Raw genomic sequence first — 72,089 nt, forward strand, 5'->3', positions numbered from 1 at the left:
CCCCAATTCAATTTCAACATTACACAGAAGAGAAGCACATGGGCCTGGTGTGAGGGGATGGGTATTCTTGTTTTCATAGTACATATTGGCTAAAACAGCTGGTAACCAAAAATATCATAAAACCAACTGATCCCAATGAGTCAAAAGACAGAAAGACTCTGATAAGCTGGGAAGATGAAGAGAAAGATGAACACTGAAACTGGGGAAACAAGTCATCTTTCACAGGAAAATAATTACATGAGCAGGCAGAAAGGGTCCAGTGATCAAAACTATGAATCATGATCCTGGGTATGTGCCACAGTTAGAATTAGGATTGGTGTTCGGGATTCCGTTATAGTTTGAGTGTTTCTCCCCTCAACCCCAATTGCAAAGGTTGAAATTTGGCCACGGATGGTAGTAGGAGCCGGGGTGTATGGGAGGTGAACAGATCATGAGAACAAAGGCTTCATTCATGGCATTAGTATATTATTATACTAATGAAAATGACCCTGAGCTGGGTGTTGGGCGGTTCATGCCTATAATACCAGTACTTGGGAGGCTGAGACGGGAGAATCACAGGTTTGAGGCCAGCCTTAGCAATTTATCTAGATCCTGTTTCAAAATAAAAAATAGATAATAAAAAGGGCTGGACGTGTAGCTCAGGGGTGGGGGTATGCTCCTGAGTTCAATCCTGACTACCAAAAATAAAACAAAACAAAAGCCCTGAAGAGCTACTTCTCCCCTTTTACCCTGTAAAGACAGAAGGACCCAGAATACTGGTCCTTACCAGAAGCCAAGCAGGCTGGCTCTCTGACTTTGAGCCTTCTGAATAGCGACAAGCCCATGCCCATTGTTTTCAAGCCACTCAGTCAATGGAATTCTATCACAGCAGTGCGCAAAGACTAAGGAATACACTTTAGCACCATACAAACACCTGGGACCTTACGAATGGTCAGTGCAGTCAGATTCTCTAGAGATCCAGCCTGCGCAGAAAAAAAAAATTTTTTTTTGGTGGTGCTGAGGGTGGAACCCAGGGGCCTTCTACCTCTGGGCTACACTCCCAGACCTATTTTCTATTTTATTTGGAAACAGGGTCTCACTGAGTTGCTGAGGGCCTCACTAAGTAGCTGAGGATGTCTGTGAACTGCGATCCTCTGGTCTCAGCCTCCCAAATGCTGGGATTACAAGTGTGTGCCACCACGCCTGGCTCTGGAGGGCATCTTAAAAGGTAATTCCAGCTGGACATGGTGATGCATGCCTATAATCTTAGTACTTGGGAGGCTGAGACAGGAGGATCACAGGCTCGAGGCCAGCCTCAGCAACTTAGCCAGATCCCGTTTCAAAATAAAAAAAAAAATAGGTTGGGGGTGTGGCTGAGAAGTAGAATGTCCCTGTGTTCAATCCCTGGTAACACACACACACACACACACACACACGACAGTAAATGTACAGAAACTGAATATGCATCCAGACTAGAGCTAGTTTGAAAACACTTCCATGATTTTGAAAGGACTATGGATAGTGGGTTTTTTGTGTTTTTGGTTCTGGGGACTGAACCCAGAATTACTCTATTTCCAAGCTATGCCCCTAGCCTTTTTGTTTTTTATTTTGAAGCAGGTTCTCAGTAAGCTGCTGAGGCTGTCTTTGAACCTGCAATCCTCCTGTCAGAGCCTCCCAAGTACTGGGATCACAGGCGTGCACAGCCACACCCAGCTGGATAGTGTTAATAAAAAATTTTTTTTATTGGCACATTGTATTCATACATCTTAATAGGAAACAAGATGGTGGAGACGTACATGCACACCTCAACCAATCAGCCTTTATCAAATTCCCGCCCCATCCCCTGTCCCTCCTTCCTTCTCATGCCTGGCTTAGTGATTGGCTTTGATATGCCTGTTAAAATACATCATGTGCTGTAAGGTTTTTCATTTCTGAATTTTTAAAAAATTATTTTTAAGTTGAGACACTCACTTCTGTCTCTGTCTAGACATTACCCTTATTCTTAGGGCTAGCCTAAATTGACTTTTAAGTCTCCAGACTCACTGGCCTATCTTCAAGCTTTGTATAACTACAGCCATGCAGCAGAGCCCTGACTGCGTCCATCCCCTTGCACACTCCAAGGCTGTGCTGATGAGATTGAAGACGGATGAGTTTAAATACCTCGGCACGTGCTCACCTGGCATTTGGCAATCTCTCTCTAATGCATCTGGTTCAAGTCTTGCCCTCATTTCCAGCCGCGTTGCCTGACATTATGACTTATTTGTATGCATTTTTTACTTTTATCGATACCGGGTAATTTCTCATCATAATGCAGCCCATCGTGATAGTGACCTTCGCCACGGAGCTCTTAGTGAACTTCACCCTGACCTCCTCCCCTCTCCCTTCCCTGCTCCATACATGATATTAAGATTGGCACTGGAAGGCCGGGCGCGGTGGCGCACGCTTGTCATCCCCACATCTGGGAGGCGGAGACAGGAGGATCGCGCTAGTTTGGAGCAAGCCACACTGGCTTAAGAGACCCTGTTTCCAAATAAAAAAATATAAAATAGGTCTGGGAGTGTAGCCCGGAGGGAGAAGGGCTTCCAGGAACCCAAGTACCACCAAAAAGAAAAGAAAAGAAAAAAAAAGATTGGCACTGGTAATTTTACATGCGAACATCGTGTTGACGGAACGGCTCCCTTCATTAATTCTCCCTTCTCCCGCCATAACTCTCCCCTGGACCAATTCCCTCCCTCCACTGGGGCTTCTCTATCATCTCAAGTCCCTCTTGTATCCTGATTCCTCCCTAGCTTCTGCAGATGAGTCAAAACCTCTCACTATCTGTCACTGGCTGATCTCACTTAACGTGACGTTCTCCAAGTCCATCCATTTTCCTGCAAATGACATCATTTTGTTCTTAATGGCGGAGCATAATTCCATTCTGTGCCTCTCCCACGACTTTGTACTCCATTCGCCTGCTCATGGACACCTAGGTTGGTTCCATAATTTGGCTGCTGAAAATTATATGCTGCTATAAACCGGGATATGCATGGATGATCATAATATTCCAATTCTGTTCCCTTTGGAAAGATATCCAGAAGTGATAATAGCTCCGTCTTATGGTGGGTCCATTCCTGGTTTTCTGAGGAACCTCTTTAGCAGCTGCGATAATTTGCAATCCCAGTGTAGAAGAGTTCCTATTTCCCCACATCCTCACCTTTTTTTTTGTGCTACTGGGGGTGGAACCCAGAGGCTTTCTACCTCCGGGCTTTACTCCCAGCCCTATTTTATACTTTATTTGGAAACAGGGTCTCACTAAGTTGCTGAGAGCCTCACTAAGTAGCCGAGGCTGGCTTTGAACCCGCGCGATCCTCCTGTCTCAGCCTCGCAAGTGCGGGGATTACAAGCGTGCGCCACCACGCCCGGCCCTCACCTTTATTACTGTTCTTTCTGGATCTGAACTCGCTGCCGGTTGGTCTATCCATCTACCTACTTGTTTATGTATCGCTATCTCCTTCACTGAGACTTGACCTTCTCACTCTGCGGTTTTGTGGTTTCTTGCCATGGATCGTCCATACCTAGGCGCATGCCTACCAACCCCAAAGTCGTCCCTTTTCTATAATGCAGGCGATCGCATGCAAACCAACTGAATAAATGAAACAATAATGTGACTTTTGACCATGTAACTGCCCTCGAGTTCACTGACCACGAGCACATTGTTCTTTATTGATTTCTGTGCACAGACCCCTGGCCCTTCGTTCTGCATAGAGTACCTGCCCATGACCACCTCTCAACAATGGCCGACTGTCAGTCAACCTTCTGAACGTCCTGTCAGATACAAAGAGATGTCTTTCTACTTGTTATGTCGTCACACCTGTCTCAAGGAGTTCACACCGGGGGACTAAGGGAGAAAGGAAGAGAAAAAGGAGGATGCTCAGATACAGTGACTTCAAAAGATAACTGCGGACTCACAGAGAGGGGGCAGAGCTTCATTCGGCTGCAAATGAGGCTTTGGATGAAGTCTTTGGAGGAGGTTGGTTAAGTCTTCTCTGAGGAGAGGTTCTTTTACCCAGAAGACCATTTGCATAACTCCAGAGTGGTCCCCCAAGTTACCATAGAAACCTCATCCCTCCGTTGTACTGGGGGTGAGAGTTTGTACCCCATTTAGTGAAACCTCCCTGCGCACAAGATATGTAAACCTTCACATACTGATGGGACATTTAATGAATGTATCGGAGCTGGAGAAAACGGTGGGGAAACTGTGAAGCAGATGGGAGAAAGGAGCGGAAGATGACCGTCAAAGCCAAGAAAACAGATCTTTAGGTTTTCCTAAATGGAAATTCCACCTGCCCAGGAAGCTAGAGATCCAGTCGATGATGGCTAAGATGTACAACTTCAATTGTCTAGGATTAGGTAAACCCAGAGAGAAGAAAAGTTAGAAAGAGACTACATTATAATTAGCTTCTTATGCATCGTATAAACTTAAGGAAATATCACACCGCACCATGTTATAATGCATACTTATATATCAATTTTTAAAATACCCAGTAAAATGGCTCCAACCCGGAGACGAGGTGACATACTCATGACCTCGCTGGACCTGACGGTCTGAGGCTGACCTACCTGCGGTTTAGTGATGGAGCGCAAAGGTGATTCGCGGAGCTGACCCTCCCTTTTGGCCTAATTCAATTTCCTATGACATCATCTTTATAATTTTTTTCTGGGTTCTATTAGCTAAAACCTTAGACCTAAAGTATATGTTGGTGGCCCTTTTAGCACTGCAAAATTAATACTTCTTGCTCACATAATTAAGTAAGGCTGGTGTCAACAACAGTATGCATGATGTAAAGTGTGTCTTGACCTACTCTGGGAGCTCCCTTTGATGGCTTTTTTTTTGCCACAGATGCAATGTCAGGTGAGATTCCATTTTATTACTTCTCTGAGGCTCAGGAAACCGAAGATCGATCAGCTTCAGCTGACCCGACCGGCCAATGCTTAGAGGTGAAGCTGATCGAAATTCCAAGGAGGGAAGGGCAGAACATTATCATATTTCAATTAGACAGTCCATCACTAAATATTTAACAGGGCTCAAGCGAATGAATTTATAACCTTGTGGAAAAAAATTAGATGATGTCATCACTAAATGAAACCATGGAACTAGTTATTTTCGGTGCCTAGATTCAGTGTCTGGGATCAACTGGCCCTTGACTTGTGACCACGTCACAACATTTTATTTATTTATTTATTTATTTATTTATTTATTTATTTATTTATTTATTTATTTATTGTGTGTGTGTGTGGTACTGGAGATTGAACCCAAAACATTCTAACTTTGAGCTACAAGACCCAGCCCTTTTTATTTGTTTTGTTTTGTTTGGAAACGGGGTCTCTCTAGGTTGCTGAGAATCTTGGTGCTTGTTGAGGTTGGCCTTAAACCTGGGATCCTCCTGTCTCAGTCTCCCAGGCAATGAGATTACAGGCATGAACCACCATGCCCCATGTGACCATGTCAAGTCCTAAGGAACAACTTTCTGATATAGCAAACAGGTTTTTTTTTTTTTTAAAGAAAAATACCATCATAAAATGCCACTCATTCTAGTAAAAAAATAAATCCATATAGTTTTTCGTCTAGTGTAAAATAATGTCTCAGCAAAAGATATGTGAGATATCAATTTTCAAGAAAGAGAAAACATTGCATAATAAATAAAATCCTCTGGAGTCACCACAATTACTTAATATCTTTTACGCCTGCTAATATCAAGGTTTATATACTCCTTTCACAATAAAATCTCTTTGCATGCACTAAATTGGGTAAACCAATGTTGCTTCTGTCTTGAAAACATTGCCTGCAATTGGAGACATATCCCGAATTTTGCATTCATGAACCAAAATATGGCTTGTGGCAACTCTGTAGCATTGCTGATTAGAAATGCTTGCTGCCTTTGTGGTTATTGTATAAGGAAATTGGGTTTCTAGCTAGCATTTCTCTCTAATAGACGCCTACAGTAAAGTTTCAATTGTCAACGCTTCCCTCGACAATTTCTCATGTATAATTTCACAGTAAATTTTATTTGTGGGTAATGGAATTATTCCTCTCAGAGAAAATGTGCTTTTTATACACATTTCTTTCCACCTCCTCTCTCTATGCAAAAAGGGGTGGTAGAGATATAAATGGATCTCCTTAAGTGTGATACGCGCCATATTTGTATATATTTTTTAAAATTATGTTTGTATTACTTCAGTCATGTTTTATATAGGGCATATCAAAGGAGCCAGAGTTTTACTCTCATGCGGAAAAATTACTTGACGAGCAGTGCTACCTAATTCAATTCCACAAATATGGCAGTGATCTGCTGAATACAAAATAAAAAGTAAAGCAAACCCAGTTGAGACCAATCCGAATCAGAGCTTTGATTTGCTGCAGAATGGTATATCAGAACTTAAAAACCATTACTCTTTCTCTCTTTCCTTTCTTTCCTTTCTTCTTTCTTTCTTTCTTTCCCTTCTTCTCTTTCTTCCTTTCTTTCTTTCTTTCCTTCCCTCCCTTCCTTCCCTCCCTTCCTTCCTTCCTTCCTTCCTTCCTTCCTTCCTTCCTTCCTTCCTTCGCTGGAGATTGAACCCAGGAGCATTCTACCTCTGAGCTATACACCTAGTCATTTATTACTTTTTTTTTTTTCCAATTTGGGAACAAGGTCTCGCTAAGTTGCTAAGGCTGGTTTTGAACCTGTGGTCCTCCTGTCTCAGCCTCCCAAGTACTGAAATTACAGGTGTACACCACCACGTACAAGCCATTCCTTTTAAGATTATGGTTTTCTCATATTATAGTAATCCACATGGCAAGTATTTAACAAATATCTACTGACAAGCAGGTGGCTGTGTTCAATTGAGTAAGTTAAAAATGAGATGGGTTGAATTTCTTGTTGTTGGTGATGCTGGGGAGGGTACCCAGAACCTTTTACATGCTAGGCAAGTGCTCTACCTCTGAGCTGCAGCCCCAGACCTGGGATGAATTATTAATAGCTAAAATGTGAGCCAGGCACGGGGGTGGGTGCCTGTTAATCCCACTTCTTGGGAGGCTGAAACTGGAGGATCGCAGGTTCAAAGCAAACCTTGGCAACTTACTGAGACTCTTGGCAATCTAGGGAGACCTCATATCATAAGCTGGGGGTAGAGCTCAGAGGTAAAATGCCTCTGGGTTCAATGCCTGGCACCAACACACACACACACACACACACACACACACACACACACACACACAGAGAGAGCTAAATTGTGGGAAAAACTCTCATACCCACTGATAAGTGGCAGTGTATGAGTAGATGACTAAGTGTATCTAGAAACAACAGACCGAAACTCGGTCTTTCATAGAAGGAAAATTGTACTCACAGAGCGGCACAGAAGAAACTTGAGAACACTAGGTTAAGGAAATAAGCCAGTGGCAAAAAGACACATACCACACGGCACCCGCTTCCTAGCAAGTACTTAGACCAGTCAAGACCACAGAGCTGGAAAGGATAGAGCGGAAATGGATGCAGGGGAGACAGGGTCTTGTGCGTAATGGGGGCAGAGTTTCAGTTTTGCAAGATGAAAAGAATTCTGGAGGCCGAGGGTCGTAATGGTTGCAGAATGTTACGAATGTAATTAACGTCACCAAACTGAACGTTTAAAGGCAAATAAGACAGCCAGGTGTGGTGGCATGTGCTTGTAATCCCAGTACTTGGAAGGCTGAGACAGGAGGATCATAGGTTTGAGGTCAGCCTCAGCAATGTAGCAAGACTCTTATCTACTTAACAAGATGCTTTTTCAAAATTTAAAAATTAAAGAAAAAACAAGACTGGTGGTAGGGCTTGGGGGTAGAACGCCCCTGGGTTCAATTTCTAGGACCAAATAAAAGAAAAAAGAATGATAAAGAATGACTAAGACAATAAATTTATATATATATTAGTTTATAAAGATATATTTTATTATATATATATATATATATATATATATATATATATATATATATATATATATATACATACATACTTTTTTGGTGCTGGGGCTTGAATTCAGGAGAATTCAACCTCTGAGCTATACCTCCTGCCCTATATTTTACTCTTTATTTTGAAACAGGGTCTCACTAAGTTACGGAGGGCCTCACTAAGTAGCTGAGGCTGGCTGCAAACAGCGATCCTCCAGTCTCAGCCTCCCGAGTGCTGGGATTACGAGCGTGTGCCAAACACACCCGGCCATCTTTATATATATTTTACAATGATAAAAATGGAAAACAAGCCGGGCGTGGTGGCGCACGCTTGTCATCCCCGTGCTTGGGAGGCGGAGACAGGAGGATTGCGCTGGTTCGGAGCCAGCCTCGCTGGCTTAAGAGACCCTGTTTCCAAATTTAAAAAAAAATATAAAATAGGTCTGGGAGTATAGCCCGGAGGTAGAAGGGCTTCCAGGAACCCCAGTACCATAAAAAAAAAAAAAAAGCAAAACAAGCCAGGTGTGATGGAGCATTTTTGTAATCCCTGTGCTTGGGAAGCTGAGACAGGAAGATCACAGGTTCGAGGATGACCCCAGCAACTTACTGAAACCCTGTTTCAAAAAAATAAATAAATAAAATGTGGTTTGGGGTTAAGCTCAGAGGTAGAATGGCCCTTGGGCATAATCTCCACTAAAACACACACACACACACACACACACACACACACACACACACACACACCAAATACTCATGCCTATAACATGAAGTGATAACATTATTGCCAAGAATGTTCTTAGCAATACCTGAAGGAAAAAAAAAGGTTAGGTTAAGAAAGCAAATTTTATGCTGTGTTGCATTTTTATTTTATTTCATTTATTTATTTTTTGGTGGTACTGGGGTTCCTGGAAACCCTTCTATCTCCGGGCTACACTCCCAGACCTATTTTTTATATTATTTTTATTTGGAAACAGGGTCTCTTAAGCCAGCGAGGCTGGCTTCGAACCTGTGCGATCCTCCTGTCTCCGCCTCCCAAGCGCGGGGATGACAAACGTGTGCCACCATGCCCGGCTGTGTTGCATTTTAAAACACTGAAAAATAATATGAAAGGGGCCCAGCATCTTGATTTCTCAAATTTCCCAGCCAAGCACAGAATCATTTTTCTTGCTATGGTCGTCGATAACCCTCCATCCCAAGACCTCAAATACTATTTGCGGGCTGAAAACTGGCAAATTTCATCCTTAGGTCCTACGTCTGCTATGAGCTCCTGGACCAACGTGCTCCATTAGCTTCGGGGATCTGTCCAGAGGGCTATCTCACCCACAGCTCAAAGGTAGTCTAATCCAAATAATACCTCTCCGCTCCTCTTCCTCTGCTTATCCCTTCCCCAGTTATCCCTGTTTCAGTGTGAGACGCTATGACTAGCTCAGCTACTCAAGGCCCTCTGCAACTCAGTGAGATGCTGTTTCAAAATAAAGAATAAAAAATAGGGCTAGGGGTCTAGCTCGGAGGTAGAATGCCCCTGGGTTCCATTCCCAGTACCACACACACAAAATAAGTGTTTCTGCTTGCACCTAAACTCTTTTCTATGACCTTGGAGACTCTGACCTGGCTCGTGCCATGGTCCCCATCACCTCATCTCCTGTCCCGCTGCCCCTTGTAGGTCCTGTTCCAGCTCCAGAGCTGTCAATCAGCAACTTGAATACGGTTCTTTGCTTCCTCCTTAAGACCTTCATTCCCTGCCGGGCGTGGTGGCGCACGCTTGTCATCCCCGCGCTTGGGAGGCAGAGACAGGAGGATCGCGCAGGTTCGAAGCCAGCCGTGCGCACTGGCTTAGGAGACCCTGTTTCCAAATAAAAAAAATGTAAAAATAGGTCTGGGAGTGTAGCCCGGAGGTAGAAGGGCTTCCAGGAACCCCAGTACCACCAAAAAAAAAAAAAAAAAAGACCTTCATTCCCAGCAGTCATCGAGAATACAAACAACAATAAATGCTGGCGAGGATGTGGAGAAATCAGAACTCTTACACACCTTCGGCAGGACTGAACATTCGTATAAGCACTACAGAGATAAATCAGTATGAAGGTCCCTCAAAAGACTAGAAATGGGACCACTAGCCGGACATGGTGGCACATGCTTGTAAATCCCAGCAATCGAGAGGCTGAGACAGGAGGCTACTTAATGAGGCCCTCTGCAACTCAGAGAGACCCTGATTCAAAAATAAAGAATAAAAAATAGGCAAGAATAAAAAATAGGTTCGCAGACAGCCTCAGCTACTTAGTGAGGCCCTTTGCAACTCAGTGAGACCCTGTTTCAAAATAAAGAATAAAAAATAGGGCTGGGGTATAGCTTGGAGGTAGAATGCCCCTGGCTTCCATTCCCAGTACTTAAAAAAAATGGGACCCCTATCAGACTCTATCAGACTCAGACACACTACTATCCCTTGCTATCTTTCCAAAAGGATTAAAGTCAGAATATTGTAGCGATCCATGCATATCCACGTTTATAGCAACACAATTAGCTACAAAACAATGGAGCCAATCTTGGTGTCTGTTGTAGTCAGATATGAAATGTTCCCTAAGGATCTAATTTCATCATGTCTTGAGTTGACATCATTGAATCTCGAGGGTTCTCATCCCAGCAGTGGATCAATCCATTTCAATGGGTTTATCTGGGTGGCAACCCAGGCTGGTAAACGATAGGTCGGGCACCCCCTTCTTCCCCCTACGTGTCCCCGCAGAGAGGACGGAGGCGGAACCCTGGAAGCCAGAAGCAGAGATACGGGGAGAATCCGGCTGCAGCGAGATTCCAGGCATCACGATGCAGATCCCAGGCATCGTGAGGCTCCAGATGTCGCCAGAGAATCAGCGTTCTCACACTTAGCCTCACCCCCCAAAACACCCCTACCCCTGCTTAAAAACATGGGCACTTCCACCCCGCCATGTGTGTGACTCGGCCAGCCAATCAGGACCACGTGTGACTCTCCAGACGTGCGTGGTCCTTTCCCCCATGGCCTGCTGGCTTTGTCCCCGAAGGTGCCAAGTTCTGATGAAAGCAGATTATCTGATACCTCGGCTGGTGCTTGCCCCCTTTGCAATTTCCCCAAATCCTATTTTCAACGTTACAGTAAAATGTAGTTAGAGTTGGGTCCTTGGCGCGTGCAACCTTGGGGATGCTACACAGTCCTTCCTCGTCTGCATTATCTTGCTTCCAGTCTCAACCTATTGTTTTCCCACAATGCTAATTTACAGATATAAAATTTCCATATATAGCTGGGCGTGGTGGCGCACGCTTGTAATCCCCGCGCTTGGGAGGCAGAGACAGGAGGATCGCGCAGGTTCGAAGCCAGGCGCGTGTGCTGGCTTAAGAGACCCTGTTTCCAAATAAAAATACAAAATAGGTGTCTGGGAGTGTAGCCCGGAGGTAGAAGGGCTTCCAGGAACCCCAGTACCACACACAAAAAAATTTCCATATATATATATTGGATGTGGGCAGCCCATGTGCTCTCCTGCATCCAAGCCCTGAGGTCAACGTCCCTGGGCTCACGGGGACTGAACCCAATACCATAAGAAAATAAATCTTTCCTGTAAGGTCAGTCTTTTAGATTATAGCTGTAAGCATGCTGACAGAAACAGTGTCCATCAACAGGTGAATGGATAAGGAAAACTTGATATAAACACACAGTGGAATTATACTCAGCCATAAAGAAGAACAGAATGGTGTCGTTTGCAAGGAAACAGATGGACCTGGGCACTATCCTGCTTAGCGAGATCAGCCAGTAACATCAAGGGTCAAAGGTTTTCTCCTCTATGTAGAGCTAGAAAAAAAAATGAAACCAAAGGGACTTCAGATAATTAATGAGAAAGACCACAGGAGGGAAAAAGAATAACTGCTGCAAAATAAGGGTTCAAACTGTGATGTGCCCTTAGTTGAAAATATCTCTGCCAATCTCCCTGTTAAGTGTGGGGAGGGTGGGGCAGGGGGATAGGACCTGCAGGGAAACACACCAAGACTGCATGTTTGTAGGACTTTGAGCCACAGTATGATGTATAATTATAATGCAATTATAAGTATATAACAAAACCCGTTCAATCCCGCCACTCCTCCTGCCTGGAGTTTTTTCCCCCTGTGCTAAGGAAGGCAGAATCCTTTCCACGAGCAAGGTCTTAGCTTATGTCTTGGCTCCTCAGAACTTCCCTGGTGGTACTATCCAAGTTATTTCAACCTATTGTTTGTTTTCCCACCATGCTAATTTTACAGATATAAAATTTCCATATACATATTGTATACCTTATGTTTTTTTTTTGTTTTTTTTTTTTGGCGGATCTGGGGATGGAACCCAGGGGCATTCGACCTCCGAGCTACAGCCCCTGCCCTAGTTTTTATTCTTTATTCTGAAACCGGGTCTCACTGAGTTGCCGAGGGCCTCACTAAGTAGCCGAGGCTGTCCGCGAACCGCGATCCTCCTGTCTCAGCCTCCCGAATGCTGGGATGACAAGCGTGCGCCACCACGCCCGGCTTACCTTATGTTTTATATACACCATATTTCACGTTTGGCCTATTAGATCACATACTTTATAGACACAGGACCATGTTTACTGTTTCCTGAGCTCTTAGAACCACTGGATAGCACACACCAGGAAGAAACCAGTAAGCCATTTGTGAAATAAAATGAGTGATTAGGTTGCATCGACTATACGTTATTCGAGAAAAAAATAATTCCTGGTTCTTTTCATCAAGACAGGACATGATGGAGCGTGCCTGTAATCCTAGTGCTTGGGAGGCTGAGACAGGAGGTTATCGAGTTTGAGGCCATGTTTGAGGCCAGACATGGTAACTTAGAGAACCTCAGAAACCCAGTGAGACCCTGTTTCCAAATTAAAAAAAAATTAAAAAGGGGGATGGCTGGTGGTACGATTCGGGGTGGAATGTCCGTCCCTGGGTTCAGTCCCCAGCACAAACAAACAATAAAAGTAGACTGCATTTGGAAAATGACACAAAAGGCCTTTGTATGGCATTTTGCAAATGTTAAGCGTGATGACTCTCATTTCCTACTGAATAACACTGATGATACAGAATCATAACATTATGTAATGTAACTGAAAGAATTGTTTAATCTTTTTCTTTGTTCAGTACTGGGGATGGAATCCAGGGCATTCTACCTCCAAATGACATCACTAGCCCTATTTTTTATTCTTTATTTGGAAACAGGCCCTCACTAAGTTGCAGAGGGCCTCGCTGAGGTGCTGAGGCTGGCCTCAAACCTACGATCCTCCAGTCGCAGCCTCCCAAATGCTGGGATTACAAGCGTGCGCTACCACGCTTGTTTAATCTTGTTTGACTTCATGTTAGACATGAAGAAACTGCCCCACTCATTAAATCTGATATCACCCACATCATCTCTCTCTCACCTCTCAATCTATCATTTTTAGTTCTAGGTATTAACATACTCTAAAATTATATATATAAAATTATATAAAATTATATATATATTTATGTATAAAATTATATATATATAATCATGTGTGTGTGTGTGTGTGTGTGTGTGTGTGCGTGCATGCACGCACATGCATATGTGGTTGGTGCTGGGGATGGAACCAGAACCCAGGGGCGTAAAAATGAAATCTCTAAGCTACATTCCAGCCCTTTTTAAATTTATTTTAAAAGGGAGTCCTGCTAGGTTTTTGAGAGTTACTAAACCACTGAGGCTGGTCTTGAACCTGTATGGCAGGTAGGCGCTATCATGCCTAGCTTTTTTTTTTTTAAATTCATTTTAATTTTTTTCTTTTTGTACTAGGGATTGAACCCAGGGGCATTCTATCTCTGAGCTACATTCTCAGCTCTTTTCATTTTTTATTCTGAGACAAATTCTTGCTAAGTTGCTAAGGGCCTTGTTAAGTTGCTGAGGCCGGCCTCTAACCTACAATACTCCTATCTCAGCCTCCCACGTGCTGGCATTATAGGCATGTCCAACCTCACCCAGGTAACATTCATTTGCAAAAGCATTCAGCTGAGAGTCAAATGTAAAGGTGCCCGACTCTTTCATCTCAGGAGTAGAGACTAGAAACGGATTATCAAAGGACCACCTCCCTCTCTCCCCTTTTCCTCAAGAACTGGGCAGCCATGAGCTTTAAAGCCTCCAAAACCCCGTCTTCTTTCTCCAGGTCTTAGTAGTACTTTGGATCGTTAGTCTAAATGGCAAGAATAGGAAGACAAAGGAACATTTTCATCTCCCTTTCTTTGATCCCAGCTCTACTGATCTGCTCTTCAGGAATATAATTATGTTTTCAACCAGGTGGAAAAAATGACAGTGTCATAGCAGTTATATGCCAGGCTTCTTCAAACATCAAAACAAACAGGTTGTAATTATTGGGCTCCTGTGAGGTGTTTCCATTGGTGCTTCGATTTTTTTTTTCCTTTTTGCCAAGGTAAACACGAAGATAGGCGGCCTACTCTCATGTCGGCGATGCACCTGTAATCATAAACGTGCATACCGCCTAAGTACTTTACTAAGAGTACTGACATCTACTTCCATTTGCTGGATTTTCATTTTAAAGGCTTAAAACAACAGAACAACTAAAACCTTAGGCGGTGTCTCTTTGAAGTAGCTTTGTTTAATTCTGCCATGTTCCAGATTGCCAGTGTCATACATGTCACCAGGTAGAAGCTTCAAGGTGAAACACCACAGGTCCACTGTCCTGAAAGGAGACCATGGTATTTTGGTAGAGACAGCTAAGCGAATCAGAGACCAACCCGGAAATGAAGCACCACAATTGGACCCAAGGGTTTAAGAAGGCTCCCGGAAAACTTCTCAATTATGGAGAATGAGAAAGGCATTTCAAGCAAAGTCAAGACCCTGCAAATGCACAGAGGTAAGAGAAGTAACGAAAAGAGAGAAGGAAAAGTAACCACTCATGACAGTTAAAAACACACGCACGCACACACAAAAATACCTCTGAGGCAGAGCAGAGGACCTGGGTACAGGAAGGGTTAGAAGAGGCCATTTATATCAATAACACACACAGGGAAGAGTAATTAGATAGAAGGGTAACAGTGACCTGGCAAGGAATATGAAAATCAAAACATACTATAGAAATGATCCCTGAAAGTATAGCAGCCGGGCGTGGTGGCGCACGCTTGTCATCCCCGCGCTTGGGAGGCTGAGACAGGAGGATCGCGCAGGTTCGAAGCCAGCCTCAGCTACTTAGGCTCTCAGAAACTTAGTGAGACGCTGTTTCCAAATAAAATATAAAAATGGTCTGGGAGTGTAGCCTGGAGGTAGAAAGCCTCTGGGTTCCACCCCCAGTAACCACACACACAAAAGAAAATCAAAACAAAACGTGTGCCTCCCAAGAGTGTGTCTGTGTATGTCAATATCAACAGGATTTACATTATAATGTGAGACTATAATGCACCAATGAAAGCACACAACAAAAAAAGAATAAAAATATTAACATAAAAAATGCCTGCCCCTTCTGTGGCTGCAAATTGAGATCAACTGTATAAACATGGAAGAAGGGAGAAGGGAACAGGCAAGTGGCCCCTGGAGACTGGAACCCACCAGCCTGCGAGATAATGTTTCAAGTGAAGAGTCAAAAGCAGGCAAAAGACATTGGTTCCCCAGGTCCCAATTCTGACCAATCATAAAGGAGCAGATGGGGAACCACAGGAAAGTATAAAAACTCATCTCTTAAGAACTTCAGTGGTTATTCTCTTTGGGGGACCCCTGCCTCTGGGTGGCAGGGAGCTATTTTTGTTTTCTATTTTTCCTTGGCTTACAAATAAAATTTCACATTTCTATACTTTTCACTAGTCCTTGTATTCATTTTCTGAAAGTCCCTGGACAGGAACCCAATAAGAGGAGATACTGGTATCATTTTGGCGACCCAGATGGGACCACGAGGAAAGGGACCCGGTGACAAAAGAATCTGATTACCAAACTTTCCGCCTTGATCGTCTACACTAACCAATCTGGCTATGTGGAAGCATTTTGGCGACCCAGATGGGACCATGAGGAAAGGGACACGGTGACAAAAGAATCTGATTACCAAACTTTCCGCCTTGATTGTCTACACTAACCAATCTGGCTACGTGGAAGCATTTTGGCGACCCAGATGGGACCATGAGGAAAGGGACCCGGTGACAAAAGAATCTGATTACCAAACTTTCTGCCTTGATCGTCTACACTAACCAATCTGGCTTTGTGGAAGCATTTTAAGTTTTTTTCTCTTAATATTGGTCATAAGAAGTGGTCACCTTAGGCTGCACTACTTGGTCTAGGAGAGCCTAGAAGTAGTATTGGCGAGTGAGGCAGAAACCGACCGCCACAAAACCCCAGTGTTCCCCGAGGACGCAGTGCAAATTTGCTCAGATTTTCTGCCTTTTCCCGACATTTTCCATTCCCTGGATCTTTTACAACCCCGAAAGAAAAGTCCTGTGTACTCTTTCATCTTGAGCAGTTTTTTAAATGGCTCAAACAGATTCCAGAGGGAGCAGCTGGGGAATCCGACCTTTTTTTTATTAGTCATTATTCTTAATGTTTGCAGCTCTATACCCCGCTAAGGAGGGCAATGGCTTCCATGAACCAGACAGGGTCTTGGTAACAAATCTTGGAATCCTCCTGTTTTCATCTACCTCATGGGTTTAAAATGATTGTCGGCAACATTTGACAGATATGAATTATACTGTGCCCTGGTCCGCAAGCATAAATAAAATGCTGGTAGATGGAGGAATAATTGTGAGCCTCATATGTGCATTTATCTTTGTATGAAGCCCAGTGGCTCTGTACTATGTCAAAGAGATAATAAAAAAAGCAGATAGCTTGAATTATGAGCATCCAAGTTTGTCTATTTGAAAATAACTCAGTTATTGAAAATAACACAGCTTGTGCTATTCACAGGGCATGCTGGCTCTGTGGAACAAACTGCAGGATTCACAATGGAAAGTAGAATGCGCATTAGTGGGTTGATATTCTCTGACATTCAACCTCTCCAAGTGTTTATCTGCTCAGTTGGCTAAAATTCGGAGATATGAAGTTGGGTTCGTGCACCTCATTCGCCCCCCTCCCCCCGTCAAAAGAGACATAACATTTCACTCTGGCCTTCAAAATCAAATTTGTCAAAGGCCCTTAATGTCTTGCCCCAAACATGCACCCTTTTTATGTATGGGTGCCTAATTTTTGCAGATCTATATGACAACGGCCATTAGACGTGCTCTGATTTAAAGCAGGATTAACTGAGTCACCCTCCAACTTTTTACCCACAAATAAACACTTGAGTCCTATAGGGAAATATTCTAAACTGTGACAAAAGAGGAGAGGAGGGGCACTGACCTTCCTAAAGTGTCTGTATTTTTATGTTAGAAACTGAAACTTTATCTGTCATTGGCCATCAAGACAAGGTGACCTAGTTTTGCCCTCCTGTTGACCCTTCTATTAGTAATAAATTCTCATAGAAAACATCTGAAATTTTAAAGATTAATGAGAATTTATGTGTGTATGGGGGTGCTGGGATGGAAACTAGAGGCATTCTATCTCTGACCTATGCCCCGCCCTATTTTAATTTTTTATTAAAAAATTTTTTTTGCAGTACTGGGGATGGAACCCAGAGGCATTCTACCTCCAAGCTACACCCCCACGCCTATATTCTTTATTTTGAAACAGGGTCTCACTGAGTTGCAAAGGACCTTACTAAGTAGCTGAGGTTGGTTATGAACCTGAGATCCTCCTGTCTCAGCCTCCCAAATGCTGGGATTACAAAAGTGCACCGCCATGCCTGGCTTAATTAAGTTGCATGGGTCCTTACTTCCTAAAGCTAGTATTATTGTAGGCCTTGATAAGTGATGCCCTAGAATATTTCTTACCATTCTCCTAAGGTCACCATTGACAACAACTAGATCTCATGAACACTGAAATACCAGTCAACACCATCTTTCAAGTAAAAACTAATTATGTACTTCCGAGTAGCTTTTAAACAATGTGAATTTAAAAAATTAAAATCTAATGTGGTAAGCAGAATAATGCACTCCCCAAAATATCTATATCCTAATCTGTGGAACCCGTTACCTTTTTGCAAATGAAATTAAGGTTGCAGATGGAAATAAGGTTTTTAATCTGCTGAACTTTAATTTTATAGGTTAACTGCGATTATTCAAGTGAGCCCACTATTAGCATTAGGATTAATATCAGTATTATGAAGTTGAGCCAGGCTTAGTGGCACACACCTGTAATCCCAGTCCTTAGGAGGCTGAGACAAGGAGGATTGCAGGTTCAAGACAAACCTCAGCAATTTAGTGAGACCCTCACAACCTAGTCAGATTCTGTTTTATAATAAAAAGAAAAAAAAGGCTGGGGATCTGGCTTGGAGGTAGAATGCCCCTGGGTTTAATCCAGAAGAAAGAAAGAGAGAAGAAGAAGAAGAAGAAGAAGAAGAAGAAGAAGAAGAAGAAGAAGTCGTCATCTTTACGAATGGGATTAGTATCCTTATAAAAAAGGAACAAGGGAGCTTGTTTGATATTTCTAATATGTAAAAACAAAGCAAGAAGGTACCCTCTATGGACAGAGACCTCACAAGACACTAGATCTGTCAATTTCTTGACATTCGACATCTCAACCTTCAGAACTGCAAGAAATTAATTTTTTGTCATTTCCAAGCTGCCCCATCTGCGGTATTTTGTCATAGCAGCCGGCAGGGACTCAGACGGTGTCATATCAAAACCTTGCGTATCTGTCAAGGGCTTGGTGCCCTGTGGATTATCAAGAATCCTGGAATAATCTCCTCTTGTTTGGGCCAAATGAAATAACTCAGAACTGGTGAGGAAATCAATAACTTTGGTGCTTTACACGGAATTGAGATGTCTTGGATCAATAGCTTCCCCAAATCTCCTTCAAGCACAGGCCGCTGTCTCTTCGGCCACCACTAAAACTCGATCCTGTTAAAATGAATGATTCTCTTTCTTGGCCAGAAATCAGAATCAGTTCTGGCATTTGAAAAATTGAGACCTTTCCAGCTTCCCGAGTCACGCGATTCACAGGGTGGAGGCTGGGACATTCATACGGGGAACAAACCTAGCCGTCTCTTGCCAGGTCATCTGGATATAAAACTCTATTGGGAATCAAAGAGTTGAATGTCTGTGCAGGATGAACAGATAAATATCCCTGGAATAAATGGGCTCCACTCAAAGAGTCTGCTAGTAATAACTGCTCTTATGTGTCAAAGGAAGAACCAGAGAGTACGTTTGGATTCAAGGTAGCTGGAAATAATTTCAGAAAATTTAGAGTGTAAAATTTAGCTAGAAAGATTGAGGGGGGGCAACTGCTAAGATTGATTTTACTTTTTTTTTTTTGTGTGTGTGTGTGTGATACTGGAGATGAAACCCAGGGTCATTCTGCTGCCCAGAGGCACCCCATCCCTATTTTTAATTCTTTTTATTTTAAAACAGGGTCTCGCCGAGTTGCCAAGGGCCTCACTAAGTAGCTGAGGCTGGCCGCGAACCGCGATCCTCCTGCTTCAGCCTCCTAAATGCTGGAATTACAAGCGTGAGCCACCGCGCCCGGCTGACTGCTGAGACTTATCACCAGAAATAATGAGTTTAAATCCTACCTATGTGGAAGCTGTGTAATCTCTGTCAAGTTACTTAACCTCCAAGAGCCTCATTTTCCTTCTTTGTTTATAGAATGCAGATCTGTGAAATTTTGCTTACATCCTCAAGCTTCTGTGAGGGTGAAAATAAATGGATTTACAAGTAGCAAGCATGCGATTTTGTCTGAACAATGTTTTTGGAAACTTAGAAGGAACCTAACTGTTTTACGCTGGGCATGGTGGCGCATACCAGTGATCGCAGGACTTGGGAGGCTGAGACAGGAGGATCACAGATTCAAGGCTATCCTCAGCAACAGAGTGAAACTCGCAGCAACCTAGCAAGACCCGGTTTCAAAATAAAAATAAATTAGGGCTGGGGTATAGCTTGGAGGTAGGATGTCCCTGGATTCAATCCCCAGTATATCTCTCTCTCTCTCTCTCTCTCTCTCTCTCTCTCTCTCTCTCTCTCTCTCTCTCTCTCTCTCCCTCTCCCTCTCCCTCTCCCTCTCTCTCTCTCTCTCTCGTAATTTGAGGCAGCTATGTGAGCCCTAACAGCATTCAGCAGCAAGCAATTTCAGCTTTTTAAATTCAACTAGTAACCAAAAAAAAAATTATGCTATGGCCTCTGAAGTGTCCCTGGAAGGGATGAAGCTGTGTTGCCAGTATAGACCTTTCAAGTCAACAACCACAGTGAGGTGTAGACACTGTGTGTGTGTGTGGTGCTGGGGATGGAACCCAGGAGCATTCTACCTCTGAGCTACACCCTATTTTATTTTTTAATTTGGAAACGAGGCATCACCAAGTTGTTGAGGGTCTCGCTAAGTGGATACTGCTGGCCTCTAACCTGTGATCCTTCTGTCTCAGCCTCCCAAGGACTAGGATTATGGGTAAGCACCTCCATGCCCAGCTACATGTGGAGATTATATATATATATATATAATTTTTTTGGTGGTACTGGGGTTCCTGGAAGCCTTTCTTTCTCTGGGCTACGCTCCCAGGCCTATTTTTTTATATTTTTATTTGGAAACAGGGTCTCTTAAACCAGCGCGGCTGGCTTCGAACCTGCGTGATCCTCCTGTCTCCGCCTCCCAAGCGCGGGGATGACAAGCGTGCGCCACCGCGCCCGGCTACATGTGGATATTTTAAAGGATTTAAATCTCATTTTGATTTTCAAAGGTTGTCTGAGTCTTTGGCTATTAACGCGTTCACTCTGTCAGAAATTAGATTCTTGGCAATTAATCATCAATAATTTTTTTTCTGGGTCCAGCGCATTGGCATCAAAACTAGTCCCCTCGGTGTGGTTTATAAAAAAAAAGAACAGGAAGGTTCTTTCTTCCTTTCTTTCTGGCTAGAGTTGAATGCAGAAGAAGAGCTGTCTTGTAAAGTCAGGGGAATGGACTGCCAGAGACGGCAGTCTGAAGACTATTCAAGAGAGAGAGTTCATTTCCTTGGTTTTGATGTGGCCACGTCATCTGTAAATTAGAGCATGGCTGTTTATTATTTAGACATTATTTGGCCATTTGCTTGGCTGCCAATTCTCTTGCTCTTAACCAAGCATGCTGTTAGCGCCAGAAGTGAGCCGGTCTGGGCAAAATAGACGTTCAAAACAAGAAATGTTCTTCAAGTACATTAACTGGTAATGCAAGCCTGTAATTCCAGTAAGGGGTGGTGGGAGGCTGAGACAGGAGGATCGCAGGTTCGAAGCCAGCCTCGGCAACTTAGTGAGCCTCTCAGAAACGTTGTGAGACCCTGTTTCCAAATATTAAAACAATGAGTGATGTGTGCGTGTGTGCCTCTACCATCTCATGCTCCGTAAGGATGTATGATTACAGTGCACCAATAAAACATTTTTTAAAATATTTTTTTTTTTTTTTTTTTTTTGCGGGTCTGGGGTGGAACCCAGGGGCATTTGACCTCCGAGCTACACCCCCTGCCCTATTTTTTTATTATTTTATTTTATTTTTTTTGGTGGTACTGGGGTTCCTGGAAGCCCTTCTATCTCCGGACTACACTCCCAGACCTATTTTTACATTTTTATTTGGAAACAGGGTCTCCTAAGCCAGCGCACGCGGCTGGCTTCGAACCTGCGCGATCCTCCTGTCTCTGCCTCCCAAGCGCGGGGATGACAAGCGTGCGCCACCACGCCCGGCTAAAATATTTTTTTAAAAAAGGCGTCCAGGAGCCGGGCGTGGTGGCGCACGCTTGTCATCCCCGCGCTTGGGAGGCTGAGACGGGAGGATCGCGCAGGTTCGAAGCCAGCCTCAGCTACTGAGTGAGGCTCTCGGCAACTTAGTGAGACCCCGTTTCCAAATAAAATAGAAAATAGGTCTGGGAGTATAGCCCGGAGGTAGAAAGCCTCTGGGTTTTAGCCCCAGTAACACCAAAAAAAAAAAAAAAAGTTGTCCAGGGCTGGGCGTGGTGGCGCACACTTGTAATGCCCGAGCTTGGGAGGTGGAGACAAGAGGATTGTGCAGTGTGAAGCCAGCCGCACTGGCTTAAGAGACCCTGTTTCCAAATAAAAAACTATAAAATAGGTCTGGGAGTGCACAGGAACCCTAGTACCACCAAAAAAAAAAAAAAAAAAAAGGTGTCCAGGGTGTAGCCCAGAGGTAGAATCCCCGTGTATTCAATCCGCATTACCGTCAAAAGAAAAAAAAAAAGTAGATCAACTTGTGTTTCATATCTTTATATTATCCTTTCATTTTTAATATATTTTTAAAAATAGGGTCTCTTTAGGTTGCTAAGAGTCTCACTATGTGGCTGAGGATGGTCTGGAACCTGTGATCCTTCTGTCTCAGCCTCACAAGTACTAGGATTATAGGCCTGTGCTATAACGCCTGGCTGAAGTTGCTTTAATTTAAAAGATTATTGACTCCAAAGCCCATGATAATCTTAAGAAGATGTTGAGATTGTATTTTGCTTTCTCTTACATTCTCACATATATACAGATATAAGTTATATATATTATATATAGGAAAATTATATATTTAAGTTAAATATCATAATATATAATAAATATATAAGTATATATTAATATATAATACATATATAATAAGTTAATATATAAATAAATATATATTAAATATATATTTAAGTTAAATATATACAGGCAAATCATTTAATTCCTTTTCATTTCTAGATACATAGATACAGATATAGGACTTTAGGCAAATCACTTAATCTCTCTAGACATGACTTGTTTTTGTATAAAAAGCAATGATGCCGGGCGTGGTGGCGCACGCTTGTCATCCCCGCGCTTGGGAGGCGGAGACAGGAGGATCGCGCAGGTTCGAAGTCAGCCGCGCTGGCTTAAGAGACCCTGTTTCCAAATAAAAATATAAAATAGGTCTGGGAGTGTAGCCCGGAGGTAGAAGGGCTTCCAGGAACCCCAGTACCACCAAAAAAAAAAAAAAAGAAAAAAAAAAGCAGTGGTGTTATATTTGGTGGACATGAAGTGCTGAACTAATGAGAAATCTATTTTTGTGGCTCTGCATACACGCCTAACAGCCGTCATCACAGGCAGCCCCTTCCCCCATGAGCTACTTAACTCTTGACAAAATGAATTTGACGCCACCAATTCTTCCCAAAGGCGCCCGACGATAAAATAATGTTTAACTTTCTTCCCTTCTCATCCGGCGCTTAGGGTTTAAATGAGACACTACAAATGGAACCCACTCCGACTGTCTTCTTGGAATTTCAACTGCAAAACTGTAAGTGGGCTAAACATTTCCACTAAATATTTTTAGAGAAGAGAAACCACAGAAAGTAGTTCACTCAAGGGGAAAATGCAACACACACACATACACACACCACACCACACACACACATCACACACACCACACACACACACCACACACACACATACCACACACACACACCACACACACACATACCACACACACACCACACACACATCACACACACCACACACACAAACACCACACACACATACCACACACACACAGCACACACACACAGCACACACACCACACACACACCACACACACACACCACACACACACACCACACACACATACCACACACACATCACACACACATCACACACACCACACACACAAACACCACACACACATACCACACACACATCACACACCACACACACACACCACACACACACACCACACACATACCACACACACACACATACCACACACACACCACACACACCACACACACACCACACACACATCACACACACCACACACACACCACCCACACACACATCACACACACCACACACACACCACACACACACACACCACACACACACCACACACACATACCACACACATACCACACACACACACCACACACACACCACACACACACACCACACACACACCATGCACACACACACACCACACACACACACCACACACACACAAACACCACACACACAAACACCACACACACATACCACACACACATCACACACCACACACACAGCACACACACACATCACACACACACATACTACACACACACCACACACACACCACACACACATCACACACACACCACACACACCACACACACATCACACACACCACACCACACACACACCACACACACACACCACACACACATCACTCACACCACACACACATCACACACACCACATACACACACACCACACACACCACACACACACACACCACACACACCACACACACACCACACACACCACACACACATCACACACACCACACACACCACACACACACCATGCACACAAACACCACACACACATACCACACACACATCACACACCACACACACAGCACACACACATCACACACACATACTACACACACACCACACACACACCACACACACATCACACACACACCACACACACCACACACACACATCACACACACCACACCACACACACACCACACACACACACCACACACACATCACTCACACCACACACACATCACACACACCACATACACACACACCACACACACCACACACACACACACCACACACACCACACACACACCACACACACCACACACACACATCACACACACCACACACACCACACACACACCATGCACACACACCACACACACACATCACACACACCACACACACACCATGCACACACACCACACACACATCACACACACACCACACACACATCACACACACACCACACACATCACACACACCACATACACACACACCACACACACACACACCACACACACATCACACACACACCACACACATCACACACACCACATACACACACACCACACACACCACACACACACACCACACACAGCACACACACATCACACACATCACACACACCACACCACACACACACCACACACACACACCACACACACATCACTCACACCACACACACATCACACACACCACACACACACACACCACACACACATCACACATACCACATATCACATACACACACCACACACACACACCACACACACACCACACACATCACACACACACACACCACACACACACACCACACACACCACACACATCACACACACACCACACACACATACCACACAAACACACACATCACACACACACACCACACACACCACACACACATACCACACACACACACCACACACACATCACACACACATCACACACACCACACACACACACACACCACACACATACCACACACATATCACATACACACACCACACACACACCACACACACACACCACACACACACACCACACACACACACACCACACACACCACACACACACACACACACACCACACACATCACACACACATCACACACACCACACACACATACCACACACATATCACATACACACACCACACACACACCACACACACATCACACACACACCACACACACACACACCACACACCACACACACCACACACACATACCACACACACACCACACAAATCACACACACATCACACACACTACACACACACAAACACCACACACACATACCACACACACATCACATACACACACCACACACACACACCACACACACACCACACACACACACCACACACCACACACACCACACACACACATACCACACACACACACCACACACACATACCACACACACACACCACACACACATCACACACCACACACACCACACACACACACACCACACACACACCACACACACACACACCACACCACCCACCCACACACACATACACACCAAACACACACACCACACCAAACACACACACACCACACACACACACCACACACACACACACCACCGCTGGCTGGTTCTCTTCTTAATGCAGTGGGTACCACGGATGCTAGGATCTAGAGGTCTAGGTCCCAAAGCATCATGAAAATATAAGCTATCACAAGCTTTCCAAGTGCCACTTCACACAGACCTTTCCTTTAGGAATGGCATTAGCGCTCTTGACTATTGCATTAATGACAATACAAAGTGCCATTGCACAACATGAGTGAGAAGATGACTTGGGGTGCGTCTTAGACTCCTTGTGGGCTGCAGCCTGAATAATGGCATCCGAGAGCCCTCCACTCATTCACTAAGAAAATGTCAAATGCTAAGGAGAGTACTGAGGACATAAAATGCACTCAAGAAAAACCGTGTCTTCCCTTCTCATCCAGCATTTAGGGTTTAAATGTGAAAATACAAATGAAACTCGCTAAAATTTTTTTAAAATTTCCAATGCAAAACAGTAAGTTGGCTAAATATTTCATATATATGTATGTATATGTATGTATATATATATATATATATGGTACTGGGGTTTCTGGAAGCCCTTCTACTTCAGGCTACACTCCCAGATCTATTTTTATATTTTTATTTGGAAACAGGGTCTCTTAAGCCAGCGAGGCTGGCTTCGAACCTGCACGATCCTCCTGTCTCCGCCTCCCAAGCGCGGGGATGACAAGCGTGCGCCACCACGCCCGGCTCCACTAAATATTTTTATAGGAGAGAAATAGCTTATGCTGCACTTAATCACACAAACACACTTTGTGCATGTGGTACTGGGGATTGAAACTGAGGACATTCTATCTCTGAGCTACACCCCAGCTTTATTTTATTTCTTATTTTTTGTGGTACTGGGGGTTGAATCCAGAGGCATTCTACCACCAAGCTACACCTCCAGCTCTGTTTTATCACTTATCTGGTGACAGGGTCTCACTAAATTGAGGAGGTCTTCACTAAGTTGCTGAGGCTGGCCTGGCACCTGTGATCCTCCTGTTTCAGCCTCTCAAGTATTGGGGTTACAAGCGTGTGCCACCATGCCTGGCTACTTAATGGGATATTAATGCAGCATAATAATATATTTTATTTTATTTATTTATTTATTATTTTTGTGGTACTGGGGTTCCTGGAAGCCCTTCTACCTCCGGGCTACACTCCCAGACCTATTTTATTTTTGGAAACAGGGTCTCTTATGCCAGCGCAGCTGGCTTCGAACCTGCGTGATCCTCCTGTCTCCGCCTCCCAAGCGCGGGGATGACAAGCGTGCGCCACCACGCCTGGTTATTTTATTAACATTAATTAGTGATGGCCAATGTTACAGTTATGTAAAAACCATACAAGCAGTCTCTGCCAAGAAGGCAGGCTCAGCAAGAAGCCATTGTTACCTACTCTTGATAGAGGAATTAAAACCCCAAATTTGTTCCTCCTGTTTCCTAGGAAGAATCAAGACCTCTCCTATTTGAACTGCTTTTCAGGATTCCAGAATCCGCATTTGTACGGTTTCAAAAGTGGGGACTAAAGATCTGAACAGATTTCTGATCAATGAACGGGACCTGTTTCTAAAAAGTTAAAAAAAAGGGCTCCCTCTATTTGAAGGTCAACTGGAGAGACTCTTGATGTACAAACGTAGCCTCGAATATTTTGAACAAAACACTCGGTTTTCCTTTGAAAGAATGGGAAATCATTCTTCGGTCGCAACTGTTCTGTTGGGAGGAAGTTGACAACTTTTCTTTCAACCCGTCTTTCTCAAAGTCTGCCCACCATGTAAGAGGAAAATCTTCTTGAACCACATGGCTTTCCAGACCCCATATTTCTACGATGAGATCACTGGTGGCGAGATGGAGAAGGCGGTGGTTCAACCCTCTCACTCCAAGGGTGTGGTGGAGCGAGCCTGCGTTCTAGACTCAGAGAGACCTAGAACCGGATCCTGGACCGAGCCTGCGTTCTAGACTCAGAGAGACCTAGAACCGGATCCTGGACCGAGCCTGCGTTCTAGACTCAGAGAGACCTAGAACCGGATCCTGGATCGAGCCTGCGTTCTAGACTCAGAGAGACCTAGAACCGAGTCCTGGATTTGTTCTTATAAACTTGGGTGAAGGCATGTTGCTTAAACATTCTCAGCCTCCTTTCTCCCCTTTTCAAGGAGCTATTAGAAGATTGTAACATTAAAATTAGGAGAAGATAGGTATGCAAAGTTCTCTGACATTCTGACATAAACTACAGTGGCTCCCAACCCTCCTTCCCCTGGCTCAGCGTCCTTTTTTTTTTTTTTTTTTTGGTGGTACTGGGGTTCCTGGAAGCCCTTCTACCTTCCGGCTACACTCCCAGACCTATTTTTACATTTTATATTTGGAAACAGGGTCTCCTAAGCCAGCGTGCGCGGCTGGCTTCGAACCTGCGCAATCCTCCTGTCTCTGCCTCCCAAGCGCGGGGATGACAAGCGTGCGCCACCACGCCCGGCTAAGCCTTTGGTTTTTACTGGTGCATTATAGTCATACATCTTAATGGCGTACAAGATGGCGGAGGCATACATGAACACCTCACTCATTTAGCCCTTCCCCAATTCGTGTCCCATTCCCTCCCCCTACCTCCTTCTCATGTTTGGCTTAGTGATTGACTTTGATATGTTTGTGAATGTACATCATGTACACTAGGAAATTTCCCTCTTCCCCCTCCATCCCCCTCAGTTAGTTGGCCTTATTATATCTATGGTTTCTTCTACTTCATTCCATGACAAAAATCAGATGCTCTCCATAATATACAAAAGCTAGGGAGAAAATTCTTTTTTTTAACAGCCTATTAATCTAAATATCTTTTTATCAAGTTTGTCTATCCCATATTTCATTTTTAAGCCCAAGATAGGAAGTGGAAGTCATTCAAAGAGAGGTAGGATGGTAAGAAAAAATGAACAGAAGATTCAGCTAAGTCAACTGAACTAGCTCGGACGAGCTACGAGCCCTCTCATGCTTAGTCCAAGGTTGGTTTGCACAATGGCACTAATTCTACCTAATGTACAAGGCTGCTCTTGAGATAATGTGCCACTCTGCCAGGATAATGCTGCGTAACATACACCGTGTCATACCCATATGGCAAGATATCATCAGCAGTTAATTACCTTTTCCTGAATTCTTTCCTTTTCCCTTCCTCTCTCCTTCCCTCCTCTCCCTCCTTCTCTTCCTCTTTTTCTTCTCCTCCTCTTTTCTTCCTCTTATTTTCTTCTTCCTCCTCCTCCTTTCTCCTCTCCTCCTCCTCCTCCTCCTCCTCCTTCTCCTCCTCTTCCTCCTCCTCCTCCTCCTTCTTCCTTGTCTGTCTGTCTGTCTCTCCCCAAGCCTATTTAATTTTTTTTTAAATTTTGAAACACAGTCTCACCAAGTTGTGGAGGTTCTCACTAGGTTGCTGAGGCTGGCATCAAATCTGTGATCCTCCTGCCTTAGCCTCCCAAGTACTGAGATTGCATGCATATAGGATCACACCCAGCCTGGATTAGTTTCTCAGCCTAACAAAAAATACTACATAAAGCCCTGAGAAAACGAAATGATTCTGGGGTTTAAATGTCCTCTCCAAAACTCGCCTTGAAATTAAAGCTGACATTGTGATGGTTATAAGACGGGCCCTTAAAGGGGTAATTTTGTCACAGGAACAGTGGCCAGTTATCACAGGAATGAATTCCCTGTGAAAAGGGATGCTTTAATTATTTAATTAATTTATTTAATTTAACAGGGGCCAGGTGTGGTGTGCACGCCTGTAATCCCACTACTTGGGAGGCCGAGACAGGAGGATCACAGGTTCAAGACTAGTCTTAGCAACTTAGTGAGGCTGTCAGCAACTTAGCAAGATCCTGAATCAGAAATAAAAATAAAATAAAATAGGGCTGGGGGTGTAGTTCAGCGACAGGATGTGCCTAGGTTCAATTCCCAGAAAGACACACACACACACACACACACACACACACACACACACACGGCTCCCCTTCTTCTTCCTTTTTCTCTTGCCACAAGATGCCATCAAATACAGCCTCTTGCCCTGAAATGGCTCAACCTTCAGACTCATGTGGTAAATAAACATCTACTGATTATAATTGTCCAAGTCTGTGCTACTTTGCCATAGAAACAAAAAACAGATTAAGGTGGGTAGGTGGGTGTGTGTCATGGGGAAGGAACACAGCCTCTTAGATAAGACCCAACCAGGGCTCGTTCTCCATCCATTATTTGCGATCATCGTGGCTTTGGACATATTTATCTTTAGGAATCTCAGTTTTCTTTTATAACAGTGATGAGTTGTATTCGAAATCCTGTTAACCTATTTTCTCTCTTGCTTTCACACATGCGAGAAGAGACAGAATCCTGGAGTTTCTGAGACTGGTTGATCTCACTCAGCGTATTATCCTCTCGTTCCATCCACTTTTCTGTAAGTGACATACTTTTGTTCTTCTTTATGGCTAAGAATAATTCCATTGTGTGTAATTACAATACACTAATAAGAGTATAAAATATATGGGCTTCCCTCCTCATTTTCTAGAATACTCTGTGAAGATAGAATGTAATTATGTATGTAAAACAGCTATTATAGCACAAAGCTGTTCCATAAAAATTACTATTATGGATTGCATACAATATATCAGTAATGCGTAGAACCAGAAATGTTTCAGACTTGAGAGTTTTTTTTTTTAATTTTGTAATATTTGCATAGACTCTATCAGTTAGGCGTCTCTAATTCAAACAAAACTTACAAGGATTTTGGAGCATGCCCAGTGCGTACAATGATGGGGTTTGGGGGCAGTGTGTATGTTGAGGAGTCGGCTCTTAAGAGCTGTTTTGTTAATGCAAGCGTTAGCTTTTGTTACTGATGTGAAAATTGAACTTTTGCGTGACGTTCTCGGCTTCTTTTGAAATTCAGAATCCAGTCAATTTCCTCTTGGGCTAACATCGTGATCAGCTGGTAGCAGACAGAATAGATGTTCTTGCATTCATCTGAAAATTCGATGCTTCAAAGATCCCTCCTAGCTCCTGGATGTAGGGAGAGTATAAGGTAGTCGCCCTTTTCAGTTGTATTTATTTTATGTTTGTTTTGTTGAAATCATGGAACTCTGGGAGTTAGCAACACACTTGCAAATGTGGACCAGCATCTCCTCCAGCGAATCGAAAAGACAACAGCGATAAATCGCCAGGTTGTACCATCCAGCTTCCGAGCGGCGTAAAGAATGCTGCACTCGGTTCAGTTGTTCTGAAACCTAAGTGACAGTGTTCGGTTGTGTAAGATATTCTCAAGCTCTGCCTACGGGTAAAAGATGAGAGGACTAAAATACCTAAAAGAGGGTTTTAAATGGCCCAGAGAAACACTACTTCAGAACGTTAAAGACGAAAATTCTTTTGCTTTGTTCCAGGAAACTTTCTGAAAACGACCGTAGTTTCCTGGGTAAGTTCATAAAGGGAAAGATGGGCCACAGAGAGAGGGATGCTCTGTTTATTTATTGGATCTTCTCTGTGAATTATAACACGAATCTTTCAGTTCACTGACAAGTCTTTGATTCCTCTGGTTGGCATTGATCAGATCTCTAAAGCTCAGACATTTTTGAGTAAATTGTTCAGATGAAAGGATAGGAAATGACCCAAGAAAGGAGAAGGGGATACAGCCTGGAGAAAATACGCATGTAAAAAATACATTATTTCTGAATTTATTCAAGACCTAGGGGTTTACATCAGATGTTAAGTCCTGAGAGAACCCTTAGGAGGAAGTATTGTGCAGGAATTGGAAAGTTCTCACTGAATCTGAACAGATGGAGCATCCTTGAGATGAGAAATATGTGACAGCAGGATGCTTTGAGTGGCCCCTTGAAATCTGAATACAAGCTAGTCATGGTGGCGCGCGCTTGTAATCCCAGCATTTGGGAAGCTGAGACAGGAGGATCGTGGTTCGCGGCCAGCCTCAGCTACTTAGTGAGGCCCCCCGCAACTCAGTGAGACCCTGTTTCAAAATAAAGAATAAAAAAAAATAGGGCTGGAGGTGTGGCTCAGAGGTAGAATCCCCTGGGTTTCACTCCCAGTACCGCAAAACATAATAATAATAATAATAAAATAAAATCTGGCTGGGATCATGGTGGCTCATGCTTGTAATCCCAGCATTCGGGAGGCTGAGACCTGGAGGATCATGGTTCGCGGCCAGCCTCAGCTACTTAGTGAGGCCCTCTGCAACTCAGTGAGACCCGGTTTCAAAATAAATTTTGAATAAAAAATAAAATAAAAAATAGAATAAAATAAAATAAAAATAGAATAAAAAAAAAGAATAAAAAATAGGGCAGGGGGTGTAGCTCGGAGGTCGAATGCCCCTGGGTTCTAATCCCAGACTAATAATAATAATAATAATAATAATAATAATAATATCTGAACATAGTTCCTATTTAAATTTTAAAAAATCTTAAATATATTTACTGACAGTAGAAATGAGTAGGATAGTTAGGTCTAGTAAGAAATGATTTATCATTATTGCATTTTTTTGTAGGCTCCTGGTGTATGCTGAAACTATAAGCAAGAGGATTTTTTTTTTTAAACTGGGAATTGAAATCAGGGACATTCTACCTCTGATCTACACCCCACAACTCATTTTATTTTATTTTTTTGGGAACAAGATCTTGCTCTGTTCCTGAGAGCCTCGCTAAGTTTCTGAGGCTGGCCTGCCTCAAATACTGCTGTCAAACCCCCTTCTGTCTCAGCCTCCCGCATATTGGCATTACAGGCGTGTGCTACCATGCCTGGCCGAGCAAGCGCTCCTCTGGCCACATTCACCCTGTAAAAAGCAAACAATGTAATAACGAGAGAATGGACTCTGGGCATAGATGACCCTGGGATCGTGCTTTGACTCAATTCCTGGAATTATGGTTTCACAACTTAAACTTTTTCTGAGTTTGTTTCCATTTCAGAAAAATACTGTATATTGTTTTTGGCTGAAGAGTAAATTATCCCAAACCCAGGAGGCTGAATTTGGAGGACTGCAGGTTTGCAGTCAACCTCAGCTACTTAGTGAGACCCTGTTTCAAAATGGAGAATAAAAAATAGGGCTGGATATGGCTCAGAGGTAGAATGCGCCTGGGTTCAATTCCTGGTAACACACGCGTTTGCACACACACATACACAGACACACACACACACACACACACACACACACACACACACACACAGACAACCATCTTTTATTTCATAAGATTTCAGAGTCAGGAATTCTGGGGCAGCTAGCTCCTGGTCTCTAATGAGGTTATTGTCCAAATATAGACTGTGGGTCGACTACAGCTGGAGAAACCACTTTCTTGATGGCTGACACACAGGGCTGTCGGGGGGTGGCCTTAATGTGTCACCATGTGAACCTCCCAGGGAGATTCACAGTAGGCTTGAGTAGCCTACTGTCATGGCGTCTGCTCCCCCCCAGGGCAAGAACGATCAAGGCATAAGCCACTGTGTCCTCTCTAACCTAGCCTTGGGAATCAGATACTTCTCTCATTTCCCATCGACTACAGAGACCAATCCTGATAAGTGATGGAAAGGTTTATTCATGGGCATAAACACCAGGAGGCCAGAATTGCCAGGAAAGAGTTTTATGTGTTTGTATGTGGTATTAGGGATGGAACTCAGGGGCATTTTACCTCTGAGAGACACCCTCAGCCCTATTTTATTCTTTTACTTTGAAACAGGGTCTTATTAAGTTGCAGAGGGCCTCATTCAGTAGCCGAGGTTGTCCTCGAGTCTGCAATCCTCCTATCTGAATCTCCCGAGTACTGGGATTATAAGCGTGCACCGCTATGTCAGGCCTGGGGGAGATCTTGAAGGCTGGCTACGATAACCATTTATCTTGTGTATAAAATACCAAGTAAATGAAATATACATAAATACATTATCTAAGAATGTAACAGTATATATTATACTAAATAATATAATTTAATAATATTACATTATATTACTAAAATGCTAAGTGAATAAAATACTGTGTAGAAATATATCATCCATGTCCTTGATACAGGGCAAGTACTCAGCTACCCAGTGGTTCAAATCTAAACACAACCGCCATCCTTTTCCCGTACAAGAGTATGAGCCTAGTCATTAATACTGTTATAACTATTGTCAAAAATGGTCTTTCTTCCGTCTACTACTGAAGGCTTTTAGCCTTCACTATTAGTGAACAATACTTCTGTTTGAAAGACTCAACTCTGGCCTGGAAATGAAAGAACTCTGGTTTTGGAGTGAGGTATTTGAGGGGATTCTATGCCCTGGTCATCCATACTAAAACAAAAACAAAAACAAAAACAAAAACAAACCAGTCTAATGTCTAAATCCTGCCCGTATCCCCAAGTTATTTTTTAACTGAATCCAGCCTCTCTTCTTGCCCACTGTATTCTGAGTCTTAAAATAAGGAAGCAGGGATGGGGTGAACTCACACAATAATTAATTACATTCTAGTCTTCTGTTACGATACAAAGGCAGATAGGGACTATTATTATTTTTACCTTGTCTCATGGATACAGAGACTTAAGGCTCAGAGAAATGAGCTGGTTTGTCCAGGGTTCCCCAGAAAATAGATGAGGGGACATGAATGAATTCGAGTCTTCCTCAGGTAGTGTTCACTGATTTCCTTTCCATATCTCTTACCTGCAGCCTGACCATATCTTGGTTCAATGGAGGTGACGGCTACAAACTTTGCTTTTTCTTTTCTACCGCAATAAATAAGAAACCAGAAAATCGTGTGGAAGATGCGAAGATCAGCTGCACCCTGGAATTACCGACCACGGTATCCCATAGAAAGGTAAAAAGCAGCTCAGAGAAGTTTTTCCTTCCAAGGAAGAGACTCAGCGGGGCTTTCATCCTTTTCCAAAGCAAAGATGTGGTTGGCAAGGCTTTGTGTTTTGAAGGCTTGAAATAGGAGCTACCCGATCGCTGGGAAGAGAAAAAGAAATCAGAAAGAGAAGAGGGATGGTGGTCCTGAGTTCTAGGAAGAGCTGGCCCCTGACATCAACTCAAGCCAAGGATGAGCGTCTGCAAGAGGTGGGCGTGTGAGCTGACAGAGGCCATACGCAGGGGCTTCTGCAACTGGGCCTCCCTTGCAAGGCTCGCTTTTTCTCCATTCTTTTCATGATGCCCAGGGAACATGGGTGCTCGAAGCCCATCTGCCAACCCAGACATAGCAAGTTACAGAGAACACTTCCAACACCCTTCTACATAAACGAAAACCTCAGGGACTGGGAAGCTCAGCCCTTCCAAGTGGTTATTATTTTATTTTATGTGGCTCTGGGGTTTGAATTCAGAAACATTCTATCTCCAGGCTACACCCCCAGATTTTTAAGTTTTTATTTGGAAACGGGGTCTCGCTAAGTTGCGGAGGCTGGTTTTGAACCTCCAATTGTCTTGGCTCAGCCACCCAAAGCTGAGATTACAGGCAGATGTCATCATGTCTGGCTTCCCCCAAGATATTTCTGGTGGCCCTTTTCTTCTGGTGTCCCCTGGAATGCTTCAGCACGCACACTTTTGTTTAGATTCTCCAGCCCTCTTTCCTACCCCCTAAGCCTGGCATCATCTTCCTGTAGAAGAACTAGCTTTGCTGGAAGAAGACACAGCCTGGTTTTATTTAATTAATTAATTAATTATTTATTTTATTTTTTTGGTGGTACTGGGGGTGGAACCCAGAGGCTTTCTACCTCCGGGCTACACTCCCAGACCTTTTTTTATATTTTATTTGGAAACAGGGTCTCACTAAGTTGCCGAGAGCCTCACTAAGTAGCTGAGGCTGGCTTCGAACCCGCGCGATCCTCCTGTCTCAGCCTCCCAAGCGCGGGGATTACAGGCGTGCGCCACCACGCCCGGCCCACAGCCTGATTTTAAACTTGCCTCAGCTGCCTGAAATGGGCATGAGAGTAGTATTTATACACGTGGTTCTTTTGCAAGAGACAACACTGGGTTGTTTTGGAAGACTCTGGCTCAGGAATTCTTGTGTATTTTTTTCTATAGAAGCAACTGGCTGCTGATGTATTCACCTAGATCCTAAGTCAAAAATCAGGAGCCAAATTACAGCAACTCCCAGTGGATCACCTCACCTTAAACTCAGAAACCCCAGGAGTCCTGCCGTAGTAATTGCTGAGCGGTGGTGCAATCTACAGCCTTGTTTTATCTCTGCAAACACCGTCCCCAGTGTCGCCACAGAAACCGGGCAGAAGCTCTCAGCCTTGTCAGTAAACGAGGCCGAGCCTTTCCTGAGCAGGCTTCCATTCTCTGCAAACCGATGTGCACCTCTGTCCTCAGCAAATAATTTCTTCCCTTCCGAGCACTCACGTGTGAACAGGGACACTTTCTTTTTCTTGCCAAATGAACAGCAAGCAAACAGAGGAACGGGATTAAACTGCAATTGGGTGTAGGCAGGAATCGGGCCACCTCGCACCCATCAATGTCTAGACTGCCCCAAAGAGGGGGAAAGTCATGCCTCCTGGCTAGAAAGCTGTTGGGGCACTCTGATAAATGGGTTTCTTGTTCTCCCAGCTCTCTCTGTATCCATCGTGTTCCAGATTACGCAAAGTGACGTCACATGTACCAGGACAATCTTGAGTATGGTGGAGGGGGCAATAGCAGTTCTTTGCTTGTTAATAATAATAATCCCTCTGGGGTTTCTTACACACTTCTGAGCTGCAAAGACTACAATGACTACTTTCTTTACCTGCTGAACCTTCTGAAGCCAAATATCAGAGAAGACCCAATTTGCTTTCAAGAATACCAAAAGAGACCTAGTATGGAGGGGGGGGGGGTTACGCTTGTAATCCAGTACTCGGGAGGCAGAGGCAGGAGGATCACAGGTTCGTGGCCAGCCTCAGCAACTTACTAAGGCCCTCTGCAACTTAATGAGATCCTGTTTCAAAATAAAGAATAAAAAATAGGGGGGAGGGTGAGGTTCAGAGGTAGAGTGCCTCTGGGTTTAACTCCCATTACCAAAAAAAAAAAAAAAAAAAGAATACTTAAAGTACCCACAGTCTTCTACCTGAAGGAGCAAAGTCCAAATACTAAGTATTATTCTTTCTTTTTTAAAGTGGCCCATTTCAAATGGTTTAACAGGTATTAATAGTATTCCTCCTTAAATGGCCAGTGAATTCTATTTCATAGACTCACAGGAAGCGGTTAGTAACTCATCCAGCCCTAGCTTTGAATTTAGACGACATCATCCATCACCCGTGGAGCGTAACACAGGGCAACTTGTTCAAACTCTCCAAGTTTCTGTCTCCTCGTCTGTGAAATGGGATTGCAAGGGGGGCATGCTGACAGTGTTTCTGCGGTCGCAAGAGAAGGCAATGTGTATAAAGTCTTGACACCAAACTTGGCACAGGGTAGACCTCAGTGGATGCTAACAAAAGCTCGTGGAGAAATACTCTCTTCTCTTCTTTCTCTTCTCTTCTCTTCTCTCCCCTCTCCCCTCTCCCCTCTCCCTCCTCCTCCTCCTCCTCCTCCTCCTCCTCCTCCTCCTCCTCCTCTTCTTCTTCTTCTTCTTCTTCTTCTTCTTCTTCTTCTTCTTCTTCTTTTCTCTCTCTCTCTCTCTCTCTCTCTCTCTCTCTCTCTCTCCCTCCCTCCCTCCCTCCCTCCCTCCCTCCCTCCCTCCCTCTCTCGTTTCTCATGCTACGGGGACTGAACCCCCATGGACATTCTACTTCTGAGCTATATTCCCAGTCTTATCTTATCTTCTTTTGTTTTGAAACAGGGTCTAACTAGGTTTCTGAGAGTCACTAAGTTGCTGAGGCTGGCCTTAAACCTGTGATCCTCCTGTCTCGGTGATCCTCCTGTCTCTGATATTGCAGGTGTGTGCCACCATGTCCAGCTAGGAAATCAGTTCTCTCAATTTTTAGTGTGGGGCTCTTTTCTATTTGCTCATGAAAAGTGTCCATGAATTAGGCCCTTTTAGATTATTAGTTAGCAGAACACAACCCTAGATCATTTAAAAATACGTGTTATTTATTTATTTACTTATATATTTATTTATTATTTTTAATTTTTTATTGGTGCATTATATTCATACATCACATTGGGGTAAAAAACTTGTGTGTACATACATGTACACATCACTGATTTAACTCCTACCCAATTCCCACCCCATACACGTTGTTTTTTAAATTTGTGTGTGGGTCTAGACTTACCAGATCAGACTCCGTACGAGGAAGGTACAGACATAAAACGTGTGATAGCCGTTCAACACGTGCAAGGACGTAGCGTGCTTGGGCAGCTGACACTTACCTCTGTTCCTTTGAAGCTGTGACAGATTGTTTGGTGGAGCCGTACGCGGCAGTCCGAAACCATCTAGGCAGATTTATGACCTTCAAGGGAATTATATCGTCCCAAGAATAGGAAAAAATACACCGTCCTATCCACCGAGTTACACGGACATCGCAATCAAGGATACAAGAGGATGCTAAAATCAAGGCATGACCTGGGCAGCTTGGGTGGCCCCAGACTTCTCTATCAAAGAAGACTCTCCCTGGTCTCGGCACACAGGCTGACTCGTCACATGCCCGTCTGACTCACTGACCGACTCACTGACGGGAAAATCATCAATGGGCTCAGCACAGCCCATCGTGAACGTTCACAGGACCCAGTAACTGGGCTGATCCTGGAAGTCTGGATAGAAGCATAAATCCTCAGCAGCCAGTGCTTAAGTACAGAAATGTTTACATGAAACAAATTTTATGACCGTTTTGAATTAAGGAGTCTGTGCATTAAGGTATTTTATATAATTTGGTTTTTCTTTTTTGGGTTTTTTTTTTTTTTTGGGTGGTACTGGGGTTCCTGGAAGCCCTTCTGCCTCCGGGCTACCCTCCCATATTTTATTATTTTTTTTTAATTTGGAAACAGGGTCTCTTACACCAGCGCGGCTGGCCTCGAACCTGCGCGATCCTCCTGTCTCCGCCTCCCAAGCGCGGGGATGACGAGTGTGCGCCACCACGCCCGGCTAATTTGGTGTTTCTTTTAATGGGCGATATTTAAGAAAATTTGCCCTATTAAATTAGCCTTGTAATTATACTGTAAAACATATAACAGAGGATTGTACTTTGGATGCAGGATGCCCCCTGGCAAAGGTCATATATGGCAATGCAAAAACATTCAGAGGGGAAGAGACTGAATCGTAAGGGTTCTACGCTCCTCAGTGGATACATTCTTTGGAGGGTTAAAAGATTTCTTGGGTGTAAAGGAAGGGTGTGGCCTTGGGGACTATATATGTACCTTCCATCTCATCTTAGCTCTTCTCTTTCTGCTTCTTGCTGCCAACATGACCCAGCCTAACATGGACTCAAACCTCCGAGACCTCCAGAACTTTGAGCAAATAAATCTTTCTTCCTCTAGGTTGTAGTTGTCAGGCATTTGGAGTCAAAACGGTGAGAACACTGACTGAATATGGGGTTAAAAGAGTTGGGATTTCACCAGGCGTGGTGGCACACACCTGTGATCCCAGTACTTGGGAGGCTGAGACAGGAGGATCGCAGGTTCAAGACCAGCTTCAACAACTTAGAAACTTTGAGACTCTCAGCAGAAATGAGCTGGGGGCAAGTACACCAAGTGCTGTGTGTGTGTTTATGACTTTATAACTTTAAGCTTCAATACGATGTGAGACCACAGTGCACCAATAAGAGCTTATTAAACCGAAGTAACTAAAAATAATTCACAACGAAGAAAAATAGATAAAATTTAAAAAATGATAAGAAATAAAAATAATAATAAATGACACTAAATAAAACTAATAAAGGAAAAAAAAACCCAACAAAACCCAACAAACCAACAAAAAGAAACTGGTTTAACTGGAGTCTGGAGTTGATTTTACCGGGCAACCAGTGGACTACGCTACAACACACGCTCAGTGTAGAACTGTTGACAGGAACAAGCTTTGATGGATCTTTGCTAATACGTACGCAATGTTAGCACAACCCACCAGAGGACAGACTGGCAAACAGAAGTATTGGACTAAGAATGGGAACCTTTTAAACAATTATATTAATCCAGGCATGCCGGTGCATGCCTGTAATCTCAGTACTTGGGAGGCTGACAGGAGGATCGCAGGTTTGAGGCCAGCCGCAGCAACTTCGCGAGGCTGTCCATAATTTAGTGAGACCCTGTTTCATATGTTTCATAATAAAAAATAAAATAAAATAGGGATTAGGGGTGAAACTCAGATGTAGGATTTCCCTGGGTTCAAGCCCTTGTCTGTCTGTCTGTCTCTCTCTCTCATAAAAACAACCCATAAAACAAAATTCAAAGTGTACAAAATGCCTACAAGCCATTTTGCAATCATTCCCAGGCTCCCACTGCTTTTCCCAAATGACAATCAATGTTTGGCATTTAGAACTTATCTCCCCTAGAAAGTTTCTCTGGATATACAGGGGCGCACACACAGGTCCGAAGTTGCGTTTATCATATATAGTCGACGCCATTTTAAGAGAACGTGGATCGAGCCTCACAGCCTCTTTTGTAACATTTTTCCCCCTGAAAATTGTTGATTTTGACACCTCCAGCGGGCCCCTACGCTTCCTCATCGCCATTTCCCTCGCATAGATAAATTTTAGTTTATTTTGCCTACCGCTAGCCATACTGGATGATCCTGGTGCTTACGCTATCCTAAACAATCCTGCAGGAAAATATGCTTACCCCGGATACTGTTGTGGATGTCTGGGGGCTAATTGCCTGCAAACCGCACCTGCACTGTATTTCTCTTAGTCCCCTCATCTGACAATTTCCAGGGACCCTTCTAACTGCTGACCTCAGCTGTCTTCATGCATCATCCCGTTTTCAGCAACACGCACACCTTTTGTGGATAAAGAAAGAAACTCTCATTAAGAACACGCTGGCTTTCTGCTTGCAGAGAGGCACTCTTCCTCTGAACTACATTCCCAACCCTATTTTATTTTTTATTTGGAAACAGGGTCTCATTAAGTGGCTGGGGGGCCTCGCTAAGTTGCAACGGCTAGCCTCGAACCTGCCATCCTCCCGTCTCAGCGTCCCCAATACTAGGATTACAGGTCTGCGCCACCACACCGGACTTGTCAGAGTCTGTTTTTAATACATTTTTGCACTTCTAGTCTCAAATTAATCTCGGGACGTGACACTCGGCGGAATATACACAAACTCAGTCACACTCACTGCTATGGCCGGATGGGACCATTCCCCTGCAGGGGGGTTATGGACAAGTGTTTCTTGGCTTCACGAAAGATGGACGACTCCCGACAAGGATTTTATTTCCACTGTAGAGGGCTGTCAGTGCAGCCATTTATCAAAGCCTGAATTAATAAGAATAGGGCAGCGGCAGGTGCCGGCTGCCAAGCGGTTCGGGGATGTCCCAGGCTGCACAGATCCATCAGTCAGGCGTCCTGGCTACGGTCTCCTCATCAATTTATTTTCATTGGGTTTCAAGACTGATAACACCAGACCTTTTTCTGGGGCACCATCCTAAATTACCTGCCTAGCCTGGCTCTTCCCTTCCAACCTTTTATTTTCAACTGGGACAATAATCGAGGTGGCGCCTTGGGTCTAGATTCGGCTATTTCTCTGCAGATCGACCTGCAGTGGACCCCCACTCTCTTGCATTATGCAAATACACAATGGTCTTAAGGACCTTTCAAAGCTGATAGGCCCAAGAAATTGCCAAGATGCACAAGGGAGACCGTCCTGTTTCCATCACAAATGAAAACAAAACAGAAAAAGTGCTTCTGAAGGTTCTGCAGAACACGCAGGCCACAGGAAAGAACTGCTTCGTTACCACACTCCTTTTTAGTTGGCCGGCAGAGCAGGCCTTTGCTGTTTGCGTTTACCCAGAATTCTTTTCTTTTCCCTTTTTCCTAAAACCAGCTTTCTGATTTTTTTTATTTTAATGCTACTGGAAATCGAACCCAGGGGTGTTCTACCTTTGAGCTACATTCCTATCAATGATTCAGTCATTCATTTATTTGTTTATATAGTCATTAATTCATTTATATTTATTTATTCATGCATTCATTAACTTATTCATTTATAAATATTCACCCATTTATTTATTTATTTATTTATTCATACATCATGTATTATGCGGTACTGGGAACTGAACCCAGGACCATTCTACTTCTGAGCTACACCCCAGCCCATTTTTATGGCATACTTGCAAATGGTCCTACTGGGTTCCCGAGACTCTCACTAAGTTGCTGAGGCTGGCTGTGAACCTGTGATCCTCCTGTCTCAGCCTCCCAAGCGCGGGGATTACAAGTGTGCGCCACCATGCCCAGCAATCGATTACTCTTGGTCCTATTTTTTTAATTCTTTTTCTTTTTTCTTTTGCGGTTCTGGGGATAGAATCCAGAGGGGTTGCACCTCCAAGGTACATCCTCAGTCCTCCTTTTTTTTTTTTTTAGTCTTTTTATTTTTGAAACAGGGTCTCACTGAGCTGCAAAGGGCCTCACTAAATAGCTGAGGCTGTCCGCAAACCTCCATCCTCCTGCCTCAGCCTCCCAAGTACTGGGATTCCAAGCACGTGCCCCCATGCCCTCCTGATTTCCGATTTTCCTGAGCAAAGCTTGTTCTCTGCTACTTTTAGATCTTTTACTTCTAGTTGGACCCAACATTTATTTGAGGGTTGGAACAGTTAAGAATGCCACCCACAACCTCTCGTTCCCCGAGCCACAGTGACAGGTTCGTGAATGACTTAATGACCCCATGGGGCTGGTGAGATATAATGACAATTTCATGTCTTAAGAAGGTAAGGACACTTATATTGAGCGTCCATGGGGAGACTCCCAGGTCACCTGAGGACGCAGGCAGCCTGAGCGCGGGCTGAGCTAACAGACTCAACTCAGCCCCGAGGGCGCCTCTATCCTTGGCAGAGGCACGCTTTAAGCCAGTCTCCCTCTGTATTAAGGGAAATGATAAAATCTCCGAATTTTTAAAAAAAAACCATTTTGAACTGGATTTCTGCTGTAATATTTTCAGTACAGTCAAAATTCCATTAAATGGTTTTATTGAATTTAAGACCCTGACTTCCAAAGCTTCAAAATGGTACCCAAAGTTTCTGTTTATCTCATCTCATCTCTCCTCCCCTCCTCTCCCCTCCCCATTCCTCTCCCTACTCCCCCTCCTCCTCCTCCCCCTCTTCTTCTTCTTCTTCTTCCTCCCCCTCTCCTCCTCCCCCCTCCTTCCCCTCCTCCTCTCCCTCCTCCTCCTCCTCCTCCCCCTCCTCCTCCTCCTCCTCTTCTTCTTCCTCCCCCTCTCCTCCTCCTCCCCCTCCTCCTCTCCCTCCTTCTCCTCCTCCTCTTCTTCCTTCCTTCCTTCCTTCCTTCCTTCCTTCCTTCCTTCCTTCTTTTTTCTCACACACACAAAAACACATCTAAAGTTTCCTTTTTCTTTCTCACAATCATTTCATTAAATAGACTTATTTTACCCACTGCTAGCCATACCAAACCGCCCCAAATTGTGTGTGTGTGTGTGTGTGTGTGTGTGTGTGTGTGTGTGTGTTACTGAGGATAAAACCCAGGGGCATTCCACCTCTAAGCTACATCCCCAGCCCTATTTTACTTTTTTATTTGGAAACAAGATCTCACTACACTGTGGAGGGCCTCACTAAGTTGCCGAGGTGAGCTGCGAATCTGCAATATTCCTGTCTTCGTCTCCCGAGTACTGGTACTACAAGTGTGCCACACCATGCCCGGCTGCCCCAAATCCTTTTTACTGAGACGTCAGAAAATATCATGACATCATAAACTCTCTTCATAACGTGAACCATTTCCTAAGATATATAAGATCAGAAATAGAATCTTTACTTGTGGTAACTGTTGGCAAAGTGGTATGAATTAGAACTTTTTAAATGAGCGTAATCATTAAAGCTGGCCAAGATAGAAAAATCAAAGAAAAGTGCTGGAATGGTAACAAAACAGGGAAGAATTATGGGGCCACTACCTAGAAAAATACAGCACCCTCACGATGCAGTGCGCTGGACTTACTATTTTGTATATGGAAGGTACAGGCCTTGGCAGTACTTTTGAAGGCCTATAAATAAAACTTCCAAATCCGCTAAAGAAAAAGGTAACTGTTAGCTCCCTGAAATTTTTGTTGGGACTCTGGATGGCTGTATCCTAGGAAGAAGAGTGAATGATATTTTTTACACGGACCAATCTCAGCTCAAACACAACAGGATATTTCAGACAATGACTACCTCAAAAAATGATTTACAGGGACCCTAGATTACTAATGCTCATGCGTGTTTTAGGGAAAAAAAAAAACAAAACAAACAAAACTCCAAAATATTCTTTAGATATTAACATCACCCAAAGTCATATGTTCCTTCAACAATTCTTTGAAATGATGACTGGTACCCAATCAAAAATAAGGAGACGTACCAGAAAGTAGGACACCACGAGAGAGGTTTAGGACAGGAGCAAGGAGAAAATAGAATACACACCGCAGAGTCTTCAGATAGTGGGGCGAGACTGTAATGATTATTACTGTGAAGAGCTAAGAGATAGGAAAAAGATAACGTGAAAAGAAAGTATAGAATGAAAACCTATTAAAATTAAAATCTCAGTGGAAAGACTTGACAGTAGATTAGACTCTGTTAAAGAAAGAATTAATGAAGTGAACGATGCCAGAAGATGTTTATTATGGAGCGTGATGGATATCAAATGTTGAACATAGGGAAGAGAGCAAGTGAGAGTACAAGTTGCGCATATTGGCGGTCGCCTGTAATCTTAGTACTTGGGAGGCTGGGACAGGAAGGCTACAGGTTTGAGGACAGCCTCTGCAATGTAGTGAGACCCTGCTTCAAAATAAAACATAAAAAAGGTGGAGGGTAGAGCTCAGAGGTAGAATGCCCTTGGGTTCAATCCTTAGCACAAAAGAAAGTTGAAAAAACATTAAACACATATTTATTTGTAATTCCCCAAATACAGGAGGGACCAAAAAAGAGACAGAAAAACCCTGGATAAGTTATAGCGGAGACTATCCTCAAACTTGTGAAATAAATCAATTCACAGATGCAAGAAACCTCAGAAAGAAAAAAAATTAAATATGTTGAAATGTCATGAAAAACTGAAAAGAAAGAAAATAACTTAAAAGTCCCCTGAAAATACAGGACAGATTCTATTCAAAAGAGCAACTACTCTCCTTCTATGTAACATATGAGCAGAAGAACAGAGAGCCAAAATACAAATGATACCTGCTAAGTGCTGAGAAATAAACCTATAATTTTATATGGAGAAAAAGTAGCCGTCAGAGTTAAATATGAAGGAAAGACATTTTAGGTTAATAAAAAGAGATAAATTGCTATCAGTAGGCCGTCAGTAAAGAAATTATGCAAGACTGCAAAGCTTTGTATGAAGGTCTCAGAATGAAACTTTAAAAAGCTGTAAAAATTAGGAAAAAATCCAAATGAACATTGGCTGCTAAAATACTGTCATGTGTGACTTAAAACACTTAAAATTTATATATTTACATATATATGACCCAATAAACCATCATATATATATTATATATATATTTATATATATTATATATTATAATATTATATATATATAATATATATATATATATATATATATCTCCCAATAAACCAACTATCTTTGAGAAAAGATAAAAGATGTGTAAGTATTTAAAAGTATTTGGATTGTTAAGAAGGAAGGGGAAACTAGAAAGTGCTTAAGAATTACGGATGCAAATGGAATAAATCCCTTCAATTGCCCCTCACAAATTCAGGGAGTGATATGTAACTATCCCTCAAAGGAATGTTAATGTTAACTATTCCATCTGTATTTGCGTGTGTGTGTGTGTGTGTGTGTGTGTGTGTGTGTGTGTGTGTGTATGGATTAAACCCAGAGGCTTCTAACTTTCAGTTCTACCCCAAACTCAATTTTTTAATTTTTGAAACATGGGCTCGCCAAGTTGTGGAAGCTCTTGCTAAGTTGGTGAGGCTGGCTTCCAACCTCCGATCCTCTTGTCTCAGCCTCCTCAGTACTAGGATTATAGGTATGTGTCACCACACCCAGCGACGACTCCCAATTTAATCTCTATATTTGGTGTAATCCTAATAAAATTTCCCAGTGTTTCATTGTGGAAGTTGACGAGCTTCCTCTCGAATCTGTGGAGGCAAACCAGGAGAGGCCCAGGGTAGAGGGCTTAACTGAGAAGCCGGGGTTCCTATAGCTAGGAAGTGGTAGAATGGGAGAATGAAATTCTTGCCTTTGAATCTGAGACTCTGTACCACAGTGGGCTCTGAGGATGTAGTACAACTGGAAGACTGAAAGTACTGTCGAGGAAGACAAAATGGTGGACTTCCCAGATTCTATTATCTATCTATCTATCTACTTATTTATTTATCCATCATCTGTCTATCTATTCATATATCAATCTATCATCTATCTACTTACTACCTGTTTATCCATCCATCTATCATACATCATCTATCATATATCTATCTATCTACTTATTATTTATTTATCTATCCATCATCTGTCTATCTATATATTCATATGTCAATCTATCCATCATCTATCTACTTATTATCTATTTATCCATCCATCATCCATCATCTATCATCTATCTATCTACTTATTTATCTATCCATCACGTCTATCTACCCATATATCAATCTATCATCTATCTACTTATTACCTGTTTATCCATCCATATCCATCTATCATCAATCTATCATCTATCTACTTATTACCTATTTATCCATCCATCTATCATACATTACCTATCTATATCTATCTATCTACTTATTATTTATTTATCTATCCATCATCTGTCTATCTATATATTCATATGTCAATCTATCCATCATCTATCTACTTATTATCTATTTATCCATCCATCATCCATCATCTATCTATCATCTATCTATCTACTTATTTATCTATCCATCACGTCTATCTACCCATATATCAATCTATCATCTATCTACTTATTACCTGTTTATCATCCATATCCATCTATCATCAATCTATCATCTATCTACTTATTACCTATTTATCCATCCATCTATCATACATCATCTATCTATATCTATCTATCTATCTACTTATTATTTATTTATCTATCCATCATCTGTCTATCTATATATTCACATATCAATCTATCCATCATCTATCACTTATTACCTATTTATCCATCCATCTGTCATACATCATCTATCATATATCTACTTATTTATCTATCCATCATGTCTATCTATCCATATCTCAATCTATCATCTATCTACTTATTACCTGTTTATTCATCCATCTATCATACATCATCTATCTATCATATATCTATCTATCTATCTACTTATTATTTATTTATCTATCCATCATCTGTCTATCTATATATTCACATATCAATCTATCCATCATCTATCACTTATTACCTATTTATCCATCCATCTGTCATACATCATCTATCATATATCTACTTATTTATCTATCCATCATGTCTATCTATCCATATCTCAATCTATCATCTATCTACTTATTACCTGTTTATTCATCCATCTATCATACATCATCTATCTATCATATATCTATCTATCTATCTACTTATTATTTATTTATCTATCCATCATCTGTCTATCTATATATTCATATATCAATCTATCCATTATCTATCTACTTATTATCTATTTATCCATCCATCATCTATCATCTATCTATTGTCTATCTAATTATTTATCTAGTATCTATCTATCCATATATCAATCTATTTATCATATATCTTATTATCTATCGATCTATCTACCTACCTACTCGTGCATTTATTTTATTGGTACTGGGATGGAACCCAAGGGCATTTTACCTCTGAGCTACACCCCTCAGCCCTATTTTTATAAGCATGCACCACCACGCCTGGCTCTTTGCAAACTTTTAAAAGGAAAGAATTTTCATAACTCTCATAAGGTGTTATTTATATTTAAAAGCAGCTTAGAAACAAATGCTTAACCCAAAAGGACGCATTTATCTTCTCAAACTGGAGTAAACATAATTCTTAGGGTATATTGCCTACGTATGACCTCCAGACCAAACCAAACCAAACCCAACCTACCTTAACAAAATCCCTACTTATGAGGTGTGTGTGTATGTGTGTGTGTGTGTGTGTGTGTGTGTGTGTGTGTGTGTGTAACTGGGGATTGAACACAGGGACATTATACTTCTGAGCTACACACCAGCCCTTTCTATTTTTATCTTGAAAGAGGGTATCACCATGCCTGGCTCCTATGAGATTTTTATAAAGTACTTAATAATCACTTAATAATATGGTCTCTCACTGGCTTTTCATGAAGCTAAAACATAGGAGTGGTAATCAAGTATCTATGGACCAGAGGCCTAACTTCTTTGACCATGAAAGGTTTCTATGGGTATTTTATTGAGTTTCCCGTTGGTCTATTGGGATATTAAAATTCCGTTTCTGAGACAGGAGGATCACAGGTTCGAAGCCAGCCTCGGCAACTTAGCGAGGCTCTCAGCAACCTAGTGAGACCCTGTTTCCAAATGAGAAATTAAACTGGACTGGGGGTGTAGCTCGGAGGTAGAATGCGTCTGGGTTCAATTCTCAGCACCAAAATTAGAAAAAAAATCCATTTCATTCAGTTCAGTGGCAATTATAGTCTGTCGTGCACACATTTAAAACATCTGAGCCATGGTGGGATGGGGCATGCTTATAATCCCAGTACTTGGGAGGCTGAGACAGGAGGACTGTAGGTTCAAGGCCAGCCTCTGCGACTTGGCGAGACCCCGTTTCCAAGTAAAGAATAAATAAAATAGAGAATAAATAGTGGTTGTAGCTCAGGGGTAGACTGCCACTGGGTTCAATTCCCAGCAAACAACAAAAACAATTAAAAAATAAAATACCTGGAGTCTTATATGTGATGCCTGCACATGGCTACCAATGTCCCTACAACTCTTAAAAATCTCTCAAATTGGCGCCTGGGAAAGCTTCCACCTCTCTCTTAGCGTAGGAGAGGGCTCGTTTTACAGTCCTTAAAAGCCAGGTGAGTACCCGGAACAACAGATGGAGCCCGGATATGACGATCAGGGGCAGGTTGAATTTCCTTGGGTTAAAGATTGCAATTCTCCATCGACTGACTACACAGACTCAAGGAAGACAGAGAGAGTCATTTTGCCAAATAACCAATAAGATGCAGTAAGTAGTCTCATGTTACCAGACACCGACATTGAATATTTAGGCTGGCAATACATTGATCTGTTGTTACTGGGTAAGTTACCATGTTAATTCTGCCATCCGCTATCTTTCTCTTTCTTTCTTTCTTTCTTTCTTTCTTTCTTTCTTTCTTTCTTTCTTTCTTTCTTTCTTTCTTTCTTTCTTTCTTTCTTTCTTTTTTACTGGTACTGGGGTTCCTGGAAACCCTTCTACCTCTGGGCTACACTCCCAGACCTATTTTATATTTTATTTGGAAACAGGGTCTCTTAAGCCAGCGCGGCTGGCTTCGAACCAGCGCCATCCTCCTGTCTCCGCCTCCCAAGCGCGGGGATGACAAGCGTGCGCCGCCACACCCGGGTCCGCTATCTTTCTTAATGAGGAAGATAGAGGAATTACGTCATTCAAAATATAGAGGGTTTTTATAAAAGCAATATAAAGACATGTTAGTAAACATGGATAGAGAAGATAAATACACTATGTGTATTTTAGCTGCAAAGCTACATCTGTTTCTTGGGTCGTATCTGAAATCAGAAATGACAACATACGCATGGGAAATGTAGAGTCGTGGTCCCATATCATTCATTATTACATTTAAGCAACCACAGAAGGATGGGACAGCACACTGGAAAAGAGAAATCGCACGCTTAATTAGTGGGTCCTTAATGCAAGCAAAGGAGCAGGAAAATAATAAGAAAAGAGCTAGGAAATTCTTTTGACTTCTGCCTTAAGCAAAAGGTGCCTAGCAGCTGGAAAATATAGTTGATTCCAATCACATATGAGAAGCTTATCAAAATATTATCAGTACCAAGGAGGTGTATAAACAGATGTGACTGTTACCACCACCATCTTGATCTTGCATCTTTCTGTTTATATAAAAATGTTATGCTAGATTATATATTTTGTTGGGGGGGGGCTGAAGAAATCAAACCCAAGAACTCTTATATGTTAAAAAGCAAGCTATTGGCTGAGCTATACCCTCAACTTGATTGTATCCTATTAGAAAGAACAGTTCTTAAAAGATGGCTCCCGAGGTTTTATGGTTATAAAATTAACTTGCCTCCAGAGTGTATTAGTAAAGGAAGTGTTTTATTGTAATGGGGAAAAATCATAGGAGAAAAAAAATCCCCTTTCATGAGATTTCATGGCTATGAAGTTCACAGGAAGCAGTAGTTCAAACAGTTATGATGTCTATTAGCAGAGAAATCAGAGAGACCTGGTACCGGGATGGACGCCATTTGCTTGAGCCAAGAGCCCAGTGGGGAATAATTGCTATTGAGGCACAGATACAGATGGAGGCTGATCAAATCCAAAGATCAAATGCTTATTTCATTTCGATAAAAATCGTTAAGTCGCAATCGGCAGACCCCGCCTCCAGCTTACTCAGGAAATGACTATGAATCGAGTGTCTACGTACATTTGCACAATGAAAGCGGCTTTCATTATCAACCTCCAGACATCAATAATCTATCAAAATGCAAAGAGAGTCGTCATCCACATTTTCTCTTAGTCAGATCTCACACTTGAGCTCACAGTAGGAAATTTCAATACAAAACCTCGTTGGGAAACCAAGACTCTACAGTGAGAGGTCTGATACCAACTGTGTGTGTGTGTGTGTGTGTGTGTGTGTGTGTGTGTGTGTGTGTGTTACTGGCCATTTAACCCAAATTCTCTTTGAGATACATGCCCAGACCTATTCTATTTTTTTGAGACAGGGTCTCACTGAGTTGTGCAGAGCCTCCCTAAGTTTCTGAGGATGGCTGTGAACCTGTGATCTTCCCATCTCAGCCTCCCAAGTTACTAGCATTACAAATGTACCTCACCATGCCCAGCTTGAATATAATTTTCTGTGTGTTTGATTCTAAGGCTATTCTCCCTCTGAGCTATACACCCAGCCCTATTTTATTTATTTATTTATTTATTTATTTATTTATTTATTTTTATTTTATTTTTTTTAATTTTGAAACATGATCTTGAAAACATTAATGAGAGTCTCACTACTTGCTGAATTGGCTGCGGCTGACCTGAACCTTCCATCTCCCGTCTAAGCCTCTCAGGTACTGAGATTACAAGCATGCACCACCATGCCCAGCTTGAATTAATATTTTTAATTGGACTATTCTCTATTCACATTGTATTGACTACAGAAGAGTTTCTAAAGGAATATTGTTAGATTCTCGGGTATTAATAGAGCAGAATTTGATGGAAAATTTGAAAATTTAGCCTTGAGAATATATTCTTCCCTGTAAGATAAGTTTATAAGCAATCTTCCAAAGAAAAACAGATGATGCCCTAGGCCCCAGAAAATAGCAGCTGAGAAAAATTCTACATTATTTTAATATCTAAGAGGCTGGAAATTGGTAGAAATCTTGTAGTTGCTTCCACCTAGATAGGAGGAGAGGCTATCGTGTATAATTGTGTGTGTATGTGTGTGTACATGGATGTGTGTGTGTACACATGTGCATACACACATGCATGCAGTGGACTGGTTCAGCTCTGTCTCATACCATCAACCTTAGTTGCTTCTTATTTGCAGATGACTTGCAGAGTTACAGCTACCTTCTTTGGGCTCTCCTAGTAGTCAGACTTTACATTTTCTTGAGTATCTCAAAGATGGCTTCAACTCAGCTTGTTCAAGACTGAGTTCAAGAATTCCCCTGACTTTTATTTATCTGTCTTCTTCCCACCACAGGGCCTTTGCTCATGCTGCCTTTGGCTTGTTCTCTCTTCATTTAGTGATGCCTACATATTTTAAGACTTCAGCCAAGTGTAATTTTCCCAGAGATGCCTTCTCCTACTTTTGAACAAATTTAGGTCTCTCTATTATTCCTTGTCATACCTCTGTGAAACTTTTCTTCATAGAACTTGAACTACAAATTCATACTTACTCGTAGCTATAATTTCACACTTACTCATACCATTATTTGACTTCTGTTTGACTCTAAGAAACTGGTGTCATGTCTAACATTCTCATTGCTATAACCCAAGAACTGACCACACAACTTAGAAAAAGGAAGATGTACTGGTTCATGATTTTCCTGGAGATTTGGGGGTTCAGTTCATATGAGGCTGGGGACTCTGGGTCTCACAGAGTGTGCTGGGAAACAGAGCAAGGGAGACACATCAGGAAAGTTGTGTGTGTGTGTGTGTGTGTGTGTGTGTGAGAGAGAGAGAGAGAGGAAGGGAAGAGAGGAGAGATCGAGAGAGAGAAACAGAATGGAAAAGAGAAAGAGAAGAGAGGAGAGAGAGAGAGAAGCCCAAGGCTGCACCCCAAGGACCCAACTTTCCTAGCCACACTCTACCATCCTGAGACACCAGCCAGATCAGTCCATTACAATAGGAACCCTAAACTTAATGCATGAGCTCTCTATAGGGCACTCCATATCTAATCATAACAAGTTAGTAACATGCATACACATGCACACTAAATGTCTGTTGTATAAATGAGAGAATGAGGGTATAACTTCATGAAGGATCTGTACTGTTTAGTCTCTGGCAAATAGCGAGCGGAAACTGAACGCTATATACTTGGTTATAGGTAGTAGATCACACAACTGGCTGATGATCCTACATGGGAAACTCAAAAAATATAATCTAGTGCTGTCGTGGAAACCAGGGTAGTAAAGTCAATGGGATACTGGGGGGGGGGGCAAAACTATCTTAAATGTTTACTATAGGTTGGAGTTTGTGAATCTGACTCCAGATATGTTTGTAGATTCCGGACTGGTCATCTCCAAGCTGAGCAAATTACGTTATAGTGCTAAGTCTTGGCCGCTTCTATAAAATAGGTTAACTATACCCATCCCAAGAGTAATAACACATGTGCAACACCTACGAGCTGTGCATCTAAGATGGGTATGCGTCTAAGTCATGGAGTAGGCAGCTAGAGTCCAGCGCTGAGCTCCCCTCTTTCCTGCTAGACTCTTCACAAGTTCAGCCCTTTTCTCCTCCCATGACACAGGGAGTCAATTCATGTGAATTTATTTTAATGCTTTTATTGGTGCATTATGCTTTCATATCATAATGTAAATCATGTTTATTTATTTATTTTTGCGGTACTGGGAACAAAACCCAGGGGCATTCTATCTCCGAGCTACACCCCTAGCCCTATTTTTTTATTCTTTATTTAAAAACAGGGTCTCACTGAGTTGCACAGGGCCTCACTAAGTAGTAGCTGAGGCTGTCCGTGAACCACAATCCTCCTGAACTCAACCTCCCAGATGCTGGGGTTACAAGTGTGCACCGCCACCACGCCCGGCTGTAAATCATGTTTATAATGGCATACATGCACACAGTACCTGGCGCCTCCCACCTTCCCATTTCCCTCCCGATACCAAGTACCAAGATTGATAATGCTATATTCACAGGCGTACACATAGTCGATGGTAGTATTTCTGCTAATAAACCTCAGCCTTCCTCCTCTCCTCCCCTTCCTCCCAGGCTCCACTGAGGTCCCTCCTTCATTATCTGGAGTCCCTTTGGTGTCCCAAATACTCCCTAGCTCTCACACATTAGAGAAAACATATGTCCCTTCGCTTTCTGTGACTGGCTAATCTTCTTGCAAATGATGTGATTTTGTTCTTTATTGCTGAGTAGAATGCCACTGTGTGTATTTCCCATCATTCTGCAATCCATTCACCTGTTGGTGGAGACCTAGGTTGCTTCCATAGTTTAGCTATTGTGATTTGTGCTGCTATGAACCTGGGTATACATATGTTAACGTAGTTCTCTGGTTTCAGCCCATTTGGAAATATGCCTAGTAGTGATATAGTCGGATCACAGGTTGAATCCATTCCAAGTTTTCTAAGGAACAGAATGATCTTTACCAGCTATCCCTCTGATGAAGGGATAATATCCAGAATATAAAAAGAACTTTAAAGACCTTTACACTAGAAGATCATGTGAATTTTTCGTTCATGTGAATAGATAACAAGAGAGTTCTGGAAGAATATGTACATAAATTAGCTAAAGTCTAAAATATGGTTAATATTAATATTATTTTACTAATCTCAATCTGGATCACAATCATTGATTGACATCCACTCCTATGTACAAGAATCAAGCCTTCCTGTGCACGTGGGTGGAGCTCACCTGGTTTCGCCACAGTACTCTCCTTAGTCTTTGATTTTGAATGTTATTGAAAAATAAAAAAATAAAGATTAGGCTTTTCGTTCTAGCTCATATTTTCTAGAATATTGGTACACTGTCACTAGGGTACATTTTTTAAAATTTCTACTATGTGATATCAGGTTCTAGAGCATCTGCTTTAGATCCTAGGCAGAACAAGCAAAGGATTGTGCAATTAAGTGAGATACATAAAATGAACACAGCTGATGCCTCTTCTGGTGTAAGGGTATAATAAATGTGAGTTATCACCAACATCACCAATAAGAATACCACCGTCATTATACTTCTCTTCAAAAGGGCACTGGAGTTAGATCCAGAAGAGCTTTACCAGTCAAGCATTGCGACACACGTCTGTCATCCCAGTACTTGAAAGTTTGAGAAAGGAGGTTCGCAGGTTCGAGACCAGCCTCAGCAACTTAGCGAGACCCTCAACAACTTAGTGGGACCCTGTTTCCAAATAAAAGATAAAATAGGACTGGGAGTGTAGCTCAGAGGTAAAATGGACTTGGGTTTAATCTCCAATAAAACACCCCCCCACACACCCACACACGAGATTTACTTATTTGTCTGACTTCCAGAAAATATTCTCTGATTGTTTCTGATTGAGGACGTGACTTTACTAAATACAAGCCAATATTAAGACATACGCTTCTCATTTTGCAAACGGCCTTGATATTTCTTTCCATTCATTGATCAAATACAAGTCTAGGCAAGCATCTTTTGCCAACCTGAGATAATAAAAATTTATGGCTATATTAAGCAGATAATAATAGTCCAGACACCAGGGGGACTAAATCTTGTTAGGATTCACCTTGGAATAGAAAGGGTTTGGGTGCATGTGATTAAACCCTGATTTCTGAGAAATCATACACTGTTTCGGGAATGCCTGGTCAGCGCAGGCTCTCCAATATGTCCCAGTGTCTATCTCTGGCTGGACAAGAACATTGCTCAACAGTCTTAGTTACTAAATTGTGCTTCTAATTTTGTAATCAGTTTCAGCAATGTCACAAGAGATATTGGAGTTTAGATAAAGATGTCAGACCACCATTATTTCAAGTGAAAGGCTCTCAGTGGAAAATCCTGCAGCCTTTAATGTTTTCTTGATGTCCTGCCTCTATGACCTTCCTCTCAGCAGGAAGGCCCTGGGAGCTCGACACGGGGCTCCCAGCTACCAATCAAAATGGAAAGATTTCTTTTTTCCATTTTCCTAGAGAAAAGGAAAGCATGCCTTGCATCTTGTCTTCTGAAAGTCCCAAGAGAATGAAAACACACTAGTTTATTTTTCTAATGGAGGAAGATGGTGACCAGAATACCCAAAAGGAAGGTAACTAAATTTGAAAGGAAGGAAAAGATTTCCTTAAGAGCTGATTCCTCTTCATTAGAAATAATACACGTTAACTGAACCTTTGAAATGTTAACATGATCTGTGGGTGGTAGAAAAAAATGGAGATTTATTTTTCTTTCTCCCACTTTTCTGGATTTTAACATGCTAATCTGAGAGATAAAAACAGGGGAGTAAGCTGGGTGTGGTGGCTCACACCTATAATCCCAGGATTTGGGAGGCTGAGACAGCAGGGTCGCAGGTTCACGGCTAGCCTCTGCAATTCAGCGAGGCCCTCCACAACTTAGTGACATCTTATTTCCAAATAAAAACTAAAATAGAGCTGGGGGTGTAGTTCGGAGATTGAATGCCCTTGGGTTCAATTCCTAATACCATAAAAAAGAAAGAAAATTGGGGAGTAAGGAGAATTGGTAGTAGGCCTAGATATCACAGACTAATAGGATTTGGGCTGTCAGATTAATTTTCTGAGGTATGGAAGAAAAAAGTTGGAATTTAATACGGTCTAAAATAGCCCCCAAACCCACTAAGATTCCTCCCAAATTTACCCTTTAAGAGCCCTATTTCCTAATGCATACACTTATCTGCTCTCTGAAGCATACCTTTCTCATACCACCATTTTTTTTTCTGCTAGAGATTTTCCATCACTATTTAAATCCTGTTATTTTCCCCATAAAAACCCTCTCTTGACCCCACTTCCTCTGCCAAGCCAGCTGTTTTCCCATTTCTATGCCCCTCTGCAGCTAATTCTCTTAGAACAATTACTCATGCTTGCCATTTTCATTTTTTACCCTCCTATTCTCTGTTAAAACCAGGCTTATCAGCCATTTGCCTACGGCACTGGGTTTAAATTCCTCTTGTCTAGGTTGCCGGTGACCTCCACATTCCTAAACGTAATGAACAGTTGTCAGGGCTTGTATCATCTGATCTATTTTCAGCCTTTGACACAGCTCCTCACTCCAATCTGGCACATTTTCTGCCTTTTATTTACAATGCGCCACCTCTTGGTTTTTCTACCAAATGTCCAGTTGCTTGCTTTTGGACTCCTTTGCTATGCACTCCACTACTACTCCTTTTTGGTTTGTTTCTGTTCTTGTTGTTTTTGCAACACTGTCTCGCTAGGTTTCTGAGAGCCTCACTAAATTGCTGAGGCTGGCGTCAAGTCTGTGCTCCTCCTGTGTTAGCTTCCCAAGTACCAGGGTTACAGGCAGGTGCCACTACTCCTTAATATGTTAGTTGTTACACGTTACAGTTCTCATGGTCAAAAACATTCACATTCTTAGAGCTATCATCTAGTCTACTGGCTTTAGTGATCTTTAACAACCTATTGCAGTATTTATTTCACTTGATCAGGCTACTTTCCTATCATTATTATTTTTGGCACTGGGGATTGAACCAGGGCCAAAGTTACAATGCCAGCTTTTTAAAAAAAATTTCAAATTTTTTATTTGCGGTGATGAATATGTTAATTTCTGTAGTAAATATTTCGTATGCACCTGAACATCAAAACATGTACTTCTTAAGTATATAAAACAAAAATAAGTTAAAAATATAAGAAAAAGGTAAATAACTCAAGGAATGAATGGGAAATAAAATAACAAAGACATTATAGAGAAAGAACACAAATGGCTAATGAATTAATAAAAAATATGGTCAATCTCATTTGCAGTAAGACCAATGGAAAATAACTCAGTATTTTTTCTTAAGCAGAAGCAACTTATAATGTACATATTTTTAAAAAGGATGAATGTTTTTTAAAAAGTATGAATATATTTTTAAAAGGATGAGTGTTCCAATGTTTAAAGAAAATGTGAAAAAGAAAAAAAAGTTATTAAGAAAAATATCAAGACAGAAATCATTACTGCAAATCATGAGTAGTAAACAGAGTGGCAAAAAACACTCTGTGATGTACCGTGATGTATGGGTGATGCTACCCACAGAGGCCAGAACATGCCCATCATGGGATGTACAGGGGTGGTACCCACAGATCTGGAATGTGCCCATGACGGAATGTATGGGTGATGGTCCCCACAGAGGCTGGAGCCTGTTATGTTTTAACAGAGCTCTGTTATATTTTGTACATATGTTACATACATAAAGAGCCTCTATTATGTTATGTACATATGTGAGAATACCAATTCCTATCTAGGGAAGGGGGAATGGGGAGGGAGCTGGGGAAAGTCTACCAGGTGTTGTGTGCATTTATGTCCCTATCACAATAAACTACATTATTGTGTGAGACTATACTGCACGAGTAAAAGTACAAAAATAATATATAGAAATAAAGAAATCCTTTAAATGTAAAAACATTTACATTATGTGTGTGTGTGTGTGTGTGTGTGTGTGTGTGTGTGTGTTACTGGGGATTGAACCCAGGGGCATTCTACCCGAGCTATCTCCCCATCCCTATTCTTACATTTTTTATTTTGCAACAGGGTCTCAGAGGGCCTTGCTAAGTTGCTGAGGCTGACCTTGAACCTGTAATTCTCCTATCTCAGCCTCCCAAGTACAGGGATTACAGGTATGTGCCATCAAGCTCAAGTTTATCCTCATTTCTATTACAATAAACACAGACATATTAAGGCAATGCAATTTCTACTTTTCTGTTGATTCCAAATTATGGGTGGGCGACATTTAAATACAGTATGATGTGCAAGGATTTAAAATCCCCATAGGAATGCCAAAGTATAGGGTAGGTCTATATAAACTCTTATGAAAAGTGCTCTAGAAATAAAGCAAAGTCAAAATAGTTTAATGTCATTTTAGTAAGATTTTCATTGATATATATATATATATACATATGGAAACACAATATATACATACATATGGAATATATGTATATATATATACATATATTCCATATGGAAATATATACACATGGAAACATACATATCTATACATATGGAAACATACATATATACATATGGAAACATACAAGCACATATATGTGTAGTGCAGTGTATACATCTATGCTGATACTTGTACACGGTTTTTCCAGAAGGATCCATAGCAGTGCTAAATTCTATTTCCCTTGAAGCGTAAATGATGGAGGTGCACTTAAGATTCATTTTTTCCATTTTTATACCAATATGCAATTCTAATTTTTGCTGTGTTTATTAATATTTTAATACATTTAGCCAAGCATAAAGTTTAAGGAAATGCAGAATTCATGACTCCCAAGGTATATATTTATTCATGTCAAGCAATTTTTTTTTTTTAGGTGCTGAGTTATGTAACAAACCCCCAAATGATCATGATGTCTACTTCAGTAGAATGTATCTACTTGAACAAGATGAATACTCTTCTGAGAATCATTATGGCTAAGCAGACTGATATTTTGGTGTGGTACTGGGAATTGAACCCAGGGGTATTCTACCTCAGAGCCACATCCCTAGACCTATTTTGTTTTTATTTGAAACAGGGCCTTGCTAGGTTGCTGAGAGCCTCACTATTTACATTAAGTGTGTGTGTGTGTGTGTGTGTGTGTGTGTGTGTGTGTGTGTGTGTGTGTTACTGGGGATTGAACCCAGGGGTATTCTACCCGACCTATCTCCCCATCCCTCCCATCAGGTTTGAGGATTGCTGAGGCTATCCTCGAACCTGAGATCTTCCTGTGTCGGCCTCCCAAGTACAAGCATGCACCACCACGTCCAGCTACCAACAGATGTTTTAAAGTATATAAAAGTTTTGTTCTCTTGATGTAAATGTTTTCTTATCTGAATTTATGTTCTTACACTATTGGTTCCTACAGCAGAATTACTGTCGTCAAAAGTCAAGAATCAGTTACATTCTCTCTCTATATGTCTGTTTTCTTTGGTACTGGCGATTGAACCCAGGGTCCTTCTACCTCCAATCTGGACCCCAAGCCCTTTTTATTTTTTGTTTTAAAATAGGACCTCACCAAGCTGCCGCAAGCCTCCCTGAATTACTGGGGTTGGTCTTTACGTGCCGTCCTTCCGTCTTAGTCTCCCAAGTACAGGCATTACAGGTGTGCACCACCACGTCCAGCTGTGTATATCTATTTTCTAATGGACTAATCTTTTCATAGTGTGAATATATACAATTTTGCTATAAAAATGAGAGAGATAACTATCGAAGTTCCCACGACAACCTTCTTGCCTTATGTTTGTGTCTTAATCTTGGCAGCGAGCTTGGATTCTCCCCGGATCCCAGGCTGATCAAGAGATGCCCAGAGGACGATGACTCTCCATCACAATCTATTCTTTAGACCCAGACGTTGGGCCTCACTTTCAGCCAGGCTCAATCCAGGTAGCCAGATTGAACGTGTTCTTTGCCTTGTGTGTAACTGTTTACAAAATGGCCAGCAAACACAAAATAGCTATACAAACTCTCACTGTCTTCGGATCCATGTTGCGGGGATATCCTGAAGAAACCGTCTTGTTTAAATTGACAGTTTTATAATAGACTCCAAGGTTCGGAGACTTACATGCTTTGTCCAGGGTCAAAGGTCACTCAAAGCAGACCCAGGTGGAGGCAGGGTCAAAGGTCACTCAAAGCTGACCCAGGTGGAGGCAGGTGTCCGGGCTCACAATCGAGGAGTTTCTCCCACAGCAATACTACCATGTATTAGATACCATGATCTAGAATCAGGTGGTGCTTTCATTTACCATGAATTCAATTCCATTTTCATTATAATCTACTTTGGGGGCATTTCTCATACATTAGCCCGTTTCTGTGAATGTGGGATTTTAATATTTTAATTAGTCTATGCAAAACATAATTATTCTCTCATTTTCTCTACTATTTTGGTACATGATTCAAAAAGATATTTACAGGTGCAGACCAAAAGGCTCACTGTTTGAAAAAACAACAAATAATTTTATTTTTCTAAATGCCTTCACATATGTGGCCAGAATGTTTATTTATTTATTTATTTATTTATTTATTTATTTATTTATTTATTTTTAATCTGCCAGCTAAACTAAACAGGTACACGGTCTGGGAAATTCTGGATAAATGTCTTTGTTAATGGAAAACTGACAAGTTGCAGATATAAAATAAAATCCCCAAGCTGAAAGGCTCCCCTGTTGTTTGACAACTAATTAGCAAAGCCATCCATTTCTCGACTTCATGTTTTAAGCATATAGGAAAAATAATTATAATTTTTTCAAAGAATTTCTATACTTGGCAGTATTAACTAACCTTTTATTCTAGTCTATTAAACTTAATATTTAAGTGCAAACATGAAGAGGCAGTTTTAGAGGAATTATTTTACCTAGAGTGGTGTAAGTAAAGTGAATACTTAAGTATGGGATTTAATTATTTTCAAGGTCAATGAGGTAGATTATGAAGGATTATTCTTGAAAACATGGACTGGTTCAATTTGAATCACCCTATCAGCGCACTCTTTTTTCCCTTTTGCAGATTTTTGGTATGTATAAAGTATTTTGGTCAACATTCTCACTTTGGTGACCCAATAAACCTGACCACGCAACTTAGAGAAAGCAAGGTGTGTTTGCTCACAGACTTGGAGATTTCAGAGTTTCAGTCCACCTCAGGCCCGGTCTAGGGAGCTCAGCACAGGGTGTTGGGAAGCGGAGAAAGGGCTCATGATTCAAGCAGATATTTACAGATGGTCTCTAAACAGATATTTACAGGTGCTCGACTATCACATAACGAAGGACCAAAGCAAGAGGATTCAAAGACGCAAACAGAGCCCCCAAGACCACACTCGCAGGGACTCGGCTCCTCCAGCCACACCCCACCTACCTGGGGTAAATCTATTACAACCTTCCTGGCTTAATTATGTCAACTCTGAACCTCAACACATGAACTCTACGGGGGACATTCTAAAACTAATCATGACATGTGACGATCCTAAATAACTAAGGGGAGAAAGAAATAGAAAAAAAGAGGAAAACAAAAGAAACACATTCAAGTTGCTAAACGATAAACACTATTAAAGGAAACCAGTTGTTTGCTGAGCTGTTAAGCAGCTTGGTAGCTACATTCATTTTTGTCTGTAGAGATGGAAATTAAATACAGTGAATCACTCGCGGAAAGGAAAGAACATGACATGGGAGAGCACTGACGGTGTTAACATCTCCAATTCCTTCTCTTATTTCCTTTTACGTTATTTAGGAAAATCGGCACTGGACCAGAAGAGTGAAAATGCAGAAAAGGAGCACGACCTTTATAACTGAAATGTTTTCTCTTCTGAAATCAGAGAGACGGAACTCAAAGAGCCCAGGTGCAAAACTCCAATCTTGCCACCACCTGCGCTTGGCTTCTGTCTCGCTCTGTGACGTGTGAACACACTGTGTCTCTCTCCCGTGTATCCCTGTCACGTCTAATGACAGGCTAAAAGCAGATAAAAGCAAGGGGGACTAATGAACAACTGCAACCCACAATCCTTATGATTGCAAACAACCGACGTGTGATTAGAGAGCGGCAGAAAAGGACTGAGTATTCTTCATGAGAATGGAAGACCATTTTAATGCGGTGTTCTTTTCAGACTGCCTTATCCTCAGAGAGAGAGGCTCAGCCGTATCATTGAATAATGAATGTCCCGACTCCTGCTTTCTGCTCACTCATCGGCCCAAGGAAACAGCAGGCGCAAGAAGAAATAAAACAGAATTTTGTGCTCCAGATATCTTGAGCTAAAAGCATAGGGACGAACCTGTAAGAGAAAACCATCTCTTCCCAGAACATTAAATCAAAAAGTTGAAGCGTGTCTCGTGTTACCTTCTTTATTGGTCATGAGATAATCCCTTCTCCAGGTATTATTTATTTATTTTTTTGATGGTACTGGGGTTCCTGGAAGCCCTTCTACCTCCGGGCTACACTCCCAGACCCATTTTATACTTTATTTGGAAACAGGGTCTCACTAAGCAGCTGAGGCTGGCTTCGAACCTGCGCCATCCTCCTGTCTCCACCTCCCGAGCGCGGGGATGACAAGCGTGCGCCACCACGCCCGGCCATTGTTCAGGTATTAAATTGTTTGTGTTTTACTTTCAGAGTTAGATACTGGTTTGACTTCTTTGCTGTCTGGCCACCTCTACTAATGTGGAGCACAGGGCACTCTTGGGGAAAAATCTTAGACTTTAATGCAAAGGATGTTCGTTCAAACGCAGATTCCTGAGCCCTGCTCCTCTAGGATAATGGTTATTATGACTGAACAACAAGTCATCTCAAAGCGTGGGCACTTGAGTTAAATGTGGTAGGGCAGCCCTGTAATCCCACTCATGGGAGGCTGAGACAGAAGGTCGCAGGTTCGAGGCCGGCCTCAGCAACTTAGCAAGACCTGTAGCAACTTTATGAGACCCTATTTAAGAGAGAGAGAGAGAGAAAGAAAGAAAGGCAGACAGACAGACAGACTGAGGGTGTAGCCTGGAGGATGAATGCCCCTGGGTTCAATCTCTAATACTGGGAGGAAGAAAGAAAGGAAGGAAGGAAGGATGGAAGGAAAATAGAGAGGGAAGAAGGGAGGGAAGGATGAAGGGTAAAAAAGGAAAATCAGTTAAACGGGTGTGTGGGAAACAAATAATAAGAGCGTGAAGTTAATGGGATAATATTTGCATTAAAAATATAAATAAGATGAGCCGGGCGTGGTGGCGCATGCTTTAATCCCCATGCTTGGGAGGCAGAGACAGGAGGATCACGCTGGTTCGAAGCCAGCCACGCTGGCTTAAGAGACCCTGTTTCCAAATATAAAAAAGTATAAAATAGGTCTGGGAGTGTAACCCAAAGATAGAAGGGTTTCCAGGAACCCTAGTACCACAAATATATATATATATATATATATATATATATATATATATATATATATGTGTGTGTGTGTGTGTGTGTGTGTGTGTGTGTGTGTGTGTATGTGTATATATACACATTAGTATATATAAATATAAATATATTTTTCATTTATATACATACATATATATATATATATATATATATATGATGAAAGCCAAAATTTAGAGACAAGAGAATCCACTTGATTTTTTTTAAAAAAATATAATCCTACGGTGTTTACAAGAGCACACCTTAAGAGTAAACATACAAAAGATTAAAAATAAAAGGCGGAAAAATAAACACCATTTGATTTTGAATTAGCTATATAAAAAATTCTTCTCTCGCTATAAGGAATAATGATTACAAAGCAGAGTTTGAGTAAAGTGTTATTACTGGAGATAAACAGGTGCATTTCTTAACAATCAGAGTCGATGCATGAGGAAACTCTATGGTTATGGATTTGTAGGCATAATTAAAACATCCTCAATAAGCCAGAAGAAAATGCAGGGCCAACTCTCCAGCATGGCACTGGTAGAGGCTTCTTCAATAGGACCCCCAAAGCTCAGAAAATTAAACCAAGAATCAATAAGCATGCTGGCACCAAGTTAAAAGTTTCGTGCACTAGAAAGGATGCAATCAAGAATCTGAGAAGAAAGCCTATAGGATAAGAGAAAAAATATTTCTCAGCTACTCCTCTGATAGTAGGCTAGTATCTAAAATATACAAAGAACTTTAAAAAAAACACTAAAATAAACAAAGAAACCCAGTCAAAAACTGGGTAACTGAGTATATACTTTGAAAGAGGAGAAATACAAAAGGCCAATAAATATTTGAAAAAAAGTGTTATATGTCATTAGTATCCAGGGACATGCAAATAAAAACTAAACTGAGATTAGATTAACTCTAGTTTAAATGGAAATCGTCAAAAAATATAAATGGTCATAAATACTGCTGAGGTGTGTGGGGGGAGTGATAAGAACTGTTATATACTACTGGTGAGACTATAAATTGGTTTAACCACAGTGGGGATGGGTAGAGAGGTTAATCAAAAGTCGAGGAACGGAAGCATCATCCTAGGTACATCACTCCTCTGTATCTTTCTAAAAGAATTAAAGTCAGAATACTATCGTGAAACGTGCATATCCATATTTATAGCCTCACAATCCACAGCTGCTAAACCGTAAAACCAACCTAGGTGCCCACCAACAGGTGCACACGTAAAGAAAACGTGGCCTGCACACAGGATGGTGTTTTGCTGAGCCTTGAAGAACAAAATTGGGTCGTATCCAAGAAAATGGGCGGAACTGGAGAATGTCATACTAAGTGAGACCAGCCAGTCTCAGAAAGTCGAGTTCTATGTTTTCCCTCATATGTGGAATGTAGAGAGAACATAGGGGGAAAAAAAAGGGATTATAGATAAATGATCGAGGAGACCCGTAGAATACTACTGGCAGGGGTTTGGGGGAGAGGGGTGGCAAGGGGAAAAAGGGGAACTGATGGAGAAAACTTTTCGAACGATGCTCTGCCTATATGCAAACATGTCAAAGTCAATCACTGAGGCCAACATGAGGAGAGGGAGGGGGACGGGAGGGGGCGGGAATCGGGTGAGTGCTAATTGGGTGATGTGTGCACGTGTGCCTCCGCCATCTTGTACCCCAGTAAGATGTATGACTACAATGCACCAATAAAAAAAATTAAAAGAAAAACAAGTATCATCACCAATCTCATTAATATATACAAAAAGAGAACGGATATAAGACGGAGGGGTGGAATTCAAAGGGAAACATCCCAAGTGCTGTGTGGACAGGTGTCTCTCACTTGGAACTTCACGATGGCGTATATTACCTTTATACCTGTACAGGTATAAAAACATATCAACTAGCCGGGCGTGGTGGTGCACGCTTGTCATCCCCGCGCTTGGGAGGCTGAGACAGGAGGATCGCACGGGTTCGAAGCCAGCCTCAGCTACTGAGTGAGGCTTTCAGCAACTTAGTGAGACCCTGTTTCCAAAAAAAATATATATATATAAAAAAGGTCTGGGACTATAGCCCGGAGGTAGAAAGCCTCTGGGTTCCATCCCCAGTACCACCCAAAACTGAAAACATATCAACTAAAAATACAGGTGACCCAAACACCATCTAACTGTATCGAATGCTCATGAGAATGTGGACCTACTGGGCCTTTCAGGTGGAACTAAAAATTCCATATTCACTTTGCAAAACCATCCAGGAGCATTTACTAAAATCTGAGACTGTGCTTAAATTATGACTTACATTTTCACCCCTAAGTCTATCCTGAAAAGAAATGTGTAATACATGCGCCCAAACACATGTGCTAGAATGTTGATTTGCTAAGGTTTCCCTCATCTCTTCCATCCGACCAGAGTCCACAGAATAGTCTAGATCCCTGCCGCTTTAGGTCAAGAACCCCCTAGATGATCTTAAAATAGCAGATACCTTTATTTGCTGGCACTCCTCACAATTAGCAATCGCACGTCATTTCTGCAAAGATTGGATTCTCGTCTATGTATCACCCCCAAAATGCTCAGTTATACAAATTCACAGTCCCTGAACCAGCAAGTGGCCACTCGACCATCATGATACATTGCTTCCTCAAAAACCTTGCTCGTGGTTCAGCCTGCTTTTAGTCCTCCGGCTGTGATGCCAGAGGAATGTCCACTGAATTTCAGATCTCTTTGCTGATCATCGCCACAGGGTAGAGTTGGTGTTTGCAGGAGCTTCTCAAGACATCATCTCTGCCTGTCTTCTCTGACCTTATTCCTCCCCCTCTGCTGAGTGGAGCATATTGTAAAAGGTCAGCAAGATGGAGCTGGAGCCCGAGTTTAATGTCTCCACTTGCCAAAATATCTCCTGCTCTGGGGCACACACCTGCTTCTTTTTTTCTCTGCCAGCTCTATGAGGTGAGGTGAAGTAGGATCATTCTTCTTCCCAGGGTGGGAGAGATGAAAGTCTTGGCTTCTGTGCTTGACTCTGCTCGGCACCAGAGAGCAAACACTTAGTGTTTATCATGGGTACAGCACAGGACCAGTCTGACAGGCAGTGAACCTGCATCGCTTCTGAATGCAGAAGTCCACCCCGCCCTGATCTGTGTCCAACCAACACACCCCAGAATGCTTGGGAGGTTGAGATAAGAGGTTAGAGGCCAGCCTCAGCAATAATAATAATAATAATAATAATAATAATAATGATGATGATGATAATAATAATAATGATTTAGGGATGGTTTAAAACACATTAATTCCTTTAAACTTCTTGGTTTTCTTTCAGGAAAAGAATACCATGTAGTTATGCTTTTTAATAATAATAATATTATTATTATTGTTATTATTATTATCATTATTATTATTATTGGTGGGACTGGGGTTCCTGGAAGCCCTTCTACCTCTGGGCTACACTCCCAGACCTATTTTATATTTTTTTATTTGGAAACAGGGTCTCTTAAGCCAGCGTGGCTGGCTTCGAACCAGCGCGATCCTCCTGTCGCCTCCTCCCAAGCGTGGGGATTACAAGCGTGCGCCACCACGCCCGGCCTAGCCTCAGCAATTTAATAATAATCCCCCCGCCCAACTTAGTGAGACCCTGCTTTAAAATAAAATGTGTGTGTGTGTGTGTGTGTGTGTGTGTGTGTGTAAAAACAAACATAAATAAGGGTTGGGGTCTAGCTCAGAGGTAGAATGCCCCTGGGTTCTACTGTAATATATTTTTTCTTTGTGGTACTGTGGATTGAACCTAAAGACATTCTACCTCTAAAATGCACTCTCAGCCCTTTTTTTACTTTTTATTTAAAAACAGGAACTCACTAGGTTGCCGAGAGTCTTTCTACTTTGCTGAGGCTGTCCTCCAGCCTGCGATCCTCCTGTCACAGCCTCCCAAGTACTGGGATTATAGCATGCACCACCACACCCAGTATTTATTCTAATTTTGAAATGCATTTTTCTGGTACTAACCTGAGAAACAAGAAATACTGTCAACAAATAGAATATTTCAATGAACTTGAAAAAGAATTCTCTTTTTAAAATCAAATTTTAGTAGAATGGTAAGGAGTTTATATACCCTGCATACTTTCATATCTAGAACTCAGCACAATAAATGCACAGAACAGATGTTAACTCATTTTTTTCTGAATCTGATAACAGACTGAATAAAACTCGGAACGAAACCAGGAATGAATTATATATCATCTAACTATATAGTTATCTATCTTGCCATCATCCATCCATCCATCCATCCATTGGTATTGAGAATTGACACATCCTACCTCTCAGCTACACCTCCTGAAACAGGGTCTCACTAAGTTAGCTGAGGGTTTCCTATGTTGCTGAGGCTGTCCTCCAACCTGCGATCCTCCTGTCTCAGCCTCCCAAGTCCTGGGATGACAGATGTTTGCCACTACATTCGATTTAGGGATGGTTTAAAACACATTAATTACTTTAAACTTCTTGGTTTTCTTTCAGGAAAAGAATACCATGTAGTTATGCTTTTTTAATTTTAATTCTTTTTGTGCTACTAGGGATGAACCCAGGGGCATTTTACCTACAAGCTATACCCTCAGACCTATTTTTTATTCTTTATTTTGAAACAAGGTCTCACTAAGTTGTAGAGGGCCTCACTAAATATTTGAGGCTGGGCATGAACCTGCATTCTTCCTGTATCAGCCTCCCAAGTACTAGGATTAGAAGCAGGCACCACCATACCTGGCTTATTTTTTTTTTGAAACAGGGTCTTATTAGGTTTTTCAGAGTCTGGTTAAGTTGCTGAAGCTGTCCTAAAACCTAAAATCCTCTTGTTTCAGTCTCACAAGTACTGGGATTACAGGCATAAACTATGGCAGGAAATTGCTTTTTCTAAATATCACACACACACACACACACACACACAAAAAAAAAAAAAAACATATTCCTCTCTTTCGAACTTGCTTCAGTCACAGAAGCTTTAAAAATTATTTGTCTTTTATAATATCTCTGATAGATCTCAACATCCTTCAGGCTCCCCTCTACTCACAGAAAAAGTCTTTGATCAGTCCAGTGGGAAAATAAGACGTGAATCAGTCACCAGTATGAGACGTACCCTGATCACTCCGGGGAACCCCAGAAGTTACGGTCAGACATTGGCCGGAGCACAGGGAGGTAGCCAGAATTGTAGGGGTACTGAGAGTTTTTGTGTCAGCTGAGTGGGGGGCCCTAGGTTCCACCATGAAACACTGCTAATCCTCCTTTCCAGAAGGAAAGAGAAGCAGGGAATCAAACTTTCAATGCAAAATCTTTCCATTTCACAATAATGGGAACTGAGTCAAAAATGCTCAACGGTAGCACAGGCAAAATAAACACATTTGCTGAGCAAACCTGGCCTCTGCATATATCAGGGCCCGTGAAATAAACAACACCGTTTAATTAGCACCCGGTGCTAAATATATGGTCTTCAAGTACTGGAGATGTGTAAAAGAGAAATCAACGATGTTGGAAGGGAAAAGCTGCTAGAACAGTTTCGTTGATTCTGGAGAAACGAGTATTGTTTAAATGAGAAGGGGAAAGGGGTGTTTAAGAATAGAAGCTAAAAAGAGGAGATGAGGTTCCAAGTGACAGGAATGAGTGAGGGATTTTTCTAGTGATAAAAGAAGCTGGACTAGATAGATCGAGTTAGAAAACAAGCCCAAACTAAATAGCATAATCTCCTGTTCAAATGAAGAAACAGCCATGTGTTCCAACCCTGAAAAAGAAACTGGGTGCTTTGGATTCGTCAAGAATATTATGTTGACTTCTGGGAAGATGGTGACCAAGGAGAGCACGTCTCTGTCCTGCTGACACTCAGTCTCTATCACCATGAAAACAGTGTCTTGACAAGAGATTAAACAACAACAACAACAACAACAACAACAACAACAACAAACCATTAAACTGAGCAAAGCACTGAGAATTGAAAGATGGTGGAAACAAAGCTAGAAGGCAGAACAGAGGGCAGAGAAGAACCCTACCCACCTCCAATGGCTGCAGCCTCAAGGGCCACGGCAGCGCCATCTTGCCTCACCATGCGAGACTGGTAGCTCTGTGGCCTCCGGAGACCCAAACAAAAAGCCAGCACCTTGAAGCAAATTAAGTGGCTGCAGTTCATCAGAATTGTGGGAGGTCGGCTCCCCCTACTATGTTCTACAGAGACAATACTGCCTGGACCCTGGCTAGATGTGCAGCAATGGTAGCTAAGTTGACCACATCCTTCAGAGATCCAGAGCAGTGCTCAATAAACCGTAAGTGAACCAGCTGTCCCCTCGGGAGATCACCCAGCATGGCTGCAGGGATTCACTCAGCAAATGATAGAATGGATAGACTCACAGGCCTGAAACTTTGTGGTTCACCCTGGGGAAGGTGCAGGTGGAGCCTGTTATAGAACACAGCATAGGCAAGGATTAACAGACAGCCCCCAGGGCCAATCAGGCAAAAAGGTCTGCAGCTTGCAAGGTACAGTGCCCTAGTAGGGCCTCTGGAGATCGCCACAGATCACCTAAGTGTGGTGCCCGGGGAGAAGACACCCTGAACAAGAATCAGAAAAATTCTGAAGGACGTGAAGTACACAATCACTGAAGTGAATTCATCAATACAAACCATAAACAATAGACTAGAGCGCAAGGAAAACAGAATCTTGCTCTTAGAAGATGATCACTCCAAGAATGAACATATAGTACTACTTTATAAAAAACAATTCAACTGCATTCATTGGACACTGAGGAAATATGGGCCCATTTTAAAAGGGTTAACCTAAGAATACTAGGCATAGAAGAGGGAAGGTGAAACCAAAGGGATCAACATTTTCTTCAAGAAGAAATATAAGAAAAGTTTCCAAACATAGAAAAAGAGGTTGATATGCAGTTACAGAAAATATATAGAACCCCCTTTAAACAAGATAAGATAAAAGGTCCACCACAACACATAATAGTCAAACTGACTAATGTAGAGGCCAAGAAGAGAATCTTAAAAGGTGACAAAAAAAAAAGACCAAGTTATATTCAGAGGTAAACCAATTAGAATCACTCTAGGCCTCCCAAACTAAGTCAAGAAAGCCAGGAGGGACTAGAGCAACATATTACAAACTCTGAAAGAAAGCAACTTACAGGCCCAAATTTCCTACTCAGCAAAATTATTCTTCAAATTTGATGGGGAATAAAAATCTTCCAAGACAGAAGCTGAAAGAATTTATGTCTTTCAAACCAGCACTAAAGAAAATAACCAAAGAGATTAACTGCAAAGAAGGAATAAGTAAAAATCTCCCAAACCAGAAACACAATAATTTCCATCAAACAAACAAAAAACTAAGCAAAGAAGGACAAACACTACCTCGAACAGAGGTTAAAATAAAAAATGTTAGCAATTAAAAATAATCTTTCTCAGGCATGGTGGCACATGCTTGTAATTCCAGCATTTGGGAGGCTGAGACTGGAGGATCGCAGTTTGCAGACAGCCTCAGCTACTTAGTGAGGCCCTCCGCAACTTAGTAAGACCAGGTTTCAAAATAAATAATAAAAAGTAGGGCAGGGGGGTGTAGCTCAGAGGTAGAATGCCCCTGTGTTCCATCCCCAGGCCCACAAAAATTAATAATAATAATAATAATAATAATAATAATAATAAATTTTTAAAATAAATAATTGGCCACAACTCACCAACAAAAAGACACAAGGTGGAAAAATGGATTAAAAACCAGAATCCATCTATATGCTGCCCCCAAGAAACACACCTTACAAGTAAAGATAGTAACAAACCCAAAGTGAAGGGCTAGAGCAAGGTAATCCATGCCAATGGAACTCAAACACAAGTAGAAATAGCAACCATGATATCAGACAAATTAGACTTCAAGCCCAAGCTTATAAAAGAGACAAAGAAGATCATTTTTTACTGGTTAGAGGTACAATAAAGCAAGAGAAAATAACAATAGTCAACATTTATGTCCCAACCGTAGGTGCAGCCACTTTCATAAAACAAACTCTTTGTGACATTAAGTCACACATACATCTCAATACAATAATACTAGGAGACCCAACACTCCTCTCATACCACTAGACCAATCTCTTCTAAACAAAATGTCAGTAAAGATGCCTCAGATCTAAAGAACACCATAAATATCAAATGGACCTATTAGACACATACACAATATTCCACCCAACTACACCAGAGTTCACATTTCTCTCATTTGCTCATGGATCCTTCTCCAAAACAGACCACAACAAACTGGGCCATAAAGTGAGCACTAGCAAATTCAAAATATGTGATATACTCCCCTGCATCTTTTCAGACCACATGGAATGAAACTAGAAATCAACTATAGGAAGACCTAGAATAACCACATATTTGGAGACTGAACACCATACTGTTGAATGAGGAATGGGTCATAGAAGAAGTAAGGAGTGAAATTAAGAAATTCTTAGAAACAACAACAAAAAAATAGAGATACAACATATCAAATCTTTGGGATACCATGAAGTCAGTATTAAGAGGGAAATTCATAGCACTGAGTGCCCACATAAGAAGAACAGAAAATCATCAAATAACCTAATGACACAGCTCAAAGCCCTTGAAAACCAGAAACAGTCAACTTCAATGCTAGTAGAAGACAGGAAACTATTAAAATCAAAGCAGAAGTTAATAAAATATAGAAAAAAGAACAATATAGAAAGTCAACAAACCCAAAAGCTGGTATTTTGAAAAAAATAAACAAGATAGATAAACAAGAAAAAAATAAACAAGATAGAAACCACTAGCCAATCTAACCAACAGGGAGAATCAATCCAAATTATAAAAATTTAAAAAACCCAAATTATAAAAATAAGAGATGAAAAAGGAGATAATACCACTAACAGTGTGGAAATCCAGAGGATTTTCAGAAACTATTTTGAAAAACTATACTCCAACATAATGGAAAATCTAGAAAAAATTAAAAAAAATTAGAGAAATAC

Source organism: Muscardinus avellanarius, assembly GCF_963383645.1.
Source record: "Muscardinus avellanarius genome assembly, chromosome: 22".
In the NCBI taxonomy this organism is placed as follows: Eukaryota; Metazoa; Chordata; class Mammalia; order Rodentia; family Gliridae; genus Muscardinus; species Muscardinus avellanarius.